Source organism: Vicia villosa, linkage group LG3 (genome assembly GCF_029867415.1).
Source record: "Vicia villosa cultivar HV-30 ecotype Madison, WI linkage group LG3, Vvil1.0, whole genome shotgun sequence".
NCBI lineage: Eukaryota > Viridiplantae > Streptophyta > Magnoliopsida > Fabales > Fabaceae > Vicia > Vicia villosa.
In genome coordinates this window covers 77143845-77214213 of record NC_081182.1, presented here as the reverse complement: position 1 = coordinate 77214213, position 70369 = coordinate 77143845, and the positions used below count along the sequence as shown (strand labels likewise).

General features: G+C 36.4%; 9 protein-coding genes across 11 annotated transcripts in view; 5 read left to right on the top strand and 4 right to left on the bottom strand.

The window, feature by feature from the left end:
* Positions 1-619, top strand: part of LOC131661954 (putative serine/threonine-protein kinase-like protein CCR3) — a 2722-nt gene extending 2103 nt beyond the window's left edge. Inside the window, exon 1 of the mRNA XM_058931618.1 lies at positions 1-619. This exon is cut by the window's left edge and continues 2103 nt beyond it. Coding sequence (XP_058787601.1) covers positions 1-510 — 510 coding nt within the window. The 3' untranslated portion in view covers positions 511-619.
* A 14067-nt stretch (positions 620-14686) lies between these two features.
* LOC131656131 (two-component response regulator ORR23-like) lies at positions 14687-16127 on the top strand. The gene is made up of 5 exons (XM_058925895.1): positions 14687-14840; positions 14964-15116; positions 15251-15451; positions 15590-15666; positions 15763-16127. The coding sequence occupies exons 1-5, from the start codon at positions 14729-14731 to the stop codon at positions 15835-15837; spliced, it is 618 nt and encodes a 205-aa protein (XP_058781878.1). The 5' UTR covers positions 14687-14728; the 3' UTR covers positions 15838-16127.
* A 3229-nt stretch (positions 16128-19356) lies between these two features.
* On the top strand, positions 19357-22360 carry LOC131656130 (receptor-like protein 7). Its single transcript, XM_058925894.1, has one exon. The coding sequence runs from the start codon at positions 19368-19370 to the stop codon at positions 22161-22163; it is 2796 nt and encodes a 931-aa protein (XP_058781877.1). The 5' UTR covers positions 19357-19367; the 3' UTR covers positions 22164-22360.
* Positions 22361-23600: 1240 nt separating this feature from the next.
* LOC131656129 (two-component response regulator ORR24-like) lies at positions 23601-25503 on the top strand. 2 transcript variants are annotated; one of them, XR_009300004.1, is made up of 6 exons: positions 23601-23790; positions 23905-24057; positions 24182-24382; positions 24528-24604; positions 24952-25096; positions 25175-25503. XR_009300004.1 is itself a non-coding variant. In XM_058925893.1 (6 exons), the coding sequence occupies exons 1-5, from the start codon at positions 23679-23681 to the stop codon at positions 25033-25035; spliced, it is 627 nt and encodes a 208-aa protein (XP_058781876.1). In that variant the 5' UTR covers positions 23601-23678; the 3' UTR covers positions 25036-25065; positions 25175-25502. The 2 variants fall into 2 exon arrangements, 1 of the variants encoding a protein (XP_058781876.1); XM_058925893.1 differs by having other exon boundaries at positions 24952-25065; positions 25175-25502.
* A 2812-nt stretch (positions 25504-28315) lies between these two features.
* Positions 28316-34377, bottom strand: LOC131661952 (NF-X1-type zinc finger protein NFXL2). The gene is made up of 13 exons (XM_058931615.1): positions 33141-34377; positions 32919-33032; positions 32754-32809; positions 32349-32415; positions 31684-31776; positions 30814-30899; positions 30512-30674; positions 30209-30379; positions 29792-29982; positions 29564-29645; positions 29188-29394; positions 28994-29083; positions 28316-28905 (listed from the first exon to the last, which is right to left on the bottom strand). The coding sequence occupies exons 1-13, from the start codon at positions 34281-34283 to the stop codon at positions 28750-28752; spliced, it is 2619 nt and encodes an 872-aa protein (XP_058787598.1). The 5' UTR covers positions 34284-34377; the 3' UTR covers positions 28316-28749.
* A 5459-nt stretch (positions 34378-39836) lies between these two features.
* Positions 39837-43378, bottom strand: LOC131661953 (phosphoinositide phospholipase C 2-like). Of its 2 annotated transcripts, none has more exons than XM_058931617.1 (9): positions 42841-43378; positions 42531-42727; positions 42301-42436; positions 41904-42146; positions 41586-41821; positions 41296-41413; positions 41055-41207; positions 40845-40931; positions 39837-40427 (listed from the first exon to the last, which is right to left on the bottom strand). In XM_058931617.1, the coding sequence occupies exons 1-9, from the start codon at positions 43162-43164 to the stop codon at positions 40134-40136; spliced, it is 1788 nt and encodes a 595-aa protein (XP_058787600.1). In that variant the 5' UTR covers positions 43165-43378; the 3' UTR covers positions 39837-40133. The 2 variants fall into 2 exon arrangements, with proteins under 2 accessions (XP_058787600.1, XP_058787599.1); XM_058931616.1 differs by having other exon boundaries at positions 41586-41824; positions 42841-43377.
* A 4297-nt stretch (positions 43379-47675) lies between these two features.
* On the bottom strand, positions 47676-51633 carry LOC131656128 (phosphoinositide phospholipase C 6-like). The gene is made up of 9 exons (XM_058925892.1): positions 51071-51633; positions 49848-50047; positions 49623-49758; positions 49197-49427; positions 48891-49114; positions 48626-48743; positions 48367-48510; positions 48191-48277; positions 47676-48129 (listed from the first exon to the last, which is right to left on the bottom strand). Exons 1-9 carry the CDS (start codon positions 51398-51400, stop codon positions 47836-47838), a joined length of 1764 nt encoding a protein of 587 aa, XP_058781875.1. The 5' UTR covers positions 51401-51633; the 3' UTR covers positions 47676-47835.
* A 9947-nt stretch (positions 51634-61580) lies between these two features.
* Positions 61581-64859, top strand: LOC131661950 (peptidyl-prolyl cis-trans isomerase CYP19-4-like). Its single transcript, XM_058931613.1, has 7 exons — positions 61581-61847; positions 61937-62015; positions 63754-63801; positions 63889-63912; positions 64056-64238; positions 64362-64437; positions 64553-64859. The coding sequence occupies exons 1-7, from the start codon at positions 61686-61688 to the stop codon at positions 64689-64691; spliced, it is 711 nt and encodes a 236-aa protein (XP_058787596.1). The 5' UTR covers positions 61581-61685; the 3' UTR covers positions 64692-64859.
* A 443-nt stretch (positions 64860-65302) lies between these two features.
* Positions 65303-66167, bottom strand: LOC131661951 (protein EARLY FLOWERING 4). The gene has a single exon (XM_058931614.1). It carries the CDS (start codon positions 66048-66050, stop codon positions 65643-65645), a length of 408 nt encoding a protein of 135 aa, XP_058787597.1. The 5' UTR covers positions 66051-66167; the 3' UTR covers positions 65303-65642.
* Positions 66168-70369: the final 4202 nt, after the last annotated feature.

Below are 70369 nucleotides of genomic sequence, written 5' to 3'. Positions count from 1 at the left end.
ACTTGGACAGCGCGAGTATCTGATTTCGGATTGTCACTGATGAGTCCAGAAGCTGATATCGATTACAAACCAACAAAAACAGTAGGAACGGTCGGTTATATCGATCCCGAGTACTATGGTTTGAATTTATTAACAGCAAAAAGCGATGTATATGGACTCGGAGTCGTATTACTCGAATTATTAACAGGAAAACGAGCTATATTTAGAAACGGTGAAGACGGAGGAAATCCATTGAGTCTAGTTGATTTCGCAGTGCCTGTTATTTTGGCCGGTGAATTGACGAAAATCTTGGACTCAAGAGTTGGATCACCGCGGGAGAGTAACGAATCGGAGGCGGTCGAGTTGATGGCGTATACGGCCGTGCATTGCGTGAATTTGGAAGGGAAAGACAGACCGACGATGGCTGATATCGTTGCGAATTTGGAGAGAGCATTGCTTATTTGTGAGGGTGATAGTAACAATGAGATTGAAAGTATTTCCAGTGTTACTATCTCTGTTGTTTCAGATTGATTGGAAACCAAATATTGAAAAATTTGTTTGATTGTTCATCATGTAACATTAAGATGTAGAATTTTGTGAAACTATACTAACTTCTAACAAGAAAAAAATGATTTGCTTAGTTTATTCTATTTTGGCAAACAAGTGTGAATAATAAACAATAGGAACATTTTCACGTGAATATTATTAGTATAAAAATGAGAGGAGAAGGTGAAAAGGTACATTAGCTTATACGAATTGGTAGTAATAATTTGGTCTGATTTAGACAAGGAAGCAACATGTGAAAAAAGGGTGTGAACACGGTTTGGAGCATGAAAACAGTATGATGAAATGCAACTATGTTTCTTCAGTGGTTAGTTGGTTGTGCTGTTTGTTTCAGCCCCACACACATACGTAGTTAATCCGTTTTCTATATGGTCCCCTACTCTCTCTGCAGCACATGCTAGTAGTTATGTCTACTTTTGTTTCTCTCTTTGAAAGGTTGTTTATGACTTAATTCCACTTTGGACACAAATGTTGACTGGATCAAAGAAATTTCATTGTGTATTGCTTCATTATTACACGGCAGGGTTGGTTTATTATTCTAGCCATCCACAAAATTTGAATTGACAAGTCTTTATACGTAGTATTCTCTAAGACTTCTGGCTAATTTCTCTAGTTTGTTTATGTGAAATATGAAACTAATGTTAGAATTAATTTTAAAATTTGATCCTTAGCGAGGTAGGAGTTGCTCCTTATATATGTGAGAGTAATCAAATCAAAGTAATTTTCATGAACGTTTATGATATGTTTTAAGGTGGATCCCGCGTCAGAGGAGAGGAGTGGTATCTACAAATATTTTGTTTCTTAAATAGAAATGTTTTCATTCGCCAGTGAGATCCGGCAAAGAATCTTTCATTTAAGACTCTAAAGATAGAGAGGATGTTCTTCTCCAAGGACGGGGATGAGATACAAAATTTCCCGACGAAAATTCAGAGATAGGGATAACGAACATATTCCTGTACCGCGGAGTTTTCATCCCACCTAAAATATTATTATATTTTTAATTAATAATTTTAAATTCACATATAAGTTTATTTGTTATTTCATATTATTCATTTCAAAAAAAATTCGAACATAATAATGAAATGCAACTGGATTAGTTTCTCTTTCTATGTTGATTTAAAATAAATATTAAGGATTGTAGAAAGAGAAACCAATCAAATCCATTAAGATCAACAAATCAAAATTTAATGGTCGTGATTCATTATTTTCATTTCTCATAATGTTGTGTGTGCTAAGCTTTGTGTATAATCTCTTAATCTTTCAATTTCATGGATTTGGAAAATATTAAGGTTTATGTTAAATTCATGAGATTTGTGCTATTAAACATGTTTTGGTATAAATTATTAGTAATATGTGCTAAATATTGGTTATAAGTACTATTACTCATTGTTGTATGAAAGTGGTTTAGAGGGGTAGAGACACCCATTTGCGGAACTGATTGCTCTGCAATTTTTCTACAAAATCGCGAGTCCGCTAAGCGAGTTCAGGCCGCTAAGCGAAGTCTGGGAGCAAAATTAAGAAATTGTGAGTCCGCTAGGCGAGATTGCGAAAATTGAACCTTTTTGTTTTACGTCTGGGGAAGTGCGTTGGGAGGCCGCTAATCGAACCCTATTATGCAGAATTTTCTGAAACTTCTAAATGTCATAACTTTGATCCGTAACTCTGTTTTATGCACCATTCGAAGCGTTAGGAAGCCAATGTAATTATCTATATGATAGAATAGGATTGGTTGACACTTATTGAATTAATTATGATGTTGTTGTGTGAATAACATGTAATTATGTATATGTGAGTTATGAATCGATGAATTGTGGATGACATTTGTTGGTATGTATGAGATATGATATCCATGATATGTGTGATTGAATTGCTAAGTGCTAATTGATGCTTTGATGATTTATTTGGAGTCATGTGGTGTAATGTGATGCAATGTTGGAAAGATGTGATTATGTAGCTTAAGAGGTTGAGAATCATCTTATTTGCATAAGTCTTGCTTAAGAGGTTCATAAATCACCTCAGGATCTCATCCTTGAAAGTGTTTGACATTAGCTTGCACTTCAAAGAATTAGATGCGCCAATGATCAGCGTTAGTGTGTCGATGACAGAGATGTGCTCTTAGATGTCGTTGTTCCCATCAGTCTTTTCTAGTGACAGTGATTGGAAGTTCTCTTGTACTTGAGCGTCCCAAATCTCATCTGAGAGATATTGGGGATTCAAGACCTCATCTTCTATCTGGAAATCTTCATGGTACCTCTCATAAAGGGTTAAGACATTTTCCTCCAAAGTGTGATTGAAGCAGAGTAATTCCTTTGTAGCAACATGCATCTCTACTAAGGTTTCTTGGTCGTTGTGGCTGGCACTGATTGTTGTGGCGGCGCTCCATCTTGTCACCATGCTGAAGAGGATGGATGAAGCAGATGAAATTTGGATTTAAGTACGGTTGCTTACCGTGAAAATTGGTAAACAAGCGCTAGTCCTCCAAAAACAAGAATCTTTGGTTACTCACAGGATCGACTAGATTGATCCTAGGACATGTTCTCTTTATTTTAAACTTTGTTCTTGGGAATGAAGAACATTTCGACAATGTTCATAATCTTGTGATAATGTTCGTTTTGATCCAAATGATTCTCTTAAGTAATCTAATAAACTTGTAAAGAAATTATGATAAAGGCAATTGAAAGTAGATTGCTATAAGTAAAATTCTTGGAATGATAAATTATAAATTGTAAAAAGTAAAGATGGTGTTTACACTTACATTCTCAAGAGACTCGTTTCTCAATAAGTAGATACTTTGAGTTTTAAGTGAGATTTTGTACAATATGAATGAACACCCCTAAATCCTAAAACTAAGACTCCTATCTATACTAAATCGAGAATAATCGTTTTCAACGGCCTTTCATTCAGAACATGCCACGTTTCGCTCGGCATGTCTTCCTTTCGCCCCAAAGTCCCACGCGTCCTCTGATAAAAACGGATAAGGACGAAAGTTGTAACGACTGTTTTTCTTTAATTATTTATTTATGTGAATTATGTGTTAATTATATGTTTAATTGATCTTATGTTGTTTTATTTGGGGATTGTTAGTAAATAATATAAGATAGTAAGTGTTGTTGATTATTGGGCCTAAGTTGGTATTAGTAAGTGAGGGGTGTTAGTTAGAGCCCATTAGTAATTTAAGATAGTAAGTGTTTAACTAAAACAAGGGTTTTAGAGGAAATAGAAATTAGAAGTTCATTTTGGGGTTTTTGGTGAAAGAAGAGAAGAGTAGAGTGAATGTAACACCCCTCTAATAACCCGCGGCAATTAAACAATTAATAAATCAGAGTAGGCATGCAAGGGGTATCACAATTCGTAAAATAATAAAAAAAACACGTCGGTACCTGTCATACATTCACTGAAAACAACTGAAATTATAACTCAACAGATAAAATCATGTTTTACACAGCGGAATTAAAGCACACAGAGTCAACATTCATCATAATGTATCTGACTCAATCAACAACCAAATAGAGTTATAACTAAACTCATACACAAACGTGTTCCCAGTGTTACATCTACCAGAGCATGACACCGACACTATAACCAAAAACAGACTTATGAGCTAATCCTCACCAAGTCACGCCGCTATCCTCAATCTGAAAAATGACAACAAGTAAGGGTGAGTCTCATCACAGTTAACCAATGTTATCACATCACAAATAATAACATGTCATAGTTATATCATTCACCCAATCGTTTCATATTCAGACAATCACCAATCATATATCCACAGACAAACAAACAATCAACACATAACGTATATAATCATGTTACAGCAGATCATGCACATGTATGAGACTGACACTATGCATGTGGTACCAATCATCACCAGTGGAATCATCCACCGACCGATCTATCATCAATTCAGAAACGGTCCTGCCAGCACCAATTCCACACAATGGGAATTCTGCCCCTCGATGAATCCTCTCATCATATAGGATTCAACTCATGTTTATGAATGCATGTAACATATATATAACATACTTTCATCATTACCAATCTATGAGTAGCATCAACTATACTCATTTCATCACCATCATCATCAATAACAAGCATGATCATATATATATATCACATCATTCAACATAGTCAATCATCGGTAAACCATAGAATCACATCACAAGGTTTACACAGTACGAAACAGTACACAAACAGGCATACCAACCGAAAGTTACACATCATCGAACTTTCCAGAAAATCACAAAACAGAAATTTCACACACAGCACGCCATACGCGTATCATATAATCCATACGCGTCCATACGCGTATCACCTTGCCTCATACGCGTATCATACGCGTTTCATCAGAATTCAAAATAGCCTGTAAACCATCACATACGCGTATCAGTTCTCCATACGCGTATCACCAGAGCTGTGTTCCTCTTTCCAAAATTCCATACGCGTATCAGCCTTGCCATACGCGTATCACCAGAATAATTTTCCTCTTTAATTATTCCCATACGCGTATGAGCATCCTCATACGCTCTCGTACGCAACACACCAGTACGTGGTTCTTGGGACAGGGCAACTGCGTATCATACGCGTATAGCCCCTTGGGAGTGTCCCCCATACGCGTATCAGCCTCATGCCATACGCGTATGACACTGTTTCATACGCGAAATGTCAGAAATGCCCAGTAACCTGCAGAATTCGACACAGTCCAAAAACCCATTCGTTCCCACTCATACCAGTCTACGAAATTGAGTCCAAAAACCAGAAAAATGCATCTAACAGTGTACGAATTCATCCACAAACAATAGCATATGATTCTCTAACCAATTCTATTCATCATATCCTAATCTATCAGTTATTAGAGATTACAGTTCAACCCCAAATGATGAACACAGATGAATATTTCAGAAATTAGAATCAATCGACCAAACAATATTCCTAATCCACATTACTACTCATAACACGATAATAGAGATTAAATGGAGAGTCCCCCCTTACCTCAGATAAGAATTCTTGATCTTTGGTCTCTCCCTCTACAGATCTCCTTCAGTTCCTCGTGTTCTCAACCCTTTGCTCTTTCACGTTCTTTCTTCCTTCCCAGTTCCAAATGTTTATGAAAATAATATAATAATTTAGTAAAAAGGATTATAAAATTACCCTCCCTCTTTTACTAATTACTCATATGGCCCAAATGCCATAAACCATTATTTTCACAAAATCCCCAATAATTCTAATTATTAATTCAATAATCCAATTAAATTAATATTAAAATTATACGGGTGTTACAGTGAAGAGAAAGAAGGGAATCTCAATATTGAAGCTAGAGTTGTCTTCAATCCAAACCTAAGGTAAGGGTGGGATTCTTTCATGCTAAAGGGATGTATGATGATGTTTTGGGTGGGATTTAATTGTATGTTGCATCCATGGAAGTTGTGTGTAGAGATGTTAAGGTCTATGAACAAATGCTTGATTTGATGATTTGAAATGTGTTTAATTGATGTTTGATGATGTTATGATGTTATAAGACCCATAATATGTGTTGTATTTATGTTGATACCATGTATTCTGTGGTTGTTCGTGATGTTTGATGTTTTCTAACTTGATTGGGTTGATTTTAGGGGTTTTGGGATGGGTTTCGTATGCTGTTTTCTGTGTTTGGGGTTTTCTGAAAATCGCCATTTCGCGCCGCGAACCCTTGTGCGCGCCGCGAACCCCTTGGCAGAAACTTTGGAAGTTCTGGATCTGCTCAGTTCGCGCCGCGACCCCTTGTTGGCGCCGCGAACTGCTTGGCAGAAAGTTGGGGATTTTTGGATTCGCTCAGTTCGCGTCGCGAACCCTGTTGGCGCCGCGAACTGCTTGGCAGAAACTTAGGAAATATTTGATTCACTCAGTTCGCGCCGCGAACCCTGTTGGTGCCGCGAACCCTGTTTTGCAGAACTTTTCCTAAACTTTGAAATGCTGTATCTTTTGAACCGTAACTCCTTTTTAAGTGCCGTTTGAACCTACGTGAAGCCCTAATTGATGTCTTTCCGTAGAATATGCTTAGTATAACTTTTAATACTCTTGGAATCTTCTTGAATTGGATTTTGTTGACATTGGATATTCGGAATTGATTATGTCGTTTAAGTTGATCATGTCGTTTACGTGGATTGTGTTGTTCGAGTCGATTATGTCGTTAAGTGTGATTGTGAATGTGAATCATTGAGTCACATTCATTGCATTGTTTGAGACGGCCCTAGTGGCAAATGTTTGAGACGGCCCTTGTGGCGAATGTTTGAGACGGCCCAATGGCAATTGTCTGAGACAGGAGTTTTACTCCAATAGTACCACATGCATTTGCATTGTTTGAGTTGCATAAGTAAAATCGTATGATGAGTCGTATTTGAATATTTATGTGCGCATAACATGAATGTTATCTTGTGTCAATTTGATGGTTGTTTTGTTGAGCATATGTGATAAATGACTATGTATGCCTTAATTGAGATTGATATTATTGTTGTCGGTAGGATGTGAATGTTGTGAATAGTAGTAAGTGATATATGTTGAGAAGTGGTGACCAATGTATGATTATTTCTCCGCTTTGAATATTATCATACGCTTCTTTATAATGATTGATATCTCACCCTTTCTGTTTGAATGTTACCCTCCGTTGGTAACGTGCAGGTAATGACGCGGAGTAGTCGTGTACCTATAGCTCGAGTCGGTGTGTGTCGATGCTCTGATACGTAGCACTCGGGGAACGTTGGATTACTTGTTTATGTTTTGGCTTCTTGTGTTTATCCTTGTTAAACTTGTCCTTATGTTATGCTGAGACTTTTTAGATGTATCGTGTCGTGTTTGGCCGTGATATTATGAGTTGTATTGTTGTTGACATATGATTTTCCGCTACGATGCGAGTACTTGATTGGCTGACAACGATTAATGATTTCGATGTTGTTCTCCTATATGTGTGTTATGTATCTAAGTGATTGAGCATGATATACGTATGTGATTTTGTTGTTTAAAATGTGACGCTCCGAATTGTTATGTTCTATTTGCTTGAATTTTGTACTCTGGTATTCCTCTTTATTGCGGGGTATATTTGGGGGGTTACATTAGTGGTATCAGAGCAGGTCGGTCTTGTCCGGCCATGTGTCGTGTCGTAGTGTAGTCTAACAAGCGTATATTGTTGTTTGTGCTGATTGCTTTTGTGTTGTAGTGAAGACTTGTGATGGCTGGGAGGAATGATGCTGCGATAGCTGCTGCTTTGGAAGCAATGGCTCAGGCTTTGGAGAACCAACCGAATGGTGGTGAGTTGGCAAAGTTTTACCAACACTATGATGGGCCGAATGGTGAGTTTTCCAAGTGCATTAAGTTTGAGAATGGGTTGCGTCCGGAGATTAAGAAAGCAATTAGTTACCAGAAGATTCGTATCTTTGCTGATTTGGTTGATTGTTGTCGGATCTATGAAGAGGATAACAATGCTCATTATCGTGTGATAAGTGAGAAGAGGGGAAAGGGTTATCAAGGTCGTGGTAAGCCTTATGAAGCTTCGAGTGGAAAGGGAGAGCAGAAAGCGGTTGAAGGTAAGAGAACTAGTGGGGGAGATGCTCCTGCTGGTATTGTATGCTTCAAGTGTGGCAAGGTTGGTCACAAGGGCACGTCGTGTAACGTTGATGCTAGAAGATGCTACCGTTGTGGGAAGTTTGGTCATGCATCGTCCGATTGTACGCATAAGGATATGGTGTGTTTCAACTGTGGTGAAGAAGGCCATATTGGAAGCAAGTGTCAGAAGCCCAAGAAGGAACAATCATGTGGGAAGGTGTTCGCCTTGTCGAGAACTCAGACCACTAGTGAGGATTCACTCATCAGAGGTACATGTTTCATTAATAGCATTCCTTTGATTACTATTATTGATACCGGTGCTACACATTGCTTTATATCTGCTGATTGTGTTGATAGATTAAATCTGGTGTTATCTGCTATGAATGGAGAAATGGTTGTCGATACTCCGGCTAAGGGATCGGTGACTACTTCTCTTGTGTGTCTTAAGTGTCCCGTGTCAATTTTCGAAAGAGACTTTCTTGTTGATTTTGTTTGCTTGCCGTTGAGAGGTTTGGATGTGATTTTGGGGATGGACTGGTTAGGGCATAACCATGTTCACATTAATTGTTTTGATAAGTCTGTGAGGTTTTCTTCTCCTGAAGAGGAAGGCTTAGAGTTGTTATCGGCCAGACAGTTTCGTTTGTTGATGAAAGAAGATGTTCAAGTGTTCGCGTTGGTTGCTTCGATGTCTGTTGAGAATCAGGCTGTAATAGAAAGGTTGAAGGTAGTATGTGAATTTCCTGAAGTTTTCCCTGATGAAATTCCCGATGTGCCGCCTGAGAGAGAAGTTGAGTTCTCCATTGATCTTGTACCTGGTACTAGACCTGTGTCTATGGCACCGTACAGGATGTCTGCATCTGAATTGTCTGAATTGAAGAAGCAATTGGAAGAGCTGCTTGAGAAGAGGTTTGTGAGACCTAGTGTGTCACCGTTGGGAGCTCCAGTGTTGTTGGTTAAGAAGAAAGATGGAAGTATGAGACTTTGTATTGATTATCGTCAGTTGAATAAGGTGACAATCAAGAACAAGTATCCACTTCCAAGAATTGATGACTTGATGGACCAATTGGTTGGTGCTCGTGTGTTTAGCAAGATTGATCTGAGGTCGGGTTACCATCAGATTAAAGTGAAAGATGAGGACATGCAGAAGACGGCTTTCAGAACACGTTATGGACATTATGAGTATTCCGTGATGCCCTTTGGTGTTACTAATGCACCTGGAGTATTTATGGAGTACATGAACCGCATTTTCCATGAGTATCTGGATCGTTTCATGGTGGTGTTCATTGATGATATTTTGATTTACTCTAAATCGGAATCAGATCATGTTGAGCATTTGAAGTTGGCATTGCAAGTCTTGAAAGAGAAGAAATTGTATGCTAAGTTGTCCAAGTGTGAGTTTTGGTTGAAAGAGGTTAGTTTTCTGGGGCATGTCATCTCGAGTGATGGTATTGCCGTGGATCCGTCTAAAGTTGATGCCGTGTTGAGATGGGAAACTCCTAAGTCGGCTACCGAGGTTCGAAGCTTTTTGGGATTAGCCGGTTATTATAGAAGGTTCATTGAAGGTTTCTCTAAGTTAGCCCTTCCGTTGACTAAGTTGACTTGTAAGGGTAAGGCTTTCGTGTGGGATGTTTATTGTGAAGGGAGCTTTGTTGAGTTGAAGAAAAGGTTGACATCGGCACCGATTTTGATATTGCCTAATCCGGAAGAATCGTTCGTGGTCTATTGTGATGCTTCTAAGATGGGTTTAGGAGGTGTGCTCATGCAAAATGGTAAAGTTGTTGCTTATGCATCAAGACAGTTGAGAGTTCATGAGAAGAACTATCCTACACATGATTTAGAACTTGCTGCTGTAGTGTTCGTGTTGAAGATTTGGAGACATTATCTTTATGGTTATAGATTTGAAGTCTTTAGCGACCATAAGAGTTTGAAGTATCTGTTTGATCAGAAGGGATTGAATATGAGACAACGAAGGTGGTTAGAACTGTTGAAAGATTATCATTTCAGTTTGAATTATCATCCAGGAAAGGCTAATGTTGTTGCCGATGCTTTGAGTCGCAAGACTTTGCATATGTCGGCAATGATGGTTAAGGAGTTAGAATTAATTGAGCAATTTTGAGATATGAGTTTGGTATGTGAAGTGACTCCTACGAGTGTTCGATTGGGTATGTTGAAGATTAACAATGATTTTCTGGATAGTGTCAGAGAAGCCCAGAAGTTGGATGTGAAATTGGTTGATTCGATGATTAGAGTCGATCAAGCTGAGAATGGTGATTTTAAGTTAGATGCGCACGGTGTGTTGAGGTTTCGTGATCGGATTTGTATACCTGATGATGTGGATTTGAAAAGATCTATTCTTGAGGAAGGTCATAGGAGTAATCTGAGTATTCATCCAGGAGCTACGAAGATGTACCAAGATTTGAAAAATTTGTTTTGGTGGCCTGGAATGAAGCGGGACATAGCTCAGTTTGTGTATGCATGTTTGACTTGTCAGAAGTCGAAGGTTGAACATCAGAAGCCTGCTGGTTTAATGCAACCGTTAGAAGTCCCTGAATGGAAATGGGATAGTATTTCCATGGATTTTGTGACAAGGTTGTCGAATACCGTGAGAGGACATGATTCGATTTGGGTGATTGTTGATAGGCTTACAAAGTCGGCTCATTTCATACCTATTAACATCACTTATCCAGTTTCGAAGTTGGCGGAAATTTATGTCCGTGTGATTGTGAAGTTGCATGGTGTTCCTTTGTGTATTGTTTCAGATAGAGATCCGAGGTTCACTTCAGATTTTTGGAAGAATTTGCAAGAGGCGTTGGGTTCTAAGTTGAGGTTGAGTTCGGCGTATCATCCTCAGGCTGATGGTCAAACGGAGAGAACGATTCAATCTTTGGAGGATTTTTTGAGATCTTATGTTCTTGAGCAGGGAGGTACGTGGGATACTTATCTTCCATTGAAGAGTTCACATACAACAATAGTTACCATTCGAGTATTGGGATGGCACCTTTTGAGGCGTTGTATGGCCGGAGATGTAGGACTCCGTTGTGTTGGCATGAATCGGGTGAGAGTGTAGTACTTGGACCTAAGATTGTGCGAGAGACTACCGAGAAGGTTAAGTTGATCCGTGAGAAGATGAAGGCTTCGCAAAGTAGGCAAAGAGTTACCATGACAAGAGGAGGAAAGATTTAGAATTCCAAGTTGGTGACCATGTATTTTTAAGAGTTTCGCCAACGACTGGTGTGGGAAGAGCCTTGAAGTCGAAGAAGCTAACTCCTCGTTTTATCGGACCATATCAAATTTTTGAGAGAGTTGGTAATGTGGCGTATAGAGTGGCCTTACCACCTAATCTTTCGAATTTGCATGACGTGTTTCATGTGTCGGAACTTCGAAAGTATGTTTCGGATCCTTCGCATGTGATTCATATGGACGATGTGCAAGTGCGGTATAATCTCACGGTGGAGACTATGCATATAAGGATTGAGGATCGCGAGATGAAGACGCTTAGAGGCAAAGAGATTGCTTTGGTGAAGGTCGTTTGGTCGGGTGCTACCGGTGAAAGTATGACGTGGGAATTGGAAAGCAAGATGCGCGAGTCGTATCCTGAGTTATTCGATTGAGGTAATTTTCGAGGACGAAAATATTCTAAGTGGGGGAGAGTTGTAACGACCGTTTTTCTTTAATTATTTATTTATGTGAATTATGTGTTAATTATATGTTTAATTGATCTTATGTTGTTTTATTTGGGGATTGTTAGTAAATAATATAAGATAGTAAGTGTTGTTGATTATTGGGCCTAAGTTGGTATTAGTAAGTGAGGGGTGTTAGTTAGAGCCCATTAGTAATTTAAGATAGTAAGTGTTTAACTAAAACAAGGGTTTTAGAGGAAATAGACATTAGAAGTTCATTTTGGGGTTTTCGGTGAAAGAAGAGAAGAGTAGAGTGAAGAGAAAGAAGGGAATCTCAATATTGAAGCTAGAGTTGTCTTCAATCCAAACCTAAGGTAAGGGTGGGATTCTTTCATGCTAAAGGGATGTATGATGATGTTTTGGGTGGGATTTAATTGTATGTTGCATCCATGGAAGTTGTGTGTAGAGATGTTAAGGTCTATGAACAAATGCTTGATTTGATGATTTGAAATGTGTTTAATTGATGTTTGATGATGTTATGATGTTATAAGACCCATAATATGTGTTGTATTTGTGTTGATACCATGTATTCTGTGGTTGTTCGTGATGTTTGATGTTTTCCAACTTGATTGGGTTGAGTTTAGGGGTTTTGGGATGAGTTTCGTATGCTGTTTTCTGTGTTTGGGGTTTTCTGAAAAACGCCAGTTCGCGCCGCGAACCCTTGTGCGCGCCGCGAACCCCTTGGCAGAAACTTTGGAAGTTCTGGATCTGCTCAGTTCGCGCCGCGACCCCTTGTTGGCGCCGCGAACTGCTTGGCAGAAATTTGGGGATTTTTGGATTCGCCCAGTTCGCGCCGCGAACCCTGTTGGCGCCGCGAACTGCTTGGCAGAAACTTAGGAAATATTTGATTCACTCAGTTTGCTCCGCGAACCCTGCTGGCGCCGCGAAACCTGTTTTGCAGAACTTTTCCTAAACTTTGAAATGCTGTATCTTTTGAACCGTAACTCCTTTTTAAATGTTGTTTGAACCTACGTGAAGCCCTAATTGATGTCTTTCCGTAGAATATGCTTAGTATAACTTTGAATACTCTTGGAATCTTCTTGAATTGGATTTTGTTGACATTGGATATCCGGAATTGATTATGTCGTTTAAGTTGATCATGTCGTTTACGTGGATTGTGTTGTTCGAGTCGATTATGTCGTTAAGTGTGATTGTGAATGTGCATCATTGAGTCACATTCATTGCATTGTTTGAGACGGCCCTAGTGGCAAATGTTTGAGACGACCCTTGTGGCGAATGTTTTAGACGGCCCAATGGCAATTGTCTGAGACGGGAGTTTTACTCCAATGGTACCACATGCATTTGCATTGTTTGAGTTGCATAAGTAAAATCGTATGATGAGTCGTATTTGAATATTTGTGTGCGCATAACATGAATGTTATCTTGTGTCAATTTGATGGTTGTTTCGTTGAGCATATGTGATAAATGACTATGTATGTCTTAATTGAGATTGATATTATTGTTGTCGGTAGGATGTGAATGTTGTGAATAGTAGTAAGTGATATATGTTGAGAAGTGGTGACCGATGTATGATTATTTCTCCGATTTGAATATTATCATACGCTTCTTTATAATGATTGATATCTCACCCTTTCTGTTTGAATGTTACCCTCCGTTGGTAACGTGCAGGTAATGACGCGGAGTAGTCGTGTACCTATAGCTCGAGTCGGTGTGTGTCGATGCTCTGATACGTAGCACTCGGGGAACGTTGGATTACTTGTTTATGTTTTGGCTTCTTGTGTTTATCCTTGTTAAACTTGTCCTTATGTTATGCTGAGACTTTTTAGATGTACCATGTCGTGTTTGGCCGTGATATTATGAGTTGTATTGTTGTTGACATATGATTTTCCGCTGCGATGCGAGTACTTGATTGGCTGACAATGATTAATGATTTCGATGTTGTTCTCCTATATGTGTGTTATGTATCTAAGTGATTGAGCATGATATACGTATGTGATTTTGTTGTTTAAAATGTGACGCTCCGAATCGTTATGTTCTATTTGCTTGAATTTTGTACTCTGGTATTCCTCTTTATTGCGAGGTATATTTGGGGTGTTACAAAAGTCAGTTATCCTTCATTCAAATTCAAACTACTCCGTCGAATGCCACATCCTTGTTCGTCGAACAAGTATAAAACTTAGAAAATATTTCTAAGTCCACGTTTTGATGTTTTGATGTTCAACACTTTTTTCTTACAAAGAGTGATTTCGACGAGATTTAGGTAAACATGCTATTTTTTGTTGAAAAGCTTACAATATCTTAAGAGATGTTTTTTCTCTTCTCTATTAGGATAATGTGGTGTCGAAAACCTCAACTAACAATGGTCTAGATTAGTTTTATCGAGACCCAAGAGTTCACTCTAATTGTACTTTTGAAATATAATAACAGGATAGTGTGCTCACATGTTTGATAGCAAGAGACTATGTATGCCCGAGTTTGATGAAATTAGTGAATCCATCTTCAAGGTCTAAGATTGGAGTACTTATTGAAGGCTCCTTGAGCCGGGCAAAAAGGAAAGAAATTGTTATCTCTAACTTCTGACGGATACAAGAGTAGGGGAAGACCGATTCTTCCTCAAATCTTGGAGGAACGATTTTTCCCTTTGATTATCACTTCCTAAACCAATATTCCATAGACACCTCATAGTTCACTTGTGATAAAACGGTGAAGTACAGATCCGAGTTCGAACCGGGCTTCAGTTGTCCTACTTTACCATTTTAATATTACTTTTACCTTTTAAAATGGAAACCACTAGGATTCCAATAGAGCTTCTTTACTAGTACATCCACTCTACTTTTTGAATTATTGCAGATTCCACTTTCACGGAAACAATAACACACCATTTTTTAGCCTCCAATTATTATTCATGCATTCTCATTACAGAACAATACTCTATGAGTGAATGAGTGAATAGATAGTGAAGAATAATAATGGATGATTCCAGAGAGCTGTTTCCCATCGGAATGCGTATTCTTGCAGTTGACCATGATCCCTCTAGCCTTCAAGTTTTAGAAACTCTTCTCCAAACATATCAATACCATGGTTTACTTTTTTCCCTAGATTCGGATTTGTTTTTTTCTTTGTTTGTTTTTCATGTATATGCACAATTTTATGTCCAAATTATGTGTATAACGTATGATGATAGTAATTGATTGGCGGTTGCAGTAACCACGACTAATCAAGCAATAACGGCATTGGCTATGTTGCAAGAAAACCAAGACAACTTTGACCTGGTAATCATTGATGTGAACATACCAGACATGGATGCATTTAAGTTTCTTGAACTTGTAGGACTTGAGATGGACCTTCCTGTCATAAGTAAGTCTTGTTCATCTTTTTTTCTTTCCATTTTATTCATTTTGTCTATAGATTATCGGTTACGGTTACTGCTATAATTATTAATCAATGATTGTTTTAATGAACCTTTATTGTCATAAAATGTTTGATTCCAGTGTTGTCTGTATGCGGTGATACAAATCTGCTGATGAAAGGAATTTCCCACGGTGCATGTGATTATCTGCTAAAACCTGTGAGATTAGAGGAGCTAAGGAACATTTGGCAGCATGTAGTTAGGAGGAACAGGTCCGGAGTTGTTTGGTCTGTCGAGTTGCATCGCAATTTTGTCGCTGCTATTAATCACCTAGGCATTGACAGTATGTTTTCTTGTTCTTCACTCTACCTAGAACAATTTTTTGTATAATTTTCTCATATTATTACAAATGTTATGAAGTTTTTCATTACTGAATTTGAGTGAGCCTCATGATTTATGATATTGTTATTTTTACTGGCAGAGGCTGTACCCAAAAAAGTTCTGGATACGATGAATGTCGAAAATATTACAAGGGAGAACGTAGCTAGTCATCTCCAGGTATTTTTCTAGTTCTTTACTCTTTGGTTTAAATTATTTAATATAAGTTAAATCATTCCTTTCACAGATTGTGTCTTGTTTATGAAATGGCTGCAGAAGTATAGACCTTATCTGAAAAGAATTAGCTGTGTTACAAACCAACAAGCTAGTATGGTGCCAAGTATTTTCTGAAAACTAATGAGCATTTTTCCATAGATGATGATTATGTAGGATGTGGTGGATGGGAAGCTTGGTTGAAACTGCTTTGCTGGTAATGACTAATGAGATTGAGGTTGCTTTGTTGGTAATGAGGCTGTGGTGCATGTACTTTGTTTCCTTATTTATTTTAATTTTTGACTTTTGTTAGGGTTGTAGTTTGTATCTCAGACTTGTTTGTTGTAAAATTATGTTCAAGTGTCCTTTGGGTTGTGTATGCTTTATGCTTAAAGAACTACATATCACTCAATCTAATATCTTTAATAGATTCTATCTAATTATTTATATTTTTTAATAATTTAAGACACTCGAGACTCGACTGCATTTTATAAATATCCATGACATTCATTAAAAAATTTAAATTGAGTCTCAATTATCCTACTACATACTCACAAGTATATGTAAAAAGCAAACTAAACAGTTAAAGCACCGTGGCTTTTTTTGACTACGATGACATTGGTAAATCACATTCTCTATAATAAAATATTCATTTCCACTAACACATTTACATTGAAATTGGTGTAACACCCACCGATGTGTATGCTCTAACATTATATTTGTCTTCACATTGTAGTTTGGCGTGTATTCATGAAAAGAAGACCTTCTCTCTTTCCCTATTGTAGGTTGATAACATAGAAGAGGCGGACTGGTTCTAACTCTTAAAATTAAATTCAAACAAAGAATTAGATTTGTTCCTAAATTCAAATACAAACTAAGACTAATTGTCATTCTCATTATGATTCTCATGGATATTTGACGAAGGTTTCCACTATCTTCGATGATTCACCGAGTTTTTTGAAATTTCTTCGGAAGGATGATTCTTTAAGAATTTTAAGCTCTATAGAGTGTGTTTTTTTCTTTCTTTTTTCTTTTGGGCTTAGGTCCTCTCTAATCAAAACAAAAATTTAAATTCAAACAAAGAGCTATATCTATTCCTAAAGTCAAATACAATTAACATTGATTCTCATTGTGACTCTTAGACTTAAATTCAAATAAAGAGTTAGATTTATACCAAAATTCAAATACAATTAAGATTGATTCTCATTCTGACTCTTAGAATTAAATTCAAACAAAGAGTTATGTCTATTCCTAAATTCAAATAAAAATAAGATTGATTCTCATTCTAACTCTTAGAATTAAATTTAAACAAAGAGCTAGATGTATTCATAAATTCAAATACAATTAAGATTGATTCTCATTCAGGTCGGTCCAATACATACGGAGGCCCGAGGTAAAAATAATAAAACGCGTTCTTTTTTAAAAAATAATATAAATATTTTGTAGATTAATTGTCTGTTAGGCATTAAAACTCACAATAATCACTAAACTACCTGTTAAATATTGCTTATTTTAAAACATAATTAAATATTATTTATTTCATTAAATTTATATAAAGCCCAAAATAAAATTGGGGTCCCAAATTATTTGAGACCTTGTGCTATGGCTCTCCCTGCACATGCACAGGCATGTACTCATTCATTCTAAAGTATTTATAGTTCAAAATCCCATCCGAGAGATTAAGGAATTTTAAAATAAATGTTTGCTTTCTTGATTTGCCTTAAAAAAACATTTGACCCTTAACGGGCTCATGCTTGAGAAGTTGTGTACATGTCCAATTTTTTTGGCCTGGTTATCTCAAGTGGCTCGGATTCTTTCCAGACTAAACGGAGCTCGCTCTGATTGATGACATGTCAAGAAAAACAAGGTCGGGCTAAAACAATAGATGGGCTAGGTTAGTCCAGTCGGCTAAGGCTAATACGGGGAAGTATTTGATTGAGATGTGATAGAGAACGCATTTATGGATGATTGAGAATATTGTGGCTTGGGATATGAAAAATCAAGCTTGATTCTCAATCCCCAATAAGAGGTCATATGAATCAGGGATAATCACATTCAATTAATTCTGATGGGCTTTATGTGTAGGATGAATCACAATCGCTATATAAGGACAAAAACACAAGGAGAAAAGCTATATACATTCACAAGAGGAGGCGGAATTGGTTTTAGCTTAAGTTCATGAAGACGTATGTGAAAGCCACATCGGTGGGAGAGCTTTGGCAAATAAACTTCAAAGGGCCAAATACTATTGACCAAGCATGTTGCGAGACGGTGTGAAATTCATATATTAATGTGACAAATGTCAGAGATTCTCGAACTTCATCCACACCCCTGTATAGATATTGCACTCAGTTACTTCACTTTGATCTTTCAATCAATGGGGAGTGGATATCTTATGGTCCTTGCCACTAACCCTGGTCCAACTCAAATATCTACTGGTTGGGATGAATTACTTCACTAAATGGATAGAAGCATAAACAGCAGTAAAAATAACAGCAGAGCGGGTGCAACACTTCTATTTAAGGAGTATCATTATAGGACCGACTTGCCAAAATCATTGTTTTCAACCATAGGACATAGTTCGCCAATTCATATGTAGTCGAGTTCTATCAACCATAATGAATCTTGACGGAGTTTATCTCAGTTGAACATCTATAATCGAATGGACAAGCAGAAACAACCAATAAAATCATACTCTTCAAGATGAGAAAGAAACTAGAAGAGGCCAAGGGACTTTAGGCCGAACTGCTACATGGGATATTATGGTCATATCACACAACCCCTTACTCAACGACTAAGGAGACCCCTTTCAAGATGAACTACACTTTGAATGTGATGCTAACATTTAATCTCTCACTCATCATGACTCTGCATTTCGAAATAAAATATACAATGTGAGCTGATACTAAATGTCAGAATTAGTAGGATAACTAATAGTCTTGAGCTCTTAATTTTGCATAAATTCAATTAAAGTTTAATTAGAGTTTTTTTCAATCTAGTAGTTCTTGCATAACTAATTAATAATAGAACATTCAATTTAATAAAATGTGTGTAAACAAATAATTGGATATAAATTGAAGTTATAATTTTAATTTAATGATAAGAAATTTTTTTAGAGTGACAAATCACCCCAATTATTGTTTAGACAATTCAAGTTTTTAATTTTTATATTGTTCTTTGATGATATTTATTTTTTCTTACCTGTGGCATAGTTTGTTTGATAAATAATTGTATTAAATGCTATTTTGTTGGCTTTACAGTTTACACGGTCCTTAATGTATGAGTGTTTCTCACTTAGTGAGGAGTTTTTTCTTGCAATTTCTTAAGATGTGAATGATTACGAACATTACTAGGAAGAAACCTTGAGAAGAAAGGATTGAATCATTCAAATTAAAGTCAATCACAATTTTGTATCACACAAAGTCACAAAAATGACCCTACAATACAATGTTTAGGGAATACTTATGCCTAGCCCCATTCGCAAGGTAACGAAGACTTCCAAGTCTTCTTGAGAGTTTTTTTATTCTAACTACTACAGAAGAATCTCTTAATAATCTTTTCCACACTGCTCTTGTTCAACGAAACTTCTATTAGTATACTTTTGCAGCCTTAAACTACATCTATAAGAATATCACTTGTCACAAAACTCGGAGCAAGTAGAGATAACAATGAAAACTACATTGCTTTCATTCCTTCTCTGCTACTACTTCATATATCACACTCTTGCTTCTTTCAAATGTCTCCAAGATCAACAATCATTGTTGCTCCAACTAAAATACAATCTCACATTTGATCCTCGACGTTCCACCAAACTAAATTTGTGGAATGAAAACACTGCTTGCTGTAATTGGAGTGGTGTAACGTGTGACAATGCGGGACATGTTATTGGCCTTGATCTTAGTGAAGAATCAATCTCTGGTGGAATTCATAAGGCAACTAGTCTTTTTAGTTTCCAATATCTCCAAAAACTGAATTTGGCTTATAACAATTTCCATTCACCCATTCCATCAGGGTTCAGCAAGTTGGTGATGTTGAATTATCTAAATTTGTCATATTCTTACATTGTAGGGAATATTCCTATGGAGATTTCAAAGCTTACAAGGTTAGTTACTCTTGATCTCTCTTCTCATGGTAGCTTTTCAAAAGAACAAGGGCCGACAATTTATAACCGAAATCTACCAACATTTCTCCAAAATCTTACCAGTCTTAGACAATTGTATCTTGACCGGATTAGTATATCTACTATGGGAGGGGAATGGGGAAATGCTTTGTTGCCGCTGCGGGATCTACAAGAGTTGAGTATGTCTCAATGTGATCTATCAGGACCTCTTGATTCTTCCCTCACAAAACTAGTGAACCTATCTGTCATTGTTCTTGTTGGCAACAATTTTTCATCTGTGGTTCCAGAAACATTTGCCAATTTGCAAAAACTAACCACCCTGAGTCTTTATGATTGTGGATTGATTGGTACATTTCCACAAAAGATCTTTCAAATTGAAACACTTTCACTAATTGATTTATCAAGAAACTACAATCTACACGGGTCGTTTCCAGACTACTCAATGAGTAAATCTCTTTACAACATTAATTTGAAATACACACAATTCTCTGGAACAATTCCACACACTATTAGCAACATGAGATTCTTATCTCATTTGGATCTTTCTTATTGTCAATTTAATGGAACACTTCCCAACTCAATGTCAAAACTCTCACACCTTACTTACGTCGACCTTTCTCATAACAGGTTGAATGGATCATTGCAGCTAGATGAGGTTTTGAAGCTTAGAAATTTAACTACACTAACCCTTTCTCACAACAACATATCAATCATTGAGAATGTTGCAAATGTTGATTTGTCTTCAATTCCCAACTTTAATGTTTTGGGCTTGGCATCCTGCAACTTGAAAACTTTTCCAAAGTTCTTGATAAATCAATCCACATTGACCTATCTAGACCTTTCAAATAACCAAATCCAAGGAAAAATACCAAACTGGATATGCAAATTACAAGATCTTCATTCACTTAATATTTCTCACAATCTTCTCACTAATTTTGAAGGATCTTTTCAAATTCTTACTTCCAAATTTAAATTTCTTGACCTTCATAACAACAAACTGCAGGGATCGATACCTGCTTTTCCTAAATATGCCTATTTTTTAGACTACTCAAGCAATAATTTTTCAACTGTCCCACAATATATTGGTAGTAACTTATCATTCATGAAATTCCTATCTTTTTCTAACAATAATTTACATGGAAGCCTCCCTGATTACCTATGCAATGCTTCAGAACTTCAACTCCTAGATATTTCCTTCAACAACTTTTCTGGAACAATTCCTCCATGTTTAATCACAATGACTACCCTTGCAGCATTAAATGTGGAGAAGAACATTCTCACTGGCCCCATACCAGATATGTTTCCAAATTCTTGTGTTGTAACCAGATTGAACTTCCATGGAAATCAATTACAAGGGGCAATCCCTAGGTCTCTATCCCACTGCTCATCATTAGAGGTATTGGACATTGGATCAAACCAAATTGTTGATCATTTTCCATGCTTCTTAAATGACATACTAACACTTAGTGTCTTGGTTTTGAGGAATAACAAATTTCATGGCTCTATAGAATGTTCAGAAAATAAACCTTGGAAATCGATTCAAATAGTGGACATTGCTTTCAACAATTTCAACGGAAAACTACCTAAAAAGTATTTTACAACTTGGGAAAGAATGATATATGATGAAGATGTTGCACGTGACATCAACTACGAGATGTTACGGGACTACTCATATTATGATGATAGTGTTACGGTTACATGTAAAGGCCAAGAACAGAAGTTGGTTAAAATTCGAAAAATTTTCAAAGTCATTGATTTCTCATCCAATTTTTTTGAAGGGCCAATACCTCTGTCGTTGATGGACTTCAAAGCACTTTACGTTTTGAATTTTTCAAACAATGGTCTTACAGGTGAGATCCCATCTTCGATAGGGAACATGAAACAGTTAGAGTCATTAGACTTCTCAAACAACTATTTGGTTGGTGAAATTCCAGTGCAACTAGCAAATTTGTCATTCCTTTCATATTTGAACCTTTCCTTCAATCATTTGGAAGGGAAGATCCCAACAGGTACTCAACTTCAAACATTTCAAGCTTCTTCCTTTGTAGGAAATGATGGACTATATGGCCCTCCATTGATTGAAAGAACTGATGGTAAGAGGAAGGACTTGCATCCACAACCAACATGTGAAAGGCTAGTGTGTTCAATAGACTGGAACTTTTTAAGTGTAGAATTGGGATTTGTTTTTGGATTCGGAATGCTCATTGGCCCAATCATATTTTGGAAGAAATGGAGGGTAGGTTATTGGAAACTTGCAGACAAAATTCTCTGTAAAATGTTTCCTTGGATGTACCTTGAATATGAAACCCACAGAGGACAAACCTACACAGTTTTAAGGTGGTAGTGACATTAAAATCTAATGTGTGTGCTAATTAGTATAATAGTATTTTATATTTTCAACTCTGTTGTTCTTTACATATACTTCTATGTTATATGATGATATTGTTCATGTTGTATTAAATTTGAATAAGATAATATTAGATGACATTTTCAATCTTATTTGTATTTTCTAAATGAAAGATTTTCAAAATCTGAGATTGATTGTGGCATGTTAAATAAACTAGACATTAGAAAAAGGCAAGTGTACTTTTTACTGTATTTTATTGTTTGTATTTTAGAATAACATGATTCAGATTCTTTGATTGAAAGTGGAGTTGATAAAACGAAAGATGATTGTTTAAAACGCTGAAAACATATAGTGCATTGAAATCAATCAGCACCTCTAGTATAGGTTCTTCGAAAAGATTGGATGACAAGTCAATGGAAGTGAAGCTGTTAAAATTTTAAAGAACTTAAGTTGTTGTTGACCTTTGCAATTTATCTTTAAATCAACTTGGTTTTCATAGAAGAATGAATGAAGGATGCTTCCCTGTAAAATAGTATATTTGACAAAGAACCTGAAATTGGACGTGGCTTAACTATAAATCAACTAAATGGGCTTAAAACAAGCGGTCTGTACAAACCGGAATAAAACTGCTCAAACCGCTTTGAGTCGGACATAACTGGAACTAATTTTGGTACACCATCTGGTGCAGAAAGAAATCTTAAAAGTATCTTAAAACACAATAAGTTAAACCAAGTAGAAAGCAAAAGGACTACTCATCACGGATGTGACACACCAATAGATGCATAGCATTTTTTTACAAATAGTAGGCAAAGTTTAAAAGAAACAAAAGCAATTATAGCATTTTCTAAAGTAACAAATACTATTAGATTTAATCTTGTAAAAAACTAATATTAAAACATTGCATGAATTTTCTATGAAGTTTAATATTTTATTTACTATTTAGTTTATTTATTAGTTTATTATCTGGTTCAACTGGTTAAATCATTTGAACATGATCTAGAGGTTTCACTGGTTCATTTTTTAAAACACTGTTTTGTATCATGTTATTTTAGTATTACAGATTCACTTTCCATGAAGGATTTAGTAGAGCATAAACCAAAAGGGGATTTTTTTTCATACACAATTTTAGGTTTCATATTAAGAAAATATGCTAATGTAGTTGGTGGATATCATGACTTTAACAGTTTAGCAGAGTGTTTAGTTCAAAAGACGGGAAGGAAGGGGGAATAACCCTCTCTTTGTTTTGTTTGTAAGGGGAGGGATACTGGATATGCGCCCGTACCTATGAAATGCATATTTTAATATTACTTTTATTCTTTTAAAATGGAAACCACTAGGATTCCAATATAGCTTCTTTACAAGTACATTTATTCCACTGTTTAAATTATTGCAGATTCCACTTTCACAGAAACAATAACACACCATTTTTTAGCCTCCAATTATTATTCATTCATTCTCATTACAAAACAATACTCTGTGAGTGAGTAAGTGAATAGATAGTGAAGAATAATAATGGATGTTTCTAGTGACATGTTTCCCATCGGAATGCGTATTCTTGCAGTAGAATATGATCCCACTTGCCTTCAAGTTTTAGAAACTCTTCTCCAAACATATCAATACCATGGTCTGCTTTTTTTTCCCAGATTCGAATCTGTTTTTTTCTCTGTTGTTTTTCATGTATATGCACAATTTTATATCCAAATTATGTGTATAAATAGTAATTGATTCGGGGTTGCAGTAACCACGACTAATCAAGCAACAACGGCATTGGCTATGTTGCAAGAAAACCAAGACAACTTTGACCTGCTAATCATTGATGTGAACATACCAGACATGGATGCATTTAAGTTTCTAGAACTTGTAGGACTTGAGATGGACCTTCCTGTCATAAGTAAGTGTTGTTCATCTTTTTTTCTTTCCATTTTTTTTTGTCTCTCGAATATCGGTTACGGCTATAATTATTAATCAATGATTGTTTTGGTGAACCTTTATTGTCATAAAATGTTTGATTCCAGTGTTGTCTGCATGCGGTGATACAAATCTGCTGATGAAGGGAATTTCCCACGGTGCATGTGATTATCTGCTGAAACCTGTGAGATTAGAGGAGCTAAGGAACATTTGGCAGCATGTAGTTAGGAGGAACAAGGCCGGAGTTGTTTGGTCTGTCGAGTTGCACCGCAAGTTTGTCGCTGCTGTTAATCACCTAGGCATTGACAGTATGTTTTCTTGTTCTTCACTCTACCTAGAACAATTTTTTGTATCTTATCAATTTTCTCATATTATTACAAATGTTATGAAGTTTTTCATTACTGAATTTGAGTGTGAGCCTCGTGATTCATGATATTGTTATTGTTCTGGCAGAGGCTGTACCCAAAAAAGTTCTGGATACCATGAATGTCGAAAATATTACAAGGGAGAACGTGGCTAGCCATCTCCAGGCACTTTTCTAGTTCTTTACCTGTTAGTTTAAATTGTTTAATATAAGTTAGGGTTAAATAAGTTTTTGGTCCCTATAAATATTGCAGTTTCATTTTTAGTCCCTTCTGGATTTTGGCACTGGTTTTAGCTGGTTTTGGCAACGGTTTTTTTGTAAAAATTGTTGCCTAAAGGCAGAGAGAGACTAAAAATGAAAACTGCAATATTTATAGGGACTAAAAACTTATTTAACACTATAAGTTAAATCATTATTTTCACTGATTGTTTCTTGTTTATGAAATGGTTATTTAACACTATAAGTTAAATCATTATTTTCACTAATTGTTTCTTGTTTATGAAATGGTTGCAGAAGTATAGACCTTATTTGAAAAGAATTAGCTGTGTTGCAAACCAACAAGCTAGTCAAGCTGGATTTGCAGAGTTAACTGAATGATCGTCATCAAGACAACCTCGCGTGAATATAGTAAGCCAGCAGCAGTTTTGTAATAATCTAGGTTCGTTGGAATACTTTGCAAGTTCAATGATGTAACATGTAACAACATTTGTGAAAATTAACCAGTGTTTTTCTGTAGATGACTCTGTAGGATGTGGAGGATGGAAAGCTTGGTTGAAACTACTATGTTGGTAATGAGGCTGCTTTGTTGGTAATGAGGTTGTGGTGCATGTACTTGGTTTCCTTATTTATTTTAATTTTTGACTTTTGGTAGGGTTGTAGTATGTATATCAGACATGTTTCTTGTAATATTATGGTAAGTGTCATCTGTGGTGTCATTTGTCTAAACAACTAACATTATTTTGTTTCACATTGTATTTTGGCTAGGGTGGCAAAACGGATTCGGCCCGTCGGGTATGTTCGTTTTGTCCGTGTTTTTTTATGGAACGGGACAAAATTTTAGACCCACACGCTCTAATATGTCCGTCTCGTCCCTTTTTTTTCGGGCTTTTACGAGCGCGGGCATTATCATGAAAATTTGTAAACTTTAAGCTTAAAATGTACAATATCTGCGGGCCCGCCCCACACTCATTTTTTTACAGGACAGAGCAAGGTTTTAGGCTCGCACCTTCAACAAAGCTCACCCCCACCGCATTTTCTTGTGAGCTTTTGCGGGACGGATCTAAACGGTGTGGGCATGCTTGTTTGCCACCTCTAATTTTGGCATATATACACGAAAAGAAGGCATTCTCTCTATCCCAATGTCGGTTGATAACACGGAAGAGGGTGGACCGCTTCTGACTCTTAAAATTAAACTCAAACACTTAAAATTAAATTCAAACAAAGAGCAAGATCTATACCTAAATTCCAAAGCAGTTAAGATTGATTCTCATTCATTTTAAAGTAAATGTTTGATTTTTTGGTATGTTTTTAGAAAAGCATTTGACCCTTACACAACTCATGTTTGACGAATTGTGTACATGTTCAATTTTTTGGGTCAGATTTTGCCTGGACTCAACAAAGCTCGCTCCGACTGATGACTTATCTAGAAGAATAAGTTCGGATTGAAACAACGGATGAGATAGGTTGGTCCTGTCGGCCTAAGACAAATAAGGGCCAATATTTGATTGAGATATGATAACGAACGTATTTATGGATGATTGAGAATATTATGGATTGAGATATGGGAAATCAAACTTGATTTTCAATCACCATTAAAAGGTCATATGGATCAGGGATAATCACATTAAATTAATTTTGATGGGCTTTACGTGTAGAATGAGTCATAATCGCTATATAAGGGAAAAAAACACAAGGAGAAAAACTATATACATTCACAAGAGGAGGTAGAACTGGTTTTTTCTTAAGTTCATAAAGGTTTATATGAAAGCCACATAGGTGGGAGAGCTTTAGCAAGTAAACTTCAGAGGGCCAGATACTACTAACCAAGTATGTGGAGAGACAGTATGGAATTCATATATTGATGTGACAAATGCCAGAGATTCTCTAACTTCATCCACGCCGCTATCGAGATAATGCACTCGGTTACTTCACTATGATCTTCCAATCAATAGGGAGAATACATCTTAGGGCCCTTCCCATTAACCCTGGACCAACTCAAATATCTACTGATTGGGATGGATTACTTCACTAAATGGGTAGAGGCATAGGCAGTAACAAAAATAACAACAGAGTGGGTGCAACACTTCTATTTGAGGAGTGTCATTCGTAGGATTGACTTGTCAAAAATCATTGTTTTTACACACATAGTTCGCCAATTCATTTGTAGCCAAGTTCTATCAATCATTATGAATCTAGATGAAGTTTATCTCATTCGAAGATCTATAACTGAATGGACAAGCATAAACAGCCATTAAAATCATACTCTTCAGGATGAGAAAGAAACTAGAAGAGACCAAAGGGCTCTGGGTCTAGCTGCTACATGGGGTATTATGGTCATATCACACAATCTCATACTCAACAATCAAGGAGACCCCCTTCAAGATGATATACAGTTTGAATGTGATACTTACAGTTGAAATTAACACACCTACATGACAACGAGAGTACTTCAACAATAAAGACAATCAGGTCGAGCTAAGGAGTTATGATGACCTGATATAAAAGGTTAGAGAGATGACTCAAATTCAAGAATTCGTGACAAAGAAAAGAGCGGCTGAAAGGTACAACTCCAAAGTGAAATCGAGAACAATGAAAGAAGTTGATCTGGTATTAAAACAGGTAGTGACACCGGCTAGAAAGGACAAGTTATATCCTAACTAAGGGGCTTTCCGATTACGACAAAAGTTATCTCATGGAGCATATAAGTTAGGAAGTCGTGATGGAGAAGTTCTGAGAACCTAGAATATCGTGAACTTAAGATACTATTACAGTTGAGTAGAGTCTCAAAATTTGCATTAAGCAAAGCAGTGGCGTTTTAGGATGGCGCTATTTTCCCCTGCAAGGACGAGAGTTTTTAATGAGGCTCCGTTTTGACTAGGTTTAGTTCGGGTTTGGGTTTTCCCCGATTACAGAATATGGGTACGAGTCAGGTAATGGGGACACTAGTACCCACCTCGAACCCGTCCCCGAACCCGCCCCGTTTATTTTATTTTGTATATTATTATATATTTTTGATAATTTAGAATATTAAATACGCAACCAAAATTTTGATATTTTGATTTGTATTTAGTATTTAAAATATTTGAAATGTATGTATGAATTTTTTTTGAGATTGTTTCATTTTATTATTTATAAAGTAATTTAATTTTGAAAAAAATAAGAATTTCTATTAAAAAAATTGATTTAACTAAATGGATGGCGGCGGAACGGAAATACCTGAACCCGTTTGGGTCGAGTTTGGGTTTTAATTTTTTATCCCCGTTTGAGTTTGGGACGGAAAATGGGGGTTGTTTGGGGATTCAGGTTTGGGGGAGGTAATAACCGTCCCCGACCCGCCCTGTTGCCATCCCTAGGCTCCGTTAAGTATTGTTTGGGAGTTTTGAGGGATTTTAAGAGATAGATAGTAAGACTTTTCCATATTATTCTCAAGATTCTTAATGCCATATTTTGAAGTATTCTAAGCACTTTTCCAATATTTAATGAAGTCAACCAGTCAAGTTTTTCCAGAAGCTGTTAAGACTTAGACTCGCTATAATATTATATACTCGCATCCTTTCAAAGTCTACAAATAACGGCTCTGACTACTTGAGGAGTTGGTTAAATTGTTAGTGAGAGTTTAAATATACTCAAAAGTATTCAAATTCTGGAACGTGGAGTTTGACCATTGAGCGTACTCAAAGATTATTCATACATGCTATAATTCAAATGGACCCATTATTGATCATGAAGAATATTAAGGATAAAGTGAAAGATTGAAGTGTGAACAAATTAACAAATAAACTAGTTTCCGATGTGTGGTTGTCATCATAGTACTAAAAATTACACACTGCATAATATAATACAACAGCTACATCTTTGGTAACAATATTGAACATGCAAATTAATTGAACCTCAAAAAGAAAATCTCGTTCAGGAAAACTCTTAACATCTCTAATGTCTATAGGGTGATTATTTCATATTCCACGGAAAAAGAATGTATGTGAGTCTCAGGTGCAGCAGCAGGTATTCAAAGCATATATCAAAACTCGATGTACTATATACTTTCATAAACCGGAGAACCAATATAGTAACACAACTGACACAACGAACTAATCATCTGATTCGTGAAGATCTATGTCTTTGTTCATCGACTTTATTCATCCAATCGTTGAGCCATAGTAGTCCTTTGTACCCATAATGAGTAGCAGCAACAAGTATGATCAAGAAAAACACAAACAGAAAAAACTGCTTTGTTCTCGAAATCACTTTCTGCTCAATTATTACAATCATAATAAGTCAGCAAAGAAATGTAGGCGGAATTTTTAAATAAATTCTTTTATCAAGAAAACTAACATACCTGTAATGTTGTTGGTTCATTGGACTCTACTACTCGGTCTCGCCTTTTACGTCGCTTTGGAACTGATTTTTCATTATCTGGCTCCTTTACCTTCAACAATTACTAATATTAGACTTGTATAAATGAATAAAAAGAACCGAGCAAACTAAATAACTTTGAATGTATGCGGAAAGTTCTGATGGAAGCACAATTACCTCTGTAACTCTAGATTTACGCAATTGCAATTCTGACTCAACAACCTGCACTTTTCTCTCACAGTCAGAATTGCAAGGAATAAGTCCAACTCCAAATTGATTTTTTGGTATATCGCTTGGGTCGCGACCGGCACGATTATGTGCTGCTTGAACATCTTGACAAAGCCACTCCTTTTTCAGTGTTTGGCATTTGCAACGAACAGTGACCTTGTGAAGCACAAGTTCATATTTTAGAAGATAAATTGGATTGATAATAAGTGTACTGTTTGTTTAGTTTGCAGAACCTAGAAATGTAATGCAAAAAACTAGACACTGATTGAGCAATTAGTGTTATTTTCAAAGTTAATTCATAATGCGGTGGCTATTAAATCGGTACCTTTTTATAGCATTTCTCAGGATTTGGGCATTGACCAGGATGACATATCTCTGGGCATAGATGTGTACAATTTGGCATCTTTCTGCAAAACCATTGTAACCAAAAAGGCTTATTCTAGCTAATCCATTTAGAGAAAGAGGAACAAGGAAAAGGGAAGAAGGAACATAAATCTAACAGACATTTTAAACTTAAAGTTGGTTTCAGAGGCTAAACTAGATTATAATTTACCTATGACAAGGTCCACCACATGACCGGGCAATCTCTTGATCCTTTGCAGACAAGCCGTTGTAATAAATGCATTCAAAAGCATGGACCATTGCACCACAATGACATGACCGTTTAATTAACACCTTGCATGGGGGGCAGTCTCCAGGATGGCATCGCCGAGGACAGTGATGTTGACATGTAGGCTTTCTTTCCTGATCAATGCAGTTCACACATTAAGAGACTAAAAATCAGCTCTGGTTTTGGATAGTAAAAGGTGAGATTATCAACTTTACACAGGAAAACAGAAACTCCATCGGTTCAGTTTAAATCCAGTGATAATACATAGAAAACACATTGCAACCCATGAATGAGAAAGACACCGGTGCAAAATAAAGAATAAAATACAATGGATTAATGGAATTATTAAAGATTCAAAACCTTTTGGCAAGAAAGCGAACAATTTTCACAAGCCTCACTTCTCAGTAACTGGTTCGTGGAAGACCGGTTCTCCAAGGGATGACAAGTTTTAGTACAATAATGATTGCCACATGGTAGAGGATTGCCACATAGATTTTCACAAGAGAACTGTGATTTATTAGAGCAGACCATCTGATAAGAGGGTGGAAAAAAAACAGAAACCATATTAAAAGCAGTTAATGCGAATTGGTTTGGGACAAAATCACTTAAAAGAATCATGCATTTCATAGTTCGTATGCAACTTGTAAGATAAGCAAAACAAACCATCTGCTCAGCTCCAATGTGCTGCCCTACACATGGTCTCCATTCTAGTTCTGGGCAAGGAGGGCATGGAGTTCCGGAAATACTTCCAATCTGTTGTATATTCTTCTTTTTCTTTGGTTTGAGAGTAAATTCGGGCTTAGGAGGAGGCCTTGCACCATGACAACTTTACAATGAAAAAAATGTGTTAAGGAAAAACTAAATGCTTGATAGTTCAAAAGTTTTAACCATTTGAAGCAATTTCTTCAAAATGATGCATAGTAACATTTCAATCTTCCATATATAGAGGGAAAATTCTTTCAAACCTTAATTTGCATGCATGGCCACATTGGTACTCTTCTCCACAAGGTAGGCGACAGGGCGGGCATGCTCCGTAATGGCATTTGTGTGGCTAAACAAAAGTAATGTGTTAATAATATTTTAAGAAAGATATGACGATGCAATTAAGGAACATCTACATATGATGATGACACCTTTTGTGAGTTGGTGATAATTCAAATCTTGAGAAAAACAAAAATAACAACCGATTAAAAGATATGAACAATTGCATTATGAAATTATAGCATCCAGTTTCAAATTTAATTGTACCCAAGCCCTAAAGGAGTTCGATTTTAGCATGTAATATATGTTTGAACCACAAAACTTATGCTTCCACAAAATATATTTTATGGAAAAGCCTACAAAACACACTTACAATTTCGACACTCTAGACATTAAGAATTCAATAAAAAAGACCTGGGGTGTTGGGGAAGAGGGCAATGATTCAACATCATTTTATTCGTTGTGTAGGGTACTTACTACTGCATTTTCAAAAAAATTAAAAAATTTACTTTAATAATTTACATAGCCTAGTTTTCACAAAGACAGTATGGTCATTAGATCAAGAGCATAACCAATCAAGGATTGAATCCCAAAACCTAAAGGGCAACTACATTTAGCTTATATCAAATCTCAAAATGGTTAGAGGCTTAGATACCCTTTAGAGACATGCTATTACAATTTTTTTTACAAGTTGTATTACCGGTTTGTTGGAGGGAAAAAAAACCATGAATTAGAGTTTATTTTTTCTAAATTATCATCCTATATTATAGCTTCACCCGATTACACATACTACAACATATCTCTGTTTGGGAATGTAAATACTTGCAGCAAAATAAATCAGTAACAAATAGTACCTTGCTGATTAAGGCATGCCGACATAAAGGCTTAATAGGACATTTTTTACGACATCTGGGTGGCTTTTGATCCATTTCAGTACCACAAGGAACCTGGTACAATATACATCACTCAGCAAATACAATTGAAGCAAGTGCCCCCAAAATTGATGAAACTCAAGTACATAGCATCAAGATCAAAGTAATAAAACACGCGCACTTGCGAAGAAAGAAATAACAGAGAATATGTATATAAGGTGCGTTTATTATTGACATTTACAATCTGCAAGACTATGCAAAGAAAATGATATACTGTTGATCACTACCAAAATCTCTCCCTTCTTCCAATCGAGGGAAAACAGGCAAAGACCCATTAAGTGCTGGGAAATGGGCAAGACAAATGCAAAAGCATAGTTCTATTCCCTGGAAGTTCCATCCATAAGTTTTCAAATTAATTTCTATTTAGTAAGTTCAACATTATCTAACCATCAACTTCTATGAGCTGAGCAGTCAATGGTGTTGATTTACATAAGTATATTCGCCGCTCATGCAATAATTTGCATACAAGAAAGAACTACAATTATAAAATGGAACTTCATGGTAAGCACAAACATGCCCAGTCGGAAAAGAAAAACCATGTAGCAAAAGGCTAGATGTTAATAGAATTCTGATGGAGAAACTCAAACCTCAAAATGTGTCTCCCCACATGCACACGATATTGTCACCATTATAGGACAAGGAGCACAGGGACCTCTGCAAGAACAAATTTAGCTATCATCAAACTGTATTCTGCATGTCTTAAACTTTAAGACTTCACAAGTTAGAGAACGAAGAATTGTTTTTTCAGTATAATATGCATAAGACATCAACAAATTGGTCCCTATGTTCTTAATAACCGATCAACCCAAAAATCAACATTTTCATGATGATGATGACGACAATGATGTGTTTCATCTCCATCTAGTCCATTGTGATAATATTGTACCTTGTTACTAGCTGATGCATATCAGTTAATATTTAAGCATCAAAGACAGTATTTCATATTAGTTAATATTGTTGCAGGATCACGCAATTTCAGAAAAGGGGCATACCTATGGCATGGAGATTGGCATTTATGGTTTCTACAGCGAAGCTTCCTGCCACATATCTAATAATTGTTGAAAAACAAAAGAAATTGATCAATGTAAATATACATTTTACAAGCCTACTGTCATAATGAATTAATACTAAAACTAATACAAAACAGGTACACGCACCTCTGAACATGGAGGACAATCTCCGTCACAGCAACGGCGTTTACATGGATGCCGGCCACAGTCACGCATCGTCAGGCACTTCCTCTCACATGCCAAATCTTGATAGCAAGGTACCTGTCCTAAGTTCAATTAACTTTGTCTACTTTGAATATCTCACAAACCACAACTAGAAACCAAAATGCATCTAAATTTCAAACAAGAATAAAACGAAAAACCACTTACATCTTTCTTGAGGCTACCACAGCGACAACACTTCCTAACAACAATCCTACAAGTCTCAATACACTGTCCACGGTGGCATCGTTCATGGCACCTATGATACCCACACGGTAACATTTTATCGCATGTAGCCCCACAAACCTGCATAGGAGCATCACAAGGCATTCCTTCATAGACCCTTTTACCACAAGGACATGTTCTCTTCCCTTGTAAAGGACACTCACCACACTCACCAGAATGACACCCTTTCTGACAAACATGCTTCCCACAACTAAGCTTCTTCTCACAAGGATCATCACATCGAAAAACACGATCACAACACTCCCTCTCCTCTTTCACCTTCCCACATTGACACGTATAAATACCACGAGTCCTGCACGGTGGACAAGCGCCACGGTGGCAAATCTCATTGCACCTATGAACACCACAATCCAACACCTTGGAACACGGAGCGTCACAAGAAAATTCCTTGAAACCGCATCTTCTAGTGTCGTGATGAGACCCACAAAAGCATCGAGCTTTAACGAGCTGGGGACAAGATGGACATGGCCCGGGATGGCAGAGAAGCAAACAACGGTGTCCACAATTATTCTTCAAAGATCTACCACAAACTTCACCACATGAATGTGGTAAAACCCAAGGATCATCACTGGGAGGATTCTCCAATTTGCCACAGAAGCATAGATAGGTTTTAGGGATGAGGCTTTTGGGATATTCCCCCCTACATTTGGGACAATGCCAGAGCGATGTTTCGGAGGCTTGGTCCTGCGAAATGGAGAGGCGAGTGACGGCACGTGCGGCGGCGAGATCGGAAGCTTGACGGGACCAGCTTTGGATGCAGAAGAGATGGAAGACTGCGAAGCAGAGGGAGGTGCATGACCAGGTGGGATCGGAAGGTTTGATGCGTTCGAGACATATGAGGCAGGAGAGAGCGCCGGAGGAGGAGGAGGTGAGGAAGGATTGGATCTTGGATAGGTCGGCAGAGGTGGCATTGGTTGAGGAGTGGCCGGAGAAATTGAAGTAGGATTTGAATATGGATTCGGAGAGGTCTGAGTGACGGAGGAGTTGGGAGGTGGAGGATCCTTCGTCGGAATCGGAGTCGGAAAGTTGGGTTGGCGGTGGCGGGTGGTGGCGCTGTGATGCCATCTGAGCTTTGGCAGTGTCCTGTGATTTCGAGCACCTTTCACTTGTTTGTGTTTGGTTTATTGGTCGTGTTTTTTCTATTTTTCATTTCGGTAAATAGAACATTCATATTTAAATTGAAACAAATTAAAGTTTTAAATTGATTAAAAAAATTTAAAACAATACACATACACGATTGAATATTACTACAAAATTACTTTACCCAAAGCTCAGTATGATGAGAAGGTAAAGATCTCTTTTAGCATAATCGAAGGTTATGAATTCGAACACAAAGTTATAGAATTAAATGTTATAGAACATCATGAAAAAATAGGTTCATCTTTTAAAATAGGGATAGAATTATCTGAAGCTGATTACTGAGGTATATAGGCTAAGGTTCAGGTTAGATTATATATATTTTTTAAATAGAAAATGCCTAAGTTTTATTTAAGTCTATTTAGTTAAAAAATTAGGCCTCAGACTTAAAAAAAAAAGTTTTTTAAGCCTATCAAGCCGGCCTAGTTAAATAAATATGAATAATTTTTTTTATTATTATTACATTATGTTTTGTATTTTGAATTAAAATACATAAATAAAACTTGATTATCTTGAAGAACTTGTGAAAATAAGATAAAAACATCTTATGAACACTGTTTTCATAAGTTCTCTTAAATAAATAGTCTCACATAACTTATGCTAATAGGTAAATTAAAATAAGTCAATGCAAACAAATTTTTAGTTTCTTGGTTTTTTAGTTAGTTAGTTTATAAATATTATTTTAATTGTTTATTAACGTATGTCTAAAACAAATAAACTTTTATGTAGGCTAACCAGACCTTCAAAAAAGTTAGTCTCAGGCCTAAAAATAAGCCTACGACAGGCTACAAGTCAGGCTTAGGTTTCGTTTTTTTTGACAGGTCAGACTCAGGCTTGGCAAATCCTAATTTGGCTCAGCCTATTTCCACCCCTAATCAAAGTACTAAGATTATATATACATTAAAACTTATATTTCAAACTTCAATTTGTTTTCAAAAATATCTTTTAAAATCACTTTAAATTTGGTAAAAATATTTTATACTGAAGTGTAATCAATTTTGAATCCTATATAATCGAATATATAATAAAATTTAAGCTTTAAGCGATTATGGGGTAAACTTGTATAGTAATCAATTATGAAATCTTATAATCGATTATGGAATCTTATAAAAATATTCTTGTTGTTGTTAAAAATGGTTCATTAGTTCTCACAAATCAAGTTGATGATGTGGAAAATAAACCTAGACACCTCTTCCGTTCAAGAATCAGAAATGGATGTAATCGGAGAAATGATGATTTTGAAACAATGGTATTGATCTTCGTCACAGCGGCGCGGGATGGACCTACATGATTAGCACCTAATGCCCAAGTCAGTTCAAGATTCAAGATGAGTATAGTGAAAAGTGAAGATCAGATAATGTACATTACTCTTGTGTGTGTGTGTGTGTGTGTGTATGAATTGTGACTTAGCCATTTAGGCCTCTAGTCTACCTAGGACAGTTGCCCCCAATGCTTTATCAGACAATAAATTAGTTGGGGAAAGTCTTAAGTGATGTTGGCTGGTCTCCAGGATGTTGTCTGATGAGAGAAATAGAACTGAAACGTTTGGAATTAGTTGGAAAAAAAGTAGTGGGGAACAAGCGTATTAAATGTCGTCCCATCATTGAAATGTTTTATAGCATTCTTCTGACATATGTGTTAACACGAAAGGCTAGAGCGTGGCAATTTATAGTCACTCGGGTTTGTGTATATCCTCAAGGGAAAATCTAATTGTTGATCTTGTGACTTCTTTCTCTAATTGGTCTGAATCTTTCAACTTACTTTTTAATATATATATATATATATATATATATATATATATATATAGATAGAGAGAGGAGAGAAATAATGACCTCACTATCTTTCATGCGTGGGATACGGAGGACCATTGGATCCGCCTGAGGCGTAAATCTCCAACAGCAATGTGTAGGATAATCCTACGATAAGGAAAAGATTCTAGAGGCATAATTGTGTAGTCGGTCAAGAGGCTTTGACCCATAATGAGCTATCTCATAGTGGTCGGTCCAAGAGGAATATGACTGACCCAAAACAGTTGCCCCCTTAAGCCCTTATGCTTGAGTAGCAAGATAAGGGTTTGGAGAATTTCACCCTCAGCGATCGATCACCTTTACTTTGTGCTTTCGTTGTTTGAAATGTTAAAGGTCTATTGTGGGAGTCATTATTAGTATTCTTGGGAACTAAAAACACTTAAGGGTTACATGTGAGAGATACGACCTTATATAAGACCCCTTTCTTTTTATGTTTTCATAACATAAGTCTAGGAAGAACTAGATTCATTTTCACTTGGATCTTTCTTTTCTTCTTCTTTTTTAGTGGTTATCTTTTTCTCGTTGAACATTTTATCTTCTTGTATTTGACAAAGTTAACATAATATGGTCAAAAAATCAAAGAAGAATGTGAAAGGAAACCAGAAGAATTCCTCGTTTCCATGGGAAAACTCTATATATTCTTCCACTGTGTCTGGATAAAGCTTTTCACGATGTGGGGGAACTATCGTACTGGGGTTCCACCATCCCTACTAAGGATGATAAAATATGTAGCGAGTATGGTAGTTGCACCATCCCTCTTTACGAATATCTCTTCTCAACCTTGTGTGTCTGCTTACCCTTTATTGCTTCTGAGGTTGGTGTTTTCAATAACTTGATAATGGCTCCCTCACAACTCACCTATTGAGTTGGGCGTATGTAAAGGCTTACCAATACTGGTGTGAATATCTGAAGGAAAAACCTTCCCATACCTTGTTTTTTATCTTTTCCGCTGCCACCGCAATACCTCATCCCTACCACGAGAACGAGAGTTAGTTTCCTTGGTGTCAACGATACGGGTCTTTGAAATCTTTCTGGAGTTGTTTCCCTTTGCTAGCTAGTTCTTCCCGGTTACTTCTCTTCATCTCCTGGCTCATACAACCATTTGTGGAGCCAAGCCTAAAGTAAGGGGTAAGTGTAAGTCATTGTTTCTCCATTATTGGTCAGCGAAGCCTTTTCTCATGGAGAATGGCACCTATGTTTATAAAAAGGGAGATTTTCCTGATGAGAACTCGTATCAAAAGAAAATATTAGTAGACTTTATTAATCGCCTGAGTTATCTTGGATGTGGAGGCCCCTCGACTGAGGATGATAGGAAACATTTAAAGCGTCTGATTGGCATTCCATTGTTGATGGGGGGCACGCCCGCGAGGATCGTCAAATTGCCTTTGGTAAGTTTAAAACTTCCTTCATTATTTTAATGTTGGTTTTCCCCTTTTTGGGTGCTTGTCTGGATAACAATCATGTTTCCTACCCTTTCGTGTATGCAAATGGATCTCGAGACAGGTCCTGGTCTTGCTCGTGAGTGCCAAGATTCACTCTTTGATGATGATTGGGTGTTTTTTGCCAATATTTTTGGACAGGCTCTAAGGGGAAGAGCTAAACCATTCGGCGCGGTCTGCTAAGGAAACTTTTGTTACTCTAACTTTAGACAATTTTGGCCATTCGAATGTCTTGTCGTCTCGCCTTGCTTGCACTCCTGAGGAGGTTTCCATTACCGTCTCGACATGGTATTTATCCTTCATTCAAAATCTCTTTAAGGCGGGGAATATGGAACTCATTTCAGAGATCACTCATAGTATGAATCAAGTTGCTTCTATATTCTCCCTTGTTTTTATTGGCAAAGGGACGTCTTGACTCCATGCAATCCCTCCAAGGGACATTTGGAAAGGGAAATGTGAAACTACAGAATGTAAGTGATTTGCTTTTAAGAGGAGCTTGTTGCACTGCAAGAGGAGGTCAATAATGCTGACTCTTTGCAAGAAGAAGCAAAATTCTATGACTTCCCTCCTACTTTGGTTGCTCAGGTAACCAAGTTGGTAGATGCCCTCAAGGTGGCGGAGAAATGGTATCATGATGCTTTTAAGAATGTTAAGGAGAAGACTTTTCAGGCGTAGGAGGATCGGGAAACTCTTCTTCAGGAGGTTGGGGCTCATGTCGGTCTGAGGCTGACGCGCTGTGATTCCCTGCTGGTAATGTTCGAGATTCTTTACCAGGTCGTAGAGCAAGCGAGGAGGTTCTTCCCTAATGCCATAATCTCGTCTGAGGCGCTGAACCCATTCCAAGCTAATTCCAAGGTGACTCTAGAGGGTGGTGGTCTTGGTGCCCCTGCTCCAAGAGTTTGGTTTGATTTCTTCTTTTTCTTTTGTATTATTTTTATTTCCTACAATAGGAATGATAGATGAAGATGGTCAAAATGTGAATATTCGGTTAAAGAAGCCTATTCTTCAATAATGGATGACTTTCACAACTGTGTTGCTGAAGAAAAGGCTTTGACATCAATATGGAGTAAATTAGTTTCACTAAAGGTGTTTGTTCAAAAAAAAAAAAAAAGGTGTTAGTATTGGTTGGGAGGATTTGGCAAAATGAAATACCGACTAGAGACAACTTAACTAAAAGAGGTATCTTAGTTGATTCTCAAAATTCGTGCTCATTTGGCTGCGGTAATGAAGGAAGTGTTTCGCACATTTTCTTCGAATGTCCGGTAGTGTTGTTGGTATGAAGTGAGATCCTAAGATGGCTAGATTTTGTTTATGTTTCTCACATTTTTCCATATTACAGGTTTAGTCCAGCGGTGGCAGGGTTCTCAAGGAGAAATTCATAGTCATTTGATACGTGTGCATTTGGATAATTTGGAGGACACGCAATGACAAAATATTTAGGAATACCAATCATATTGAAGTTAGTTGCATCAAAGATATCGTGGAGATTGCTCAAGGTTAAAGGGTTTACTTTTCCTCTTAATCAGTGGATCTCAAATCCAAAAGATTGTGTGGGTTGAAAAGTGTAAATACTTGTCAAGAAGAGCATGCAATTTTGTTTATTTTTCCTCTTAATTAGTGGATCTCAAATCCAATAGATTGTCTGGGTGGGAAACGGTAAATACCTGTCAAGAGGATGCAATTTCTTTAGACTGAGTGAGGAAGAAGCTACTGTGATTCATAGTGTCATCTATCTATTGGCAAGGTGTATGCTGGTAATCAGGTTGGCGGGGTTGTTTCTGGCAGTGTCGCTGCCACAGCAGATTGGAACTGGTATGATTTTTTTTTCTGCAGAATGACATATCTGTCGGGCTGGTTTGGAACTTCGAATCTGATGGGGCTTATTTAATCTGCCTGCTGCCAGATTAGTGTGTTGTTGGTTGTAGTGTATTGTTTCTTAATTCTGTCAATTGATGTGTTTGCTGCTTCATTATTCATCAAGCCAATTGCTGTTGGAGTTGTTTGTGGCTTATCGTATGGGAGACTGTATCTGTTTCAGAACTTTTTGTTTTGGTGGCATTGCTTAGGCCTATAGTAATATATTCTTATTTTGGCCTTTAAAAAAAAGTCGGTAGCTTGTTTCTCCGTCAACAATTATGATTGTGAATAGGCATCAATATATGCCACTAATGAGAAGGAATCAGTTTTTTAATAGATGTTTTGTCTATCTGTCATGATTTAGAACAGCGTTGTCAGATCCAAAACACAACCTTCATATTGAATAGTATTGACAAGCCTTACAACACAATGATACACTTTCTTCTCAAAACAACCTTCAAATTCAGATGAAACACACTCTTTGGTAGACACAACTAAAACATCTACCAACAAATTATTCTCACGCCCTTAGATATTTGTGTAAATATCAAAAGGGAAAAAAAACATAATCCAAAATAAACAATGTACTGTACTAGTACTACACACAGCTACATACAAACTCTTGTATCATATTGTAATTGCTGTACAAAATATATAGCAGAGAATACACAAAATCAGATGAACTCAAAGCGCATGAGAAGCTTTACATTGTTGTATTTAACTCCTTTGCGGGAATGTAATGGAACCGCTCGAATTCCACTTCTTAGTTCCCACACAGGTAAACATGTTTGCCCACCAAAGTCATCCTTCTCAGACATGTCATACTCATGAACTTCTATACGAAGCAGCGCCAACTCCGGAACTGAAAGCGGGAACTCGAATACCTCATTCCAAGAAGGCAACCAACTATCCTCTTTTGTTTTAGTTTTTTTCATAATAGTGTCAAAAGGGACTCCAGCAATCCCCACCTGCATAAGAATTTATCAGATAGAGTTGAAATGTTAGAAGCTTTAAAGGGAAGTTATCACTTAACATATGCAATAGAATGCAAGGAAGCATTATAAAACATATCGATGTTATAACTAGAACATGATTGTTTGAAACTTTTGATTAACATATTAGTTAAGTACTAATAACATAAGCGTTTATCATATAAGGACTTATGTATAAGGTATTTATATTCCAAAAGATGAAATCAAATTAAATTTTTTTCGTATAAGTTGTTTTCATAAACTTTATTGAAAATATTATGAAAATAATCTGAAAACAACTTATGGACATGCCATATGTTGTTTCTATAAACTATCTAAAACAATCGCACAAGTGGTTATGCCAGTAGATAAACTAAAATAAGCTAATCCAAACAGTCATGTAGATTGTCTTACCCTTGTATAGAAGTCTGGAGGTGAGAATTGATCAAAGTGTGTATGCTTGAAATCATAATACCATCCTTCCCCCATATATACAGTCACCTAATTAAGAGTAAGAAAACAATAAGATTTGTTAGAATATAGTCTAGAGATACATGAAAGAGGTAGATAGTGTACATAGTCCTTGTAAGAGTCACAAAAATCTCCATGCAATAAAGGCCTCACCTTCAAAGTAGTTTTCAATGGCAAAGAAGCTTTAGGATCAAAAACCTCATTATTGGGACCAGTTTTTAATAGAAAATCTGGTTTTTTAACAAAACCACAGCCTCCATTGGCTTTGAACATTCCTTGCATCAACCAAAGAGATCTTCCATACCCCTGTCAAGGAAAGCACCGATGGAAAAAACAGATTAGTAGAAATCTTTCATGATATCAATATCATTAGTAAATACCAAAAAGAAGATACCTGCATGTTAAATGCAACCATCTGAGCTCCGTGCATCCACCCAATTAATGGATTATAATTTGAAGAGGTAATGCGAGTACCTTTCGGATACACTCTCAGTATATTCCTCTGAGTAAACCTGTCAGCAATTAGGAAATCAATATTTATAAATAAAGAACTCATCCTGCAATGTGTTCTACTACATCTTTATTTCGAAGAGCTATAGACAGTTAAATATCATAATGCGGGAGGCCAAGCACACGGAAACGGATGCATTCTTAAGGACTAACTGGAATCATTTAACAGTATACCTGACAATTTCTTTTCCATATGTTTCAGCTGCCTTTTCAAGCTGTGACTCACTTAAACTTAGACGTCTCACTTTATCAGGATCCACTTTGAGACCTTCCACTAGTCCACCTTTAGGTTTCCCAGCATGAATAGCAATTAAACGTCTATATTCATCTGAAACATTTTGACGTGGCTTTTCTTCTTCATCAGAATCTTCCTCCTCATTAAGATCATCTTCATCGTCGCCGCCACTGTTCTGCTAAAGATGGCAAGCAAGAAAAACGAATCAACCAATCTAGTCATTGCAATTTATATACAACATTGAGTTAGTATCAAACCTTGTAATCAGATATGGTACCGCCTCTCAAACTAGGGACTTCTTTGCCCCAAGCTTCTTCATCACCTAAAGACTTTCCCTTAACTGATTCCTCTTTTTCCTGGCCTTCTTTTGCCTCAAGGTACTCTTTAGGTGGTTTTGTTGATATGATAATCCTCTTTTTGAGCGAGTCGGGCGAAGGAAATTCCTTCAAGCTTTCCGAGCTCGGACAAAATAGTATGTCTCCAAATGTTTGAGTAACCATCTGTAATTTGAACAGGACTATCAACCGTCAACAACGTTTAACAATAAAGCATACTATCAAAACTGGTATCTATCAAACTTTTGTATCAAGTTATCAGCAACCAGATATAAGAATGTAAACATTTTGAATTCCAATAGAATTCCAAGTAACTAACCTGAGCCACTTTGGCCTGAAGATCAGGAGTAAGATGGTCTTCTAATGTTATCACAACCGGATACTCCGACGCCACGAACGCATGCTCCTTAATAGACCTCAAACATTTGATAAGCGCGACAGGAGTAGTCAATGTCCTGTAAGATTGATTGCATCATTTTCTTACCATTAGTAAAATACATGGATGAATCTTCATCATCAAATCGTAATAAATATAAATCCCAAGCTTACCTTCCATGAAGAACTTCAATATCATCCTTAGATCCATTAGGCCATATATCCAACTCAATAACCCTAACCCCTCTCTGAAGCGCAAGGATGATAGGAGCATCACTGCAATCACTACTAAGCTGATTTCCAGTAAGATAGGAATTATGACCAGTGTGTATGTAATAATGAGACAACGGTAAACTCATATCTTGATGCACCTGAAATAACACAAACACCGTAATCAAAACAAAATAGTTCATAAAAATTACAAATCCACATAGAAAACACAAAATCAACAAAATAGGTGAAAAAGAAAAGGATTAGATTATACCCCGCGAGAAGGTAAGAGGGGAGGGTTATTATCACTGAAGAGAAACTTGAAGAAGCTTTCGAGATTGAGACCTCTTCGATGGAAGATACTCAAATGCTTATGACCGTCGATGATGGATTGTGCTTCATTCTCTGTGAAGTTCTTATCTCCCTGCACCTCGACGAGGAACCTTTGAAGATGAGATGCGGTCATGATGGCGTTCTCATCGGAGTAATTGTCATAGAGTTCCTTTATCTGCGGCGGTGCTTCTGATACGCCGAGTTTGAATCGGCGCCGGCAGCAAAAACAGACGCTGTAAGTTTGTTTTTTTGGTTTGGAAGTCATTGGTTTGATCGTTTGTTTCAGAGAGAAACAACAGTTTGATGATAATAATGATAACTACATAAGCGTGTGGATGGTGTATTGGTGAGTACGTGTGAGTTCTGTGTATTGAGGATAATATTTTTTTGATCTGAGAAGAAAGAGAATGGAATGGATACGTTTCGTGTTTCGTTGGCAATCGAAGAGAAAAGAAATGTTGTTGTCGGTTGGTCCCACGGTGTAACTTCTATTGAATGAAAATGTTGAATGGGACACAAGGCACCTTAGGATGAATGTGGTAAGATGTCACATACATGAGTTGTTATTAATTTTATTTTTTGAGAAAATGTGAGTTATTATTAGTTGAATAATTGGATTAGATATTTTTAAATTCTAAGAAATATATGTGTTAATGTACAAGGCGTGCTTTCAAATCCGTTAATATTTATGATTGTTGCGATCCTTTCCATGTGGTAACCGAAAATTGGAATTGATTTTAAGCTTGTACATTGAGGATTGTATAAAGTTATGCTTTCTTCATGGGTATATTCCTTATATAATATAACTCAATCTATGAATAACTTCCGTTGATAATTTCATTCTGTATTGGTTAGAGGAGGAAGTCCACCACAATTTCTTGAAAATGGTCAATAATTTCCCTTAATCACGAGGGATCAATTGATCTCCTTAAGGGTTTCTCAAACTCTAAGTCCAAAAAACATTTATAAATACCTCTCCTTCAGGAGAGAAGGGGATAAATCTTAACTCAGATCACATCCTACATACGCTTATATTTAAGCACCCTATTAATATACAAAGTCTCTCATCTACCTCACGTGAGCAGGTCCTCTGAACCACCACAAAACACCACTGTACATGGCTTCTCGCCGTCGTGAGCAAGCTCTAACCACTATATAATGTAATATACTTATTAAATTCTCTAAATATCCTTGTACTTGCAGGAGTAACACACACACCTACACTTTTTTACCAGTACGGACGGGGTTGCGTCCACCGTGGGGTCCCGGTAAAACTAACATAAACCGCACCTTTTTCATCAGCATCACCTTACTCGCTATCACCTTCCACTCCTACACCTAGCCACTCTCAACCATGATTTAGAAGGTACCAGCAGTAGCAGTGATGTCAACTAGGGGTGGAAATAGGCTGGGCCGAGCTAGGCTTTGCCAAACCTGAACCTGGCCTGTCAAAAAAACCGAAGCCTAAGCCTGGCCTGTAGCCTGTCGTAGGCTTATTTTTTAGGCCTGAGCCTGGCCTTTTCGAAGGCCTGGTTAGCCTGTTAGCCTACATAAAAGCCTATTTATTTTAGACATATGTAAATAACCAATTAAAATAATGTTTAAAAAGACTAACTTATTTTAAATTATCTATTAGCATAAGTTCTAGGAGACTATTTGTTTAAGAAAACTTATGAAAACAATTTTCATTAGGTGTTTTCATCTTATTTTCACAAGTTCTTCAAGACAACCATGTTTTATTTATGTATTTTAATTCAAAGTACAAAACATAACATAATGATCATAAAAAAAGTATTCATATTTATTTAAATAGGCCGGCCTGATAGGCTTAAAAGGCATTTTTAGGGCCTGAGGCCTAGCCTTTTTAACTAAATAGGCTTATAAAGAAACCTAGGCCTTTTCTATTTAAAAATAATGCGTAGCCTGGCCTGAGCCTATATAGGCTAGCCTGTAGGCCCCTGATATAGGCCTGGCCTATTTCCACCCCTAATGTCAACGCTTTAGCGGAGATGCGTGCCACCATAACTAGACACTAGAGGAAGATGTTCACAACATTAGAGGGCACCAACAAGAGTCCAATCTCTCAGAGTAGATGGAAGTGTTGGACCCCTAGTCACTCTTAAACGAGATATGGGGGCGGTTTTTCCTTGAGGTATTCAAGTCCCCTCTCTTTGGTCAAGTTTGATGGGCATAACGATCACTACGAGCATATCACCTCCATTAACACACATATGGCTGTCATAGGAGCGTCTCACTCCCTGAAGTGCAAGATGATATCTCGAACTTTCAGGGATGTTTCTTTGTGATGGTATATGGGTCTATCATGTGCCTCCATCGCCAGCTATGGAAGTTGGTAAAGAAACTTGTGCATTAGTTTGTCGTCATTCGTCACATGAAATTGTCCACCACCAGCATATTCAACATACAACATGGTCATTATAGTCGCTGAGTGACTACCTCGCCCAATTTACAAAGAGTCGCCATCAAGGTCATCCCACCAAACCAAGAAATGTTAGCGGGGGTATTTCCAAATGGACTAACTAGAAGCTAGCGTTTTTTTGGCATTAGTAGTTATGTCACCCATATCAAAATGCTAGATCCCTACGTGAGATCCTTGTTGTCCATAGAGACTACCAATATGTTGGATCCCTACGCGGGATCATTGTCCCCCATAGAGGCGGACAAATTGTTGGATCCCTAAGTGGGATCCTTGCCGTCCATATAGGCGATCAAAATGCTAGATCCCTAAGTGGAATCCTTGCCGCCCATAGACGCGATCAAATCACTGGTCCCTAAGTGTGATCATTGATGCCCATAGAGGCGATCAAAATACTAGATCCTTAAGTGGTATATTTGCCACCTATAAAGGCGATCAAATCGTGGGATCCCTAACTATGATCCTTGCCACTCATTGAGGCAACCAAAATGATGGATCCCTATGTCGGATCCTGGCCTTCCATAGAGACGATCAATATGGTAGATCCTTATGTGGGATCGTTGCCTCACATAGAGGCGGTCAAAACGTCGGGTCCCTAATGAGGATCCTTGCCACCTCCTAAGATGGATAAAGCATTGAGTCCCTTTGCGGTTCTTAAAGCAGTCAAAATATTGCAAGGGTAACGATGATAATGGACGCATTTAGCCCATAGCTAGAGGTTTAATTGTGCAGAAATAGCTATGAAAGACAATAAAGACAATTTACTTAGAAAGCGTCCAAGGGGCGCCGTTGTTCATTACAACAAAAAGCCTCCGAAAGGGCAAAGAAATTCAAAGCCATTATATGTCGAGAAACAAGCAAACCATCAATTCTCCTCTTTAGTCATCTCCTTCTCAACAACATTCTCTGGCTAAGGGATTCCAAATTCACTGTCATCTGTCACCCCACCCTTGTCATGGGTGTTCTCGACAGGAGCGAGACTTTCAACCTCTAGGTAGGCCACTGCCTCCACATTCACCATCTGGCCACCATAGACGAGTTTAAGAAAATCCATTTGGCTCAGGTCTAGATTGCAGTAAAGAAAGGAAACCAGTTCCTTGGCGCACTTGAAGTGGATTCCAAAAGTAGACATTGTCTCATTAGTGAGCTCTAACACCTCTTTCTCCAACTCCTTTTGACAAAGAAGGGCGGTATCCAAGGATTTCTTCATGGATTCCTTCTTAATGGAGATCTTTTTGGCATGGGCTTTCACCTTCGCCATCTTCTCCTCCCACTTCTCCCTATCTTTCTGGAGGGTCTTCAACAGCCATTGGCTCTTATGGTAGATATCCACGTGCTTCTGGGGAGAGAGACATAGACTAATTTCTCTTGAATATTAATTTGGATGGTGTATTTATACAAATGTAGATCAAGAATAACCCATACATAAATTAAACTAACTATCTAACTAACTTACATAAATGACAAGTAGATTACATATTTCTAACTAACACATACTCAATATAAACATACATGGAATTTTAGTATTTAATACTACCTCCGTTCCTTTTTATAAGAGAAAACTCATTTTTTAGGTTCATTCAATAACTAATGTATTTGGTCTATTTATAGACTAGATACATTGATTATTCAATGAACCTAAAAAGTGAATTGTCTCTTATAAAAAGGAACGGAGGTAGTATCTTACAGTCTCTTCATTTGGATTAATTTTGGTAGAAGGAACTATGTAAACAAAGACAGCATCTTGCAAATACTACATACTTCAATGTGAAAAAATATTGCACTAAGTATGAAACATTTGTTAGAGGATAATTGTTTGAGCCAACATTTTGTTGGGTGCAAGTGTGAGTGATTAAGTCTCACATCATCTATGAATAGTGGAATGTTAGATTTATAAAAAAAAAAATATTCATATACCTAATGTCTTAAGGTTTTTGGTGGAAATGTATCATCTCTCTTATAGTCTTGGAGCATTGAGCGTGCCCCCGGATTCCCTACACAATTTTTGACGGAAGTTCTTGTATAGCAATCACAAAGGTATATAAAGATAACAATGAGCAAAGGTAACAGTGAACAAAGCAAGAGAATAAGGGTGGGATTCACCATCTCGTGAAGCTGGAAAGAAAGACCCCTCCCACCAAGATCCATGCACAAGTTTCCTTATTTAGAGGGTATGGCATCATATTCGAATATCACTGACTTTCTGGTCTCAGGTCTAGCATCATTGTGCTGTGCACCTTAAAACTTGTATACTAATAATCATTAAATCTAAATAGCCCTTGTGAAAATACCGCAAGTTTTTAATCAATTCTATTTTGTTACTAATCTTGATGCAGCAGAAAGGATAACATTAACATGGTAAATTAAACCCACCACCAACAATATTATTTCAACCACCTTGAAGATAAAGATAAATATCATCATTACAATGACCTTTCAGATGCTGATGCTCATAAACAAAAAATCCTATAGTTAGATTTAATAGTATCTACAATATAGTTAAGTTTCAAGTTGGAACCGAAGTAAAAGCTTGACAGAGTTAAATTTCTTTCCCTTTAAGTCACACAAAGGAACTGATCGAAATCCACATTTTAGTTCTGATATAGGCAAACATGTCTGTCCAGCAAAATCATCTGTTGTTTTATCTTTATCCTTTACTTCGATCCGAAGCAACGCGAGTTCCGGAACAGTTAAACGGAATTCGAACTCTTCGTCCCAAACAGGATACCAGTTGTCTGTCTTTACACTTGTTTTCTTCTTCACACTATCAGCTCCCACTCCAACAATACAAACCTGTCAAACATTCAGATCTCAGTGTATGTGTGAAGAATTATGCAACTGAGAAATTACTGACCTTTGTGTAAAAGTCTGGTGGAGAGAATCGGTCGAAGTGTGTTCGACTGAAATCTGCTCTCCATCCAACTCCTTTGTATACTTTTACCTGTTGTTAAGCATGATGAAAAATATTAATATGTATATTGAAACCACTTAATTTCTTGTTAGTAAAGTGATTAAGTGTTGTACACTTACTTTTAATATTTGCTTCACTGGTAGTGTTTTTTTAGGATCAAAAGCGGCACCTTCTTGAATTAGAAATTCGGGTTTTTTCACATAACCACACCCTCCATTTGCTTTGAACATCCCTTGCATCAACCGGAGCGATTTGCCATGACCCTGTCATAAAAAAAAAGGGTCTCAATATCTGAAATTTTCATATTCTCAATATTGCAATAGGGTTTTAGAAACAGGTCTGCAATATTTGCAACGGCCACGGCATCATAATTCTAACCTGCATATTGAATGCAACCATCTGAGCTCCATACATCCAACCTAAATGTGGCTTAAAGTTCGAGGATTGAACGCGTTCTCCTCTAGGAAAAATTCTGAGGATATTTTTCTGTGTGAACCTAGAAACCATAACAATGCATGTGAAGCCAGCCATATGGTAAGTTTAATTCAGCATTTCAGGAATGTCGTGCTGTCAGTGTCAGTGTCGTGTTATGTTATGTCTGTGTCCGTGTTTGTGTCTGTAATTCATAATTGATAATAAGTACCTAATTAGGTCAGGTCCATGAGATTCAGAAGCAGTTTTGAGTTTCTTCTCACTCAAGCTTAGTCTTCTAACTTTACCATCATCAACTTTTAGCTTATCCTTCATAGTACCATGTGATTTTCCACCATGGATTGTAATCAAATGTTTGTATCCGCGCGGACTTTGCTGGTTTGCTTTGTCATCACTTGTGCTTATATCTTCCAGCTTCTCTTCATCGCTTACATTCTGCATGCCATGGAGCAATGATTCAGATTAATTTCGTTTCTTGAAAAATGGAATTGTGGATATATTTATATGATTCCTTCACCTTGTCATTAGTTTTCAGTTTAGCCATAGAATCTTGCAACTCCCATGTTTCATCTTCAGAAGATTCACTTCCATTTGATGCATCATGTCTGGCTTTTTCTGATTGAGGAAATTCCTTTGGTGGTTTAGTTGATATAACTACCATATTTTTGAGTGAGGCTGGTGAGGGAAATTCTGTTAAAAAATCTGTCTTGGGACAATAGAGCATTTCTCCAAATATTTGAATTGCCATCTGCATGAATAGAAAAAAGAAATCACTACGAATATGCAATAGCAAAATAATCACAAGATATCTGATCACACAAACACTTCAGATTGAAGACGTATCTGTTGTTCAACACAGACACTTTAGATTAAAGACGTGTCTACGTATCAGTGTTGCGTCAGATGTATGTGTTTGATAGGTTAATTGACTAGAAGTGCTTACTTGTGCAAATTTGGCCTGAAGTTTTGGTGTTAGGTGATCTTCCAAAGTGAGAATGACTGGATAATCAGATTTGACAAAGGCATGTTTCTTTATGGATTCCAAACATTTGGTTAGTGCAACTGGAGTGGTAAGAGTCCTGCAAGAATTAAAACCATAAGATATATAGTATACTAAGAAAGCAATCATGGAACTCTATACATGTGGCCTAGTAGTAGTAGTAGGTACCTTCCATGAACAACTTTGATACCACCATCTTTAGTAGAAGATGGCCATAAATCAAGTTCAATAACTCTTACACCTTGTTTTAAAGCTTCTATAATTGGCACATCACTGCTCACACTAGTTAATTGATTTCCAGTGAGATAGGAATTGTGTCCTGTGTACATGAAATAATATGACAATGGAGCTTCCATATCATGATGTACCTGCAATCTCATAGTTACAATTTATACAATATTTTGGCTACAATTTTTACATAGCTAGGACTACAGTTTGTTTGAATGAAATATTTTAAGCAGAGAGCAATATTGTAAAGGAATTTTGAATAAAAAAAGAAAGAATGGTTAAAATAATAAAAATCTATGAAATATTTTGTCAAACTTAAATTTAATAATTTTAAAATGTCATTCAAAATCAAAGAATTTGAAAATAATGAATTTCAATTGAATTATTTAAATTATTTAAAAAAAAATTTTAAAATATTTAGTTATATCATTCAAATATGAGTCCATTTGTTTTAACTTTAAAAAATTATTTTATAAAAACTTTTTGTAAATTGTTACAAGTTTTTTTAAATCCGTTTTTTATAAATTACTAAAAGATAAATTTTGACATCCCATGATATAAATATACATTATTGAAATTCAAAACATAGTCAAAATCAAAATTTTTTCAAAAAAATGTATCTTAAAAATAACTTTTATTAAAAATTATTTGAAATAATTTCAAATTTAAGTGAATTTTTAAATTTTTAATATTAAAAAATATATTAAATGGATGAAATACTTAAAATAACACTATTTTTTTTATTTTAAGAGTAAACATTTAAATCAATTTTTTTATTTGATTTTTTAAAATTTTTTGTAAAAAAAATTTAACAAAAATATATTACACTCTAAAAATCATTTATAAAAAAGCTAATCTAAATTAAAATGCTAGAGTTTTACATTTTCCTTCTCATTTTACTACATCTTTAGTTGGGAAAATTCGTCAAAACTAGGAAAGTACAATAAAACTTACTCAATAAGAAAAAACTTTATTTTAAAGTTAAGTGGGAAAATTTATTAGTATTATATTAGGTAAAGATAGATTGATTGACCAATTAATTATTATTCCTAGTCATCAACGATTTGGCAACCAATCAAATTTGACAAATAAAACCAGAAATTGCAAGCCACATTGCTCAAATAACTTTTTTTGTCAACAAAAAAAAAGTAGAAAGTGCATACCTCATTTTTTAAGGGACCATTGAAATCATCAAGAAGCAAAAAATTGACAAAGTCATCAATACCAAGTCCTTCAACATTTCTAGTTTCAATGCTAGAACTAGAACTTCCCATTTGCACAACCTTTTTAATGATTGGTTCCAAATCCAATAAGGTGCAGTTTTGTTCTCCTTGATATTCCACCATGAATCCAAGTAGTTGATCCTTTGACATGTGGTTTTCACCATTGGAGAACTTGAAAAAAGCTTCTATAAGATCCAAAGGTGGTTCTTCCTTATTCACTTTACCTTTTTTGGTCAACATTTTTGATAATTTTAAGATCTTTGCTTTCATTCTCACCTTCCCCTTTGAAATAATGATGCTATGTTTTGAATAAGAAAACAATTTCTCAATCTCACATGATTTTGTGAAATTTATAGGCAAAAAAAAGGAAAGAAAAAAAAAAGAAAATTGAAAAGAAATGAATGAGAAAATGATATTGGTTTTGATTGGCTAACACCTATGAAAGTGTTGTTTTTTTTTTTTGACCGACCTATGAAAGTGTTGTTATATCTGCTAAATGTAATAAAATAAATCCTAATTCAGAAAAATTTATTTTTTTTCTTTTCTTGGGGTTAGGAATTGGAAAAGAAAATGTAGTGATGAAGAAGACCTTAATATAAAATGCATTAATATATAGGTGATGAATATGGGAAAGGTTTTTTTAATTGAAGGTGAATGCATTTTAATTTTATTGTCCGGTCAAACAAAAAAATGTTAGTTATGTTAAATTTGCTGAAAACAACAATAATAATTTTATTAAAAAAACAGACATTAACACAATGTAGATTTATATATACTTGTACAATTTGCTTGATTGATTTTGGAACATTTCTTTGGAGTTTCTAATGAATTTGAGCGTATTCCCTCCTATCATCTTTATAAAAAAAAAAAATTTGAAAAAATTATTAACTTTTAGATTAAATAATATTTGTATTACTGTTATATATTTTTAATTTAATTTAAAATTATTTAATAATTTAATCAAAATTATTTAAATTTGATGCATCGCATATAACTAAAATTACTAGGGCTGGACATACGGTCGGGTAGGGTCGGATTCGGGCCCAAATCATCAATCCGGCCCAACCCTCGGGTGACAAAGTGTGGCCCATTTCGATCCAACCTTGTAATGGGTATTTTCGGGTTCGGGTATGTTTGGGTTCGGGTGACAGGGCCGGGTTACTTCGGATATCAATTATTGTTGGCCCAATTCAAAATCTAGCCCAAATAACAAAATCCAATGTTTTTTTTCTAATTTTTTTTATTCAGATTAAAAATCCATCTGTTAAATTGGGCCTTATTTTTTTCTCTTATCTATTTTTAAATTTTAAGATGAACATGGGCCTTATCTTTACAATAATTTATTTTAAAGAATTGCCATAAACATTTGAATTCAGATTTAACATATTGATTAAATTCAAATTCACCATACTTTAAAACTGTTGCATCAAGTTCAAGCATCACACTCATCAATAGGTGGTTAGATAGGTTAAAATTCTGTAACATCAAGTTCATTACAATTTTATAAATAAGCTTAACAAGCCACCTAATAACACAATCAACATAACTTTCAATTCATGTCCATCATCATAACTTCCAGGTCCAACAACAAATTCTTTCCTCTTTCCCTTTAAGACAAGCTCCATCTTCTAGTTCCAAAACCTCCATTTTTTGCTGCTGTATTCATTTGAACAAATAAGCATTGAATCATAAATATGGTTGCAGTGCTGCAAGTATCAATCAGAAAAAGGATCTAAAACCAAATTGACATGCTTAAGGTTTCTCTATAGATTTAATCAACACAAAACATATATAGAAATTGAAAAATTTTAAGAGAAGCTAATTCTAAAATCACAGCCACTAATAGTATCCACAATTGTTGTGATTCTGTGGGATTCAGCTTGGACCTACATAATACCCTGGCTGCAAATAAGAGAATAAAATAATGATAAATAGTGGATTATGTGTTTAATCTTTACCAGGAACTCCTTTCATTTGTTTAATCATGTTTGTATGCTGCTCTATTGCGGAATTTATGATCTCTAATGGATCGTCCATCTCCCACTGCCAACTTTTTGCTACTGGATTTGTGTGATGCCTCCAGCAGAAAACACATTTATTTGCACATGCCAAGCTAGGGGTTGCCTCCATGCACCTGTTTCACTCATACAAAAGTTTAAACAGTGAATATGACAGCTGACGTATGATTGCCAATATATAAAATAGAAGAGTAATTCGCATTTAACAGCGGTCAAAACCCATGATCAGGATCAAAAGCTAACATTATGTGTAACAGAAAGTATAACTCCATAACAATTATGTAGTGAATTTCATAAGGTCCTAAATTTACTAGCTTAATACATTTTAAGAGAAGCTAATTCTAAAATCACAAATATACACAGCTTAAATCATCCTCCTGCATAACCCATTTAAGTTGCACTACATATCAAAGTAATAAAGAATTATGAGAATGAATGAATGATACATATTAATACATAATATGTCTTAAAAAAAATATAGCATTTTTTGAAAACGTAGATAACTTAAAATTTAGAATGAGAAAAATATGCTTTAAAAACCATATATGGTTTGTATTTCATACTCCAGTCACATATTAAAAGAAGAGAACCTAACCACCACCAGCTTATCTAATATAGTAGTTTCTAAATGAAGCCAAAAATTTCAAGAATTACCTTGACAAGAACTCTGTAATTCTGCAAGAACTCCAACAATTCTGCACTGTGACCACAGGAACTCCAACTAGTTCATATATGTTATTGAAAAGCTCATTTTCCCTTCACTCCAGTGGGATTAATCTTTTAATTCCAGGGACATCACGGGCTGATATCAAGACATGGAATGTTATTTGAAATCTAACCAAGCATGTGATGATATTAAACAGAACAGATAAAGCTCATCACCTTTGACATGGAAAGTCTTGTAACATACCAGAACAGATAAAGCTCAGCAGAATGAGAACTTGTTCCATTGGTAAGAATCTAAGATGGAACCTGTTCCTGCAATGAATGAGAATCTACATAGGGAGTTTATCAAAAGCAATAGAAAAAATAGAAGAGAGTATGAGTTCAGCAGTAGAAAAAATGGAACCTGTTCTACCTGTGTTCCCCAGTTATGGTAGTTCTAAGGTGACCAACATGCATTTCCTTTGCTATATTAGTTGCAAACAGATAAGCAAAGCAGAATAAAGAGGAAGAAAGTATAAAAGGAAGACAGAAAAAACATGAACATTGACCTGACAGTATAAACTACTTGCCCTTAAATAGCAAACTGAAACTGAGGATAAACAATTAATATATATATATATATATACATGTATGTGCTTAAGCTAGCTGCATGCCATGATTACAGTGACTCTCTCATATTCAATTATTTGACTTTTTTGTGGCAATTAATCTCATAATATCTACATGTGGACTTGCTGTTTTCAAGTATTTAAGAAATATTATCCTAAGAGTATATAGTAGACACATAATACCCCAACGATAAGGTTATAAACATTGTTTCATGAGTTCTAATATAAGAGGTATATATGATTATGGATGGGTATTCAACAACACTTATAGCTAAGGTTAGAGCATATGACAATACATACTCAAATACACACAAAACTAAACCAAAACATACTCAATACATAACTCAAATTTTCACAACTAACATACATGTATAAAATTTTACTGAATATGCTCAAACAGAAGAAAAATTACCGTTACTTTGCACATTTCCAGCTCCTGTTGGTCCTCCAACCCTTTGCATATCTCCGACTTCTTGCATAACTCAATAAACTTGCAGAAAACGGAATAGATATAAGAAGAAAAAATAAGAACAACCAAACACTAAACTTAAGCAAATGTAAGAGATAAAGTGAAAAGAAACTACCTCTTAAATCTGTGAAGTTAATCTCAGCTGACAATAACTCTTAAGCTACATTACTACCAACCTTTTAACATGTAAAACAAAGAACAAAATCAGTAAACTTCTATAAGAGACGAAATCGTGAAGAAGATAAAAAGCAACTGAGAGAGAGGAGAAAGAAGGATACTTAGCATAGAAGAGATGATGGATGACGACAGTGGTTGCTTGAATCTTCGATTGGGATGACGATGAGGAATTGAGGATGGTGGCGGTGAGGAATCTTCGAGCAGCAGCAAACCCTAGATGTGGCCGAGATTCAGTGAAGTGGAAATTGAAAATGAGAAGTTAGTAGTAACCCTAGTTTTCAGACCTTAACAATTTTCTGGGCCAATTGCATTTTAAGCCCAGCCCAATGAATATGAAACAACGATATTCTAAGAGAATCGGTCGGTTACGGGTTCTGACGGTTCCAATATCCAACACCGAAACCGACCATTCATGCCCAATGACATCCATACTTAAGCTCTGTTCATACCCGAAGTCCGAACTTACCCGACCCGTAGACCCAAAACCCTTTCGGTTCGGTCGGGTTTAGACGGGTGGTCACCGTCTGTCCACCCCTAAAAATTACTATAGTAAATTTTAATTTGATTGTATATGAAATCAAAAAAAATTAATTACACTTTATTAACTTCCTAGAATTATTATTGTGACCAAAAAGAGTATTTATTGTTATTTTAATAATCCAATTTTAAAATCCACATATTTATTCGTCCAAAAAAATTCATATACTTATGGAGCAAGTCTGGTATGATCACAACGTAAAATTTTAATATTTAGTCTGCATGTAAATTTGCAAGTAACTCCGCATGTAACAGTAAATTTACAGGTAACTAAAAAATTTAACAAAAAAAAATATGATGTGTCATATAGAATGGTGCATACGTGTAAAACACTCTAAAACATGGTTATCGAAGTAATTTTATTAATTATGTATTTTTTTTTTAAACTTGGTTATTTAAAAAAATCCTCATCACAACACCAAATGAAAAATAATTTTTATTATTAATAAATAAAGTATCAATTTTGTGTGTGAACATAAGCTCTATACATTTGTCTTGTGCCAACTTGCAACTTGCTACATATTTTTCAAGAAAATTATACCGTGTACCCCAACAATTATCCCCATATCCCAACAAAATATTTAATTGGACGAATTTATCCCTGTATAAATAGTTAAAAAATTAAAAAATTTCACTTTTCACTCATTTTGCACAAAATTGTACTGAGGAGCATTGCACAACCGGATAACGCACAAGCAAGTTTGTTGTATTTACGAACCGAACATCCCAAGGCTGGGTGTTTCGGTTTTGGAAATTTTTGAAATAACCAACCGGACATCCCAAGGCTGGGTGTTTCAGTTTTGAAAAATTTTGAAAAAAATAACTGGATATCCCAGAGCTTTGAGTTCCGGTTTTGCCAAGCCTGAGTCTAGCCTGCTAAAAAATTCAAAGCCCAAGCCTGGTCTGTAGCCTATCGTAGGCTTATTTTTTTGGCCTGAGTCTGGCCTTTTAGAAGGCCTGATTGGCCTGTTAGCCTACTTAAAAGCCTATTTCATTTGAACATTTGTAAATAAGTCATTCAACTCAACTTTATATAGACTAACAAATTAAACGATCAGTCAGATTAAATGTTTGTTTGCATTGACTTATTTGATTTTACCTAGTAGTATAAATTTTGTGATACTATTTGTTTGAAAAAACTTATGGAAGTAACTTATGACATTGTTCATAAGATTTTTTTTCATCTTATTTTCATAATTTCTTTAAGATAACTAATATTTATTTTTATATTTTAATTCAAAATACAAAATACAATATAATATTAATAAAATTATTGAAATTTATTTAAATAGGCCGGACTCATAGGCTTAAAAGGCTTGCACCTCTTCTTTTATTACTCTTATTCCTAAAGTTAAGAATCCCCAATCTTTGAAGGAATATCGTCCGATTTGTTTGGTGGGAAGCTTGTATAAGATTTTGGCTAAGTTGTTGGCGGCTAGGCTTAGAGGTGTGGTGGGCAAATTGGTCTCGAGCAACCAAACGGCTTTTATACCGGGTAGAAATATCTCGGATGGTGTTCTTCTAGCTAATGAGGTGTTAGATTTAGCTAAACGAGAGAAGCGGAGTTGTATGGTTTTGAAAGTCGATTTTGAGAAGGCTTACGATAGAGTAAGTTGGAATTTTGCTAGATATGTTTTCAAGAGAATGGGGTTTGGCAAGAGATGGATGAGTTGGATGGAAAGTAGTATCTTCACCAATACAATGTCGATTCTTGTTAATGGTAGTGCTACTAAAGACTTTGTGGTGGAGAAAGGACTTCGTCAAGGAGGCCCTTTGTCTCCTTTTGTGTTTGTTGTGGTGATGGAAGTCCTTACGGCGCTCTTGAAAAAATCCAAAGAGATGGGAGAGTTTCGTGGTTTTTCTTTTTGTGGTGACAAGGAGGTAGACCTACTTCAATTTGCGGACGATACATTGATTTTTGCCGAGTGTGATTTGGCTAACTTATGGAGCTTGAAAGCTATTTTTAGAGGCTTTGAGATGATGTCGGGAATGCGGATTAATTTCCATAAAAGTAATCTTTATGGGGTGAATTCCGAAGATTGGTTCATGGAAGCCGCGGCTTGCTTCCTTTCTTGCAAGGTAGGGTCATTACCGTTCAAATTTCTCGGAGTTAGGGTGGGAGACAATCCGAGGAAAATATCAATGTGGAGTGACTTTATTTCGATGTTTAAGAAGAAATTATCGGTGTGGAAAGGTATTAATTTAAGCATGGCGGGGAGGGTTGTTCTCATTAATTCGGTTATCAATGCTTTACCGATCTATACGCTTTCTTTTTACAAGGCTCCTAAGAAGGTTTTGAATGAGGTGTGTTCGATTCAACGCAAATTCCTTTGGGGAGGTGGAGATTCTAAACGATCTATTAATTGGGTGTGTTGGGATACCGTTTGTAAGCCTCGAGAAGAAGGTGGTTTGGGTGTTAAAAATATGGAGATTATGAATGTGGCCTTGCTTAGTAAATGGAAATGGCGTATTCTTTCGGATAAAGATGCGGTTTGGCGAGATCTTTTGGAAGTTCGGTATGGTAACATTAAACTCAAGGTTTTGGTTGGAGACTTATCGGTGGTGTATAAAAAGATTCTATATGGTGGAGAGATTTAATAACGTCAGACAATTACAATAATCTTCTATTGGATAATTTCTCTAGTGCGGTTCGTGTTAATGTGGGCAATGGGGTTTCGACTCCCTTGTGGTATGCGTTTTGGTTAGGGGAGCGTTCTTTAATGGAAGGATTTCCTTTGTTGTTTACTATGGCTAATAACCATATTCTAAATGTAGCTGCTGCAGGTTTTATTGAGAATGGCATCTGGACTTGGTCTTTGTCTTCTTTTTTTGTGGCTAGCAGTGAGGCTGGGTTGCTGGCTGGAGATGTGAACAGGGGAGCAGACGCGGTTGTCGGAGATATGGGGGTTGGGATGGCGCGGAGGGCAGTGCAGGGGGGCGGAAACAGTGGGCCTGCAGCGGCTGCCACTATTGCTGCTACGCGCAGCCCTGAGTTGCAGCAGGATTAGGCGGATTTCATGGAGGGGCTGGAAACTCATGATTCGCTTAATGATTTTCCTGATTCTTTTTCCTGGAGATTGACTTCGGACGGGTCTTTTTCGGTAAAATCTTGTTATGACTTCTTCAAAGCTAAGCTGTCGGGTCCGGCGTTGAGTGCGGATAAGGTTCGGGCTCTCTCCAATATTTGGAAAGTCAAGGTTCCCTCTAAAATCCTTTTCTTTTGTTGGAGACTTTTACACAATCGTCTTGCTACTAGAGATCTTTTGGTGAGTCGGGGCATTTTGCTTGATGGTAGTAATTCTTATTGCGCCCTTTGCTCGAAGGAGGAAGAATCTAGTGTGCATCTTTTTTCGGAGTGTGAAGTGTCGCGTCGTGTTTGGCGTCGGGTGTTTATGTGGATTGGAGTAGGAGATCTCTTGTATTTTGAGGACTTTATAGATTTTTTCTATAATTGTGATAAGATTATTTGCCCTTCTATGAGAGCTATTTTGTCGGTCATTTGGCTTGCTTCGACTTGGATATTGTGGATCAAACGAAATGCTATCATATTTAAAGATGAATCCTTCAGCTTTATAGACTGCATGGCGGAGATTGTTAGCATCTCATGGAATTGGTTATGTTCTTTTTATAAGAAGGCGCCGTTATGTAATTATTATGGTTGGAATATTCAACCTCTTTTGTGTTTTGTCTTGTAATCCCTTTGTATTGGGGTGGAGCATCCCTTTTGCTCCCTATAATTCCATTGCTTATTAAAAAAAATAGGCTTAAAAGGCTTTTTATATGGCATGTGGCCTAGCCTTTTTAGCTAAATAGGCTTATAAAAAAGCCTAGGCCTTTTCTATTTATGTAAAAAGCCTGGTTTGGCCTTGGCCTATGTAGGCTGGGCCGTAGGCCCCTGTTAGTCGGCATGGCCTATTCCCACCCCTACGGATAACCCAATCCTGAGTATTCCGGTTTTGGCACATTTAATTTTTTTAATATATATTTTATTTATATATTAATTATTTTTTATTTATTTTTTAGTGGTTCGTAGAAGAGGAAGTTTGATCGACGGAATGCGCCGAGGAGGAAGACAGTGTCGAGAGGCTGAAGGCGAGGGACATCAAGAAGCTGCATCGGAGGCTGGTCCGCAGCACCCGGGATTTCGCGGAGGACCGAGCGAAACTTCGCTTTTGACTAGGTATCAGGATCATGTTGCCCGCCATTTATGGTTCGGCGAGGTACGTTAATATCTCGTTTTAGGTTGAAGAATTTAAAAATTTATGTTGAATAATTTTAAATTATATATACTTATGTATTAACATATATTACAAATTATTTTCAGGAGAGAAGATCAAAGACAACCTTAAAGGTTGCTGCACATGGCAGTAAATTAATAGGATGGATTTCGCATCATCTCCCAATGGCGATGAATGACTGGTTTGTTGCCTCTGGCCTTTCATCTCTACCGTATACTAGTTTGGCAAGAGTAGATACGCATCTTATATCTGCTTTTGTTTAGAGATGGCATCCTTAAACATCGTCATTTCATATGCCGTTCGGCGAGATGACCATTACGTTAGATGATGTTTCTTGTCTTCTTCATTTACCTATTCGGGGTGAGTTGGTTGACCCCGATAATGTTGTCACTGATTATGATGCTATCCATCTTGCTGTTGAGTTGTTTGGTGTCTCTTTGAACGAAGCATCTGAGGAGGCTTCTTCCGTAAGGGGTCCATATTATAAGTTAGATTGGTTGAAGCAAGTATTTGAGCAACAAAGAGCTGCTGATAACTTTATCGGTGCTGCCAGAGCCTACATGATGTTGCTGTTAGGTTGTATTATTCTTGCTGACAAGACTTTTACTCTTGTTGAGGCAAAATATTTACCACTGTTGAGAGACTTCGATAGATGCAGTAGATATTGTTGGGGGGCAGCTGCACTGGCCAATCTATACAGATATTTAGGAGATGCTTCATTCTATTCATGCAAGCAGCTTGGCGGTTATGCCAGTCTTCTTCAGGTACAAAATTTTAGTTATGTTTTAGTTATACATAATTATAATGTTACTTAAGTATTTAAATTACGATTGAACCATACTTGATTATGATTTAATTTAATTTATGTATTCAATATTTTGTAGTCGGATAAGCAATCTCACACACTCTGCTTTTTAATGCTCTTTTTCCGACAACATCTAGTGACCTCCACCTTTTCTAAATTTCATCGATTGCATTTGTCATGTCTATTTCTGATCCATCATCTGCATCTACATCTTGATTACCTTCTATACTCAGTTTTCTCCAATGAATATTAATAGCCTCAATTGGTATCGTATCACCACTCAATGTATATCTCCCTAACTCACAAGCAAATGGTTCAAAATCCCATTTTGGTGGCTTGAACGTCATTTTAACACATCAAACAACACATTCACTGTCTCTAAACTATATTTCGGAAAACAATCCAATCATTGCTACACCTAAAAATCGAATTCTAACTCTATATTACAAATACTCTTAAATAACTCGAAAAGTAAAAAACTTACCGATTAAATTGAGTTTTGAGCTTGATCGAATGTGTTGATAGTTGATGTGGACGTTATCGGCCGAACTCGAGAGAAAGAAAACAAACTTTGGGGAAGTTTAATTTTTGAGGTTGAGAGAGTATGAGAGTTGAAGAAGAGAAAAGTGAAGAATGGAGAGGAGAAGAGTGTGATGCGAATTATAACATCAAATTTCTCTATAGATGCATCTACAGAAACATTCGTATGTGCATCTACGGAGCAAAACAACGTTAAATAAAAAAATATTTTCAAAGATTCATCTACGGAAACACGATGATAATTTTACCAGTTCGCATGTGAGTGAGAGATCCATGATCTAAGTTCTCATATTTTAATTGAAAAACATGAATATTTGAAAAAGAAAATCACAATCTGTAATAAAATAAATAATTATATAAAAGTGTGTCTTTCCTTCTTCCAACAACCTCTATATGAACCAAACATCTTACTAATTATTAATCTGATCTAAATTAAACACATTGCTTACATGTTCAACAACTATTGATTCCATTGTTTTTTGCATCAACAAAGAGAAATGGCTTTCAGGGCCAGTGGAACACTCATTTTGGCTTGTCTCGTTTGGATTTTCTTCCTCTGTGCAACCATTGCATTCTTTCAGCTCAAATTGGTTGACAACACAACCCATCAAGCTTCTTCTGACGACAAGTTAACCACAACGCAAAATCATCATCAACCAGTATGTTTATTCATCTATTTCCTCCTTCTGGGTATTTTTCCTAAATCATAGTAGTCAGATATTAATTAACGTTTTTCAATGTTCTGAAGGATACCCTTTTGGAAGATGATTTGGAGGGTGTGACCCATAAAGTGTATTTTGACATAGAGATCGATGGGAAATTATCGGGTATTATACTTTTGCTTTCATTCTTAACAAAGTTTTGATTTTTAATTATTTGATTCTGTTGGGTCTTGGGAATTAGTTTTTGGATTGTATGATTTGGAATTGTGATTGCAAATTACGTGTGAAGAAGGGGTTTTAGAATTTAGATGCATTAGCTTCACTCATTGATATCTCACACCGATGCAAACCTTGTTGTTTGCGAGTGTGTGTTGGTTGCTGATAGAAGGGGAATAAGGGTTTGTTTTCTTCTTTCTGAAATGGAATTGAACACGATAGCAATGGGTTTGTGTCATTTTGAGACTGAGTTAGTGAAATTTGCAATTTGTTGTGTAAACCTATGTCAAAGTAGTCTAATGACTAATGAAAACTTTTACAAAATAAGTGTATGTTTGAAATAGCAATGAGTTTGGTTGAATCATGGTGCGAAATAACATTAATACAAAAGCTATACTTTGAAACTTCAACAAAATTACGGCGCACATGCATGAGAAAGAGGCAATGATGGATGATCCACTGCCAATTCAAAGATATGTGTAATTGCAAAGTCAAACACACTAAGTTTGCCCAAGCTTTCAGCTTCTAAAAGAATGATTTATATGATACAGGCTCATGCTCATAACATGCTTCCCATAAGTTTTGTTTGGGAGTTGGGAGGGAAAAAGAAAATAAGAGTGGAGGGAAATGAAGGGAGAATGGAAGAAAGGGCAGAAAATTAACATTTTAATGTCGAAAACTACCCAATTTGGACAAAGTTCAAACCAGAGTAATCAATAGCGGCCAATAACGGCACCATAGTGGGATAGCAGAGCAGAGGCTGGCCGCGATGGGAAGTGACTTATCAGTGCAGAACACTATAGGGGCCGCTATAGGGTAAATAGCAGGTTGCAAGGGTGGAGCGGTTCCTGGCCCGCTATCCTTTTCCCTTTTGAAAAACAAAAATTTCCCTTTAAATTTTAAATGTTTTTAGAGTAATTTTGAATTTTTCAATCAAATTTGAGTTGAGACTCAACCCTAACCTTCTTTCACCGTTGTTGTTGCACTTTAGACATTTTAAAGAAAAATCAAACGTTCCTTACCTTATCTCTCTTTGCATTTCGTTCTCGTTCCTTCCTTATCTCTCTCTGCACTTCATTCTTCCCTCTGCTGCCGTCCCTCCCTTTCAGCCGCTGTTCCTCCCTCAAATTTAGTACTTAAGTTTGAATTTTGGGATGTAATATTTTGATTATGACTTGTTGATGAAGAGTTTTCATTAAGATATTGGTTTTTGAGTGTTTTTATTTAGTCATTTACTCTGATTTATGAATATTTTATGGATTTTGAGTTATTTGTTTAATTTTACATTAAATATATGTTAATAATTACTATTCATGTAATTTGTCCAAAAATTTATCAAATAGTTGTCGTCCCGCTATCCCACTTTTGGGGTCGGCTGCTCTGCGTAGCTATTCGGGATTGACTTTTCTGGTTCAAACTCTTTTGTTTAAAATACTCCCAAAGAAAACCCTTGGGGTTGAGTAGGCACTAAAATGACCTGCATAAGATAAAATTGTGCTATTTTCATGACTGCATTTCTCTCATCATTTCCACTACTAGTAAAGAAGGCAAATCAGAATTTTAAACCCCCATCTTTCTTAGTTTATATATGCTTTGTTCATAGTAAGATAACAAAATGATGCGTGCAACTGCATTAGGATACCAACATCGGTTACTCAACACTAAAAAATGACGTTTCTTACTTCAGGTCGCATAGTCATGGGACTTTTTGGGACCACAGTTCCAAAAACTGCAGGTATTGCATGCTATACTATATAAATATCTGCTAATAATGGTTTCATGTGAAGGTTTGGTTACTAATCTTAACAACCCTTTTGTGCAGGAAACTTCCGTGCGCTTTGTACAGGTAGCTTTGCTTAAAATTTGAGCAACTACTTCTGCTTATGGTTTATGATAGTTTCTTTCCGTGCTTAATATGGTGATATGTTAGTACCAATCTTGAAATTTCTAGGTAGTAAATACTTCGAATTGAACAGCATCACATTTCAGGAGAGAAAGGGGTGGGAAGAAGTGGGAATCCTCTTCATTATAAAGGGAGCGCATTCCATAGGATAATACCAAGCTTCATGGTCCAAGGGGGTGATTTCACAAGTGGCGATGGAAGAGGCGGAGAATCAATCTATGGTGATAAGTTTGCCGACGAAAATTTCAAGATCAAGCATACCGGGCCAGGTGACATTATGTGCTTCTGTCACTGATAATATAATTCCATGCATGTATTTACATCCATAGACATGATAATGTTCATACATTTACATTATTTCACCTGTTCGTTCACCTTTGAATGTTTCTCAGGATACTTATCAATGGCAAATTCTGGGCAAGACACCAATGGCTCTCAGTTTTTTATAACAACAGTAAAAACCAGCTGGTAACAATCATTTTCTGTGCTATTTTTTCTCTATACACTTCGAACGAGGGGTCTTGTTATATTAATTTCTCGAATCTCTGCAACCTAACATGGTTCCATATGTTTTTTTGGGAAGGCTTGATGGGCGGCATGTTGTATTCGGCAAGGTACTTTCTGGTATGGATGTTTTGTACAAGATTGAAGCAGAAGGAAGTGAAGGTGGCTCTCCCAAACGCAAGGTTGTCATATTAGACAGTGGGGAATTGACTTCATGATATGGTTTAATATAATCAGAGACTGACTCTACTATGATAACTAGTCAATTTTTTTCCTTCTTCCATGATTTACAAACTCCTTGTGTATACTTTACCATTTAGTAAATGAACCAAATTTGTAGACATAAAGTTCATATTTCTGTAATTTAAGTCTATGTTGTCAATAAAGCCGTCTTTCAGTCCGTGCAAGATACGTACAAGACACAGTATTTAACACAGTTAAATGCTATCTAAATAGGGCTTCATAAAATCTGTCATTCTTAAAACATAGTTAAATAAGATCTCTAATTATTGTCATGGTTGAACCATTTCTAACCTACACAGAGTCTACAAACTTCAAAATTTAAGACAGAGTCTACAAACTTCAAAATTTAAGACGGCTTTGTTTGTCAATAGCATAATAATGTAAGCAGTAGTAGGGTTTGGCGCGACGCTCAAACCGCCATCGCAACCGTTATTAGGCTTTTGGGAAAAATTCTTCAAATCCTTTTTTAAAGCCCTTGTCTTTTTTAAGGGTATAAATGCCCTTTTTAAGATTAAAACTATGTTCTTTAATAAACTTCACAAGATGATTCTATTAAACAAGATAGCACAAATTTCACAACATGATGGATTCATAATACTAGTTTATTGATTGATTCTCAAGTACACCAGTAACAATTTGAGGTAGAACAAGAAAACTTCTTATATTCTACCTTGACACAACACAACACAAGGGACCATCCATAAAAAGAGAGAGACACCTTAAGACCATGTTTAAACTAGAAGAAGTAGAAGTTCAAGAGAGACGATACAATGCTTCATCTTCATCGTCCTTATTGCGACCGACATGATGACAAAACAAACCTCAAAACTACCATCACAACAATTGTTCAACTTCAACAACACCAACAAGACACATCAACATTCAACAACACCACAGTACTACATAACAAGAGGTTTTTCTTTTCATTATTTTCCACGAGTATGAGAAGATCGTTGTTGTTGGTGACAAATACTCGTGAAATCAGAATTAAGATCAGAATAAAGAGAAGCAACCTTAGAGATATTCCCATTAAGTTCCTGAATCAAAGAAACGTTTTTCACCATGTTATCAGGCATTCTAGATTGCTGATTCTCGTTCACCTGCTGAATAATTGCTCTGTTCCGGTCAAGCACCGACTGAACCTGCCGGAAACTCTTGTTCAGTGTCGCCCACGCTTCTGGATCGCCGTCCTCCGCGTCGTCCACGTCGGAGTAGTCGCCGTTTGTTGGAGTGGCGGAGGGACGGCGTCGGCGTTGACTCTTGTTGGAGCGACGGTGGTTGGAGTCTTCCATGGTGGATTTTGCGGCGGAAGACGGTGAATAAAATGTGGTCATATGAAGAAAATGAAAAAAAAAAAACAAGTTTAGTTTGAGTCAAGAAAAAAACAATTATGTCTTGTTTTTGTTTTGGGACATTTCGATTTTTTAAAAATGTTTTGGTTTTGTGTGTTGAGATGTGTCTAGATAGGACTATATATAGGGAAAGGGAAAATATGGTAATTATTTTCGAAAAAATAATAAATAAGAGAATAGGATAAAAAGAAAGTGGGGGTATTATTGTAAATTGAGGTGAAAATATCTAGGGGTTTGTTTGGATGCTAAAAGTGAAAAGTGCAATGCCACGGCGACAAAAAGAACCGAAGTCTTGCATTCGTGGATGCTTTTATGATCTTTCTTTTTGCGATCATGAAAATATCTCATAATATCTATCACATGTCACAGCTCACAATTAGCTGTTTTTGTCATTAGCTTTGACTCCATTCTCTCTTATAAAAAGATTAGGTTTAATTAGATTTTTATCATTTAATTTATTTATTATTTTTCTAATTTTATAATTAGTTGTTGTTATTTTTAAATAATTTAAATTTATTTATCAATTTTTAACCTTACTTTTTAATCTTAAGATGGACTAATGTTGTTTATTAATTTTTTATTTTATTTTAATTGTTTACTTTTTTTAATTTAAAATGAAACATTTAGATTTTGCAAAACTATTGTAATTATTAGTCGTTCGGTTAGGAATTAGAAATAAAAGACAAAGTAACAAAGTTGTATCTTACTACCAAGGATTTGTATTAGATTTGTATTTCTTATGCAGTGGAGAGGGGACTAATTTACAATTTGCACTCCAACGCCCAATAAATAATGTGGGAGTGAGAATGAATTTGAATACTTGAAATGACTCAATTTATCTTTGGCTAGGCTACTGCTCACGTTGAATGCGGCGTGTTATGCAGACAACCGTCATATTGGATCGAATAGTGATCGACGAGTTGGTGGGCAGAATTACCCTCTTTTTGGTTATAATGACTACATGCTTCGTAGGTATTTCCATTCGAGACTCGATCTTGGGTCTTTTTATATGCGCCTTGCGAACAGTCCAGAATATTTGCATCCCGAGCCCTTGTTTTATTATGTAGAATGAGATATTACTAGGTATATCTTTATGCTGAATGTTTAACAAGAGTAACCGAAGAAGGGTCTTTATGGGATATCATTAGCATTGGGAACATGTGCGTTAAATGTCTCTTTATCGATATTTAGCATGGAGATTCTGATGTGTGCCCCTGTGTCTGATGCTAATGGTGCTCCCTCTGTTCTATGATACTTGAGTGCTCTGAACACTCCCAAATGAGATCTTGATTGTTGGATGTGCGGTTCACACTTCCCAACGTGGTACTTTGCACAATTCACTACTATGAAAATGCATATAAGTTCTTGGACTACCAATCTTTTTCCTTTGCTGCATGTGGATTTTGAGAAACTCTCATTCTTTTTCTTCATTTGTGATTTCTTTCTTTATTACTAGTTTCTCGCATTGTCCTTCATTCTCAAACAATTCATGTCTTCTTTTTTAGACTATGAGCTTCCACATTTTCTTCTTTTAAGGTAATGCCCGGATTCCCCTTTCTTCCAATTTTGCTTTATTTATTAGAGTTTTTAGAGAAGAAAGTCTCAATAGAGGAGATTGTTGTTGGTTTAGTGGCTTACTTCACATACATTTTAGCTGACGCACTAGACTTGGCTCTGAACTTGTCTCACGCTGCTATTTGTATTCATTTCTTATGCGTGTTAATAAGATCTTTCATAACGAGGGACATTCAACCTAAAGTTGGTAAGGCCACATGGTATAACTCATCAATATGGATGGACCAAGATACACTGGATTCTACTTATACTTTTGTTTTTAAAGGTGGTCCAGACCATGCTTTCACGGAGGTGGAACCTCCTAAAGATTGGGGGGAGATTCTCCCTGAATAAAATAAGAGTATATGCATCAAATAACAGATGTATGTTATTCCCCTTCATGAATTTTAATTCTCCTTGATAGAATTTTGCCTTCCCTTCTACGATTTCGAGGTAGACGTGTTTAAGCATTTACTAATTGCTCATTAGTAATTGCATTAGGTATGTTTGGCTTACATCAATGTCTTCGAGTATTGGTGTGAATACAAGAAGGGTGTATTGACCACAACGATCTTCTTACATCTCTTTAAAGCTCAATACAACTCCACTGATTCAGCACCGGGTTAAGGTTTGATATCTCTTGGGCAATGCATCAAGGTTCAAGGTATACTTAGAGTGTGGGATACAATTTAAAGACCAACATTTATTAGTTACTCCCCTCAAAGAGGTGGCTCATGCCAACATATATGTCATAAAGCCCAGGCCTCCCTACCAATGTTCGGAAAGGTTCTCTAAGTTTTGGCATTTAAGTCATTTCTTGATGGATTCATGTTCATATTTTTATAAGATGGATGACTTGTCTTAAGAGGAAATTCACATAAAAGGCAATTGATATATTTGTTTGAGAGCCTGAGCAACATCGATGGTGTTGTCCATTTTGATGCGACAACAGAGAAAGAAAGGAATCGTTGCATAAAGACATGTTTATTGGTGGATGTCAGGTCGATAGAGGCTAGGCGATAATTTTTGGTAAGTAGAATAGGAATATCATTTTTTTCTCGAATATCTCTTTGGTGTTTCACTTTCTAAACTATTAATTATTGGTTTGCATGCAAAATGAAATGTTATAAAATAATGAAATAGATGAAAAGGACTCTTCGAGTTGTACCTCTCATGGTAGGTAACACTAATTCTTCGACCACTGGGGGGTTTCGTACTTCAAGGCCCCTGTGTTCTGTCGGTTACTCTCTGCTCACCTATCTCGACGTAGGCACATGTTCATGATTCTCTTAACTGAGACATAGCGGAGGATGATATATGTTCATTATTTTTCGTGACTAGGAAGAGTTTAGCCATTATTCCTGAACTCGGGGTGCATCGACAAGAAAGGTCATTTGTCTACCGACATTAGATGCTTGAACTATGCTTAGGGAAACCTATCTATACAAGAGGAACTTCTTCGACCCCATTAGCCTTGCCCCTTTTCTCCTTGCCCACCCTAGTTTTCAAACGGTTAGGGAGCTCCTCTTCATAATTGATAAAGGATTGGGCTCTTTCAACAAATCACTCATATTATAGACTCCCTCGAGCCCCATCTTTCCCTATAACATGCATGCAGTATGATTACAAATTCTTCTTAATCACCCAACATTTCAGCCTATCATATATTCCCCCTACTACTACTACTACTACTACTACCATTTTTAGGAAACGATCAATCTACTCCCGTAGGGTTTCCTTCTTCCGTTGAGTGACCCTGCTGAGCGTGATCATGGTTGTGGGTTTCTACTTTTGGGTTATAAGTTGGGAGATGAAGGCGTCATAGAGGTATTTCTACGAATCTATGCTCCCATCCAAGAGGGTTTTGTACCATATCATCATGGCTCCGGTCAGGGTTATTGCAAAGAGCCTACAGTTCGCCGCCCCTTGGAAGTGGTGCTAATCTAGCATATTGTCTACAAGATCTACATGTTCGTTTAGATATCTGGTTCTGCCATAGCTCTGAAGCTTTATAGGCTTCTCTAAATACATTGAGATCCTACTTTCGATGATTCAGATAGACAACAGGTTATTCTTTTGCTCCGGAATCGGAGCATCTGCATTATATTTTTCCCTTGTTCGAGGATGACATGTTGGTGAATTATGAGGGCGACAGACCCCGTGAGGAGTATGACTATCACTTTGTCATTAGTACCAGTCACAAACTATTTATTTTATCACTTTTCTCTTTAGAGTATTTGTGCTAGTAAGAATTGGCTCGGCGCAACGCCCTGACCGCTTTGAGAGGTTGCCTCCCGTACAACATTGTCTCTTGGTGGGGGCATATTGAAAGTTCTCTTTAATCTTGAAAATCCTTTCTACCATGAATTGTAAATTATGTTGGTGCACCAGATTGTAGAAATTGTATAACAAATTTGTGGCTCCCTGAACTCCGGCATTTGCCTGCAACAGTAGAAGGCTTTTGAGCCTTTCTTATCTAGATATAACACGTAGAGGATGAGGTTGTGTGAAGGTTCGCCTTGGCGAGGTTGTTGTGCGAATATGAAGAACGAAATAGGTTGGAATGTTTCTTATCAGACTCTTGGAGAAATGAAGTCTTATTCTGTAGGTTCAGAAAGAGATACCACCAAAGATGGATCATCTTTTTCTGGAAGAGAATGAGGAATATGACATCTAGTAGATTCAATGTCGTTGAATGTGGATCAAGTGATTTTGGATGTTACCATACTTAATGAATATGATGATAT

Coding starts and splice junctions, on each gene's coding strand:
- LOC131661951 (XM_058931614.1), bottom strand. CDS start 66,050: ATGACCACATTTTATTCACCGTCTTCCGCCGCAAAATCCACCATGGAA.
- LOC131656129 (XM_058925893.1), top strand. CDS start 23,679: ATGGATGTTTCTAGTGACATGTTTCCCATCGGAATGCGTATTCTTGCA. Junction 23,791..23,904: donor CCAAACATATCAATACCATG/GTCTGCTTTTTT, acceptor TCGGGGTTGCAG/TAACCACGACTAATCAAGCA. Junction 24,058..24,181: donor GATGGACCTTCCTGTCATAA/GTAAGTGTTGTT, acceptor GTTTGATTCCAG/TGTTGTCTGCATGCGGTGAT.
- LOC131656130 (XM_058925894.1), top strand. CDS start 19,368: ATGAAAACTACATTGCTTTCATTCCTTCTCTGCTACTACTTCATATAT.
- LOC131656131 (XM_058925895.1), top strand. CDS start 14,729: ATGGATGATTCCAGAGAGCTGTTTCCCATCGGAATGCGTATTCTTGCA. Junction 14,841..14,963: donor CCAAACATATCAATACCATG/GTTTACTTTTTT, acceptor TGGCGGTTGCAG/TAACCACGACTAATCAAGCA. Junction 15,452..15,589: donor TAATCACCTAGGCATTGACA/GTATGTTTTCTT, acceptor TTTTACTGGCAG/AGGCTGTACCCAAAAAAGTT.
- LOC131661950 (XM_058931613.1), top strand. CDS start 61,686: ATGGCTTTCAGGGCCAGTGGAACACTCATTTTGGCTTGTCTCGTTTGG. Junction 64,239..64,361: donor GATCAAGCATACCGGGCCAG/GTGACATTATGT, acceptor AATGTTTCTCAG/GATACTTATCAATGGCAAAT. Junction 64,438..64,552: donor ACAACAGTAAAAACCAGCTG/GTAACAATCATT, acceptor TTTTTTGGGAAG/GCTTGATGGGCGGCATGTTG.
- LOC131656128 (XM_058925892.1), bottom strand. CDS start 51,400: ATGAAAGCAAAGATCTTAAAATTATCAAAAATGTTGACCAAAAAAGGT. Junction 49,115..49,196: donor AACTGAAAACTAATGACAAG/GTGAAGGAATCA, acceptor CATGGCATGCAG/AATGTAAGCGATGAAGAGAA. Junction 48,278..48,366: donor CAGTGAAGCAAATATTAAAA/GTAAGTGTACAA, acceptor GCTTAACAACAG/GTAAAAGTATACAAAGGAGT.
- LOC131661952 (XM_058931615.1), bottom strand. CDS start 34,283: ATGGCATCACAGCGCCACCACCCGCCACCGCCAACCCAACTTTCCGAC. Junction 31,777..32,348: donor GTGGGGAGACACATTTTGAG/GTTTGAGTTTCT, acceptor ATATTGTACCAG/GTTCCTTGTGGTACTGAAAT. Junction 30,380..30,511: donor ACATTGGAGCTGAGCAGATG/GTTTGTTTTGCT, acceptor CCCTCTTATCAG/ATGGTCTGCTCTAATAAATC.
- LOC131661953 (XM_058931616.1), bottom strand. CDS start 43,164: ATGACTTCCAAACCAAAAAAACAAACTTACAGCGTCTGTTTTTGCTGC. Junction 42,147..42,300: donor TTCAGGCCAAAGTGGCTCAG/GTTAGTTACTTG, acceptor TTCAAATTACAG/ATGGTTACTCAAACATTTGG. Junction 41,208..41,295: donor TGGTTGCATTTAACATGCAG/GTATCTTCTTTT, acceptor TTTCCTTGACAG/GGGTATGGAAGATCTCTTTG.